The following is a 72,089-nucleotide window of genomic DNA, read 5'->3' on the forward strand; positions in this document are numbered from 1 at the left end:
GGTGTTAGTATAGTGTTTAGTATGGTGTTACTATGGTGTTTAAAAACTAATGACAAGATCAATCACCTGTAAACTGGTAACATTAGCATCAACTAGTTGTTGCACAAACTTCTTGCTGCTAATTTTAAGCAAATTTACAAGTTCTGCTGGAATACCATCCTAAAAACATCAAATGATACACAATAGATTAATTAGTAAATGAACATTCACCTGTGTACACTGCACATCAAATCTAATGAGCAAATATAATGTATAATAGCAATATAAGGTTTCCATTCGAAGTAAATATTAAAAATTATTATTATTAAAAAATATCTCTGATAATAGGGCAGGAAGGCAAGTTGTTAAATTAAACTTGATGCAATTGTAATAATGGAGAGAATGTGTGTTAAATAGGTTGAAACACTCTTGTCGTTTTCCAAATAGAATTGTGAACCAATTCTTATTTTGATATAAAACTAGAAAGATGTAGCCTAAGGCTAGGGCACGTACTCCAGACTGAAAAGTGATTCCAACGGGAGGGGGGAACCAACAAGATGGCGGCCATAAATGTGTTAAAAACATTATTTATTATAAAAAATAATAATCTAACATAATACATTAAGACCACATAACACATATTCTTGTCAAAGCACAGTGAAGATTTATAAAATTAAATATATTGTTAATCGCAATGGAATGAATAATTTCTGGTAATCTAGCAGTTTTTGTATACGAGGATCATATAGAATGCGTTCGCTTTTATACGCTTAACACGTTGCGTTGCGTATCGTTCTCACGCGGATAGGCTCAACACAGGCATATAGCAGTGCGTACTGCGTAGGGCATATCTAATTGGTCGATTGAAATCCGCTATTTTGTTGGTTCCCTCTCCATGGAGAATCACCTTTTGAACTGCGATAACATTGTAGTTTGACATCTAGCCTTTGGCTATATAATATCTTTGTATAAAACAAATATAAACTAATTGACTGCTGACCATTGTTTTTATTAATGACAGGCTAACCTTTAATTTGTTCCTATACACTATGTTGTATTCTAAAGTTCATAGTTAAATTGTCTGGTACTTCCTCCTTGATCTCACAACAAGTTTTGAACAAATGAGCTAAAATAGTTTAGCAAAAGCAAAAGCTTTCCAACTTAAATGGTGTATCCTCTTCTTACATAGGTGATAGAGCATTACCTATAGCCACAAACAGCCAAAAAATATATTTTCCTGTGGTATTTATTTTCAGTTATAAGTAGTGTAGTGGAGCTGTGGCTTGGTGGTTATGATGCTTGGCTACCAATCTAAGGGTCCTGGGTTCAAGCCCTGTCATATGTCAGGGTTTTTTTCTCATGACAAATTACAACTCCACTCCCAAAGACTTAATAATAAGTCTTTGTTTATGTAGAGCATCTTGTGTATATGTTTGTCTTGTGAAATTATTAAATAGTTTATCCATCCTGTAATTGGCGGGTTACTCGCTGTTGGATGAGTATGAAATAAAATAAAATAAAATAAATTATGAGAAATGAGTTTAAACGAAGCAGATGCACTATTCCATAATTGTAATGCTTTGAGAAACTATTTATGACCTTCTAACCCCCTTTTATGTGAATATACTGTAAAACTGGCTTTCAGTTTTAAGTATATTACCTTATTCTTTTCAATTACACTGACATGTGTGAACGAGATAAGTTTGCACTGCTGATGGTGTCATGAAGAAACTCACAAAATAAACTTGGATCTGAATGTCTGTTTAACTTGCATTGCTATAAACAAGATAAACTTGCAATTAGTTCATAGAAAGTAAATGACATAATAACATGATTGTGATCTTAGATGGACAGTCTAAATCACTGGGCATACTATGCCTGTATGGTAAAAACCTCTGTTTCTCAAAATGTCAAATTCAAAATACAAAAGAGTTATTATTTTACAACGTACTGTACTACGATTGAGAAAGGCAAATTCTCAATACATATGATCTTTTTTTACAGCAGTTTATCTTTCAATAAAAAGACAAACTACAGAATACAGGTCTTTTCCAACCATAATTGGCGAAAAACTATGATAAATAATTTTTTGTATTTTGCTGTGGAATAGCAACACTTACTTGATTCATAAGTGCAAATATACTGATTTTGCCTTCAATAACATCAAGACATGTTTTATTGTCAGTAAAGTCTTCAAATTTCCATGGAATTCCTTCAGATTAACAGTCATCCTAAAATAATACAAACATGGCTGTTTAATCAGCAGTATAATTATGTTTATAAAGGTTCATCATTATCACTGTTAGAGAAAAAAAGTGAATGATAATTCTCATAACTTTAATTATTATTGTTATCTTAATTATTTTATATTATATTATAATTATACTAGTATTTTGATATTTTTTTTACAAGATTCGTTTGATATAAACTAAAAGAAGTGCCATATTATTTTTCTTCATTTTTTTTTTAAATAAAAGAACTGTTGTTATTATCACTTTAATAAAACACCGTAGCACCAACTGTATATTAGCATACTCTATATATAGAAAATAAGTTTGTTGGAATACCTGTTCTGCTTTGAGGAAGTTGTGCACAAAATGTTGCTGAAGCTTCTCATTTGCATAATTTATGCATAATTGCTCCAAACTGTTAAATGAAAAACTTTCAAATCCGTAGACATCCAGTAGACCAATGTAAGACTGCCAACTCCTGGCCATGGTACAGCCATTGATGAATCCAACGAGCCAATCAAAAACTCTGAAACGTTAAACCATAATTTAGTCACAGTCTTCAAAGCTAGTTTTTTTTTTTGGTAAAACCAAAGTGGGGTTGAAAACGTTTGCATGTAAACATTTTCTCCTGTTACATACTAACTACATGACAAAGAAAGAAATTAGGCAGAAAGAAGTCGGGCCATGACAGAAAGAGAGATTAGGCAGAAAGAAGTCAGGCCATGACAGAAAGAGAGATTAGGCAAGAAAAAAAATTAAATTAAATTGACTAAGTATTAGAGTTTGCATGTATGTATGTTTATTTAATTTTTGTGAATGTTTAAAGGTGTATGTACAATTTGCTGTGGGCAATCCACCTCAGTGCAGACCAGCATGCATATGGGGAAGCAAATAAAAGTTATTGGATTTGTACAACATCTTCTGTGGGTTTGTTTTGAATGTATAACAGGTCAGTAAAAGGCAAATACTGCACAACAAGAATCATTTTCAAAAGAGTAAGTAGGTTTCTTTCACTACAAACAAATATAGCTTTAATGTTTGTAAAATACCTGGCATAGAGTAACTTTGCAAGACAATCTCTCCTTGTATGACATTCATCTTTTATGCAAGGTTTCATAAAGACACTCTTTCTACGCTTGTGAGATGCAGTGATTTGTCGGAATGCAAGACATCTAGTTAAGGCACCAACATCAAGACCAAGTAACTGTGCAGCAGCATTAACAGAGGTGTCAACTCCTGATGAAGCAACATAAATAGTACAACAATATGATATATTGAATAATTAGTAAATTAGAAAATCTTTCTTTGGCTGAAATATTTTATCAACATTTTTTGAAGATGGAGAAAAATATTAATAAGATTGTTTAAGATTTTAAAATGACATAATTATTAACGATATTTTTTTAGATATTTTGTGACCAACCTACAATAATATTAAGGTATTCCTTATGTCCGTTTTTAGTTATTTCTCATATATTATATTATGGTAGAAATAAAAACAAATTAAAAAATAGTAAAAAGATGTATTAACTGTTGATAGAATATTATGAATCATAAATAAACGCCAATTTCCTTTAGATTAAAAATTCTAATAAAATAAAAAAGAATGAACAAACAGTATTTAAGCTAAACTATAAATACTGTATGCAATCTTAAAGGTCGCAACTACTTTAAGCTAAACTATAAATACTGTATGCAAACTTAAAGGTCGCAACTACTTTAAGCTAAACTATAAATACTGTATGCAATCTTACAGGTTGCAACTACTTTAAGCTAAACTATAAATACTGTATGCAATCTTAAAGGTCACAACTACTTTAAGCTAAACTATAAATACTGTATGCAAACTTAAAGGTCGCAACTACTTTAAGCTAAACTATAAATACTGTATGCAAACTTAAGGTTGCAACTACTTTAAGCTAAACTATAAATACTGTATGCAATCTTAAAGGTCGCAACTACTTTAAGCTAAACTATAAATACTGTATGCAATCTTACAGGTTGCAACTACTTTAAGCTAAACTATAAATACTGTATGCAATCTTAAAGGTTGCAACTACTTTAAGCTAAACTATAAATACTGTATGCAATCTTTTTATTGGTATAATACAGAAAATAATTAAACAGCATAACCTTTTATATCATTTACCTTGTTTTTCAGAATCAATTTCACATGGTCCAGTGACATCATCACTAATAAACTCTACATTTCCAAGATGAAGTATACCACTTAGAATCTACAAATAAACACATTTTCAAATTCAATTCAATAATTCAAAAAATAGAATTATAACATTACTATTAGATTTATGTATAAAAAACATCAAAGTCTATTATCACTTATTTATATACTACCATTGGGTTTTCATTACCATAAATTTGTAAAAGTTGTTTTGAATCAATATACTATCATGATTGTAAAAACTAGGTAAAAGTTCACTGATGTTTACTGTCCACATGTGCTGGATTAGTTTAACCAAGGCATCTAAACACATTGCTTTGGTTCAGTTAGTTCACTGATGTTTACTGTCCAAATGTGCTGGATTAGTTCAACCAAGGCATCTAAACACATTGTTTTGGTTCAGTTACTAATAATATCACCACTAAGTTTAACCATGTTTTACCAGTGAATTCACTCTTCTCTTGTAAAACAATGTTTGTTAAGTAACCAGTTCTAATTAAGTAAAAGTTTCTTACTTTAAATAATTCTTGTTGCTGTGACCTGCTAAGTCCAACATTAGACATTGCTTACTAACTAATTAAGTAAAAGTTTCTTACTTTAAATAATTCTTGTTGCTGTGACCTGCTAAGTCCAACATTACACATTGCTTACTAACTAATTAAGTAAAAGTTTCTTACTTTAAATAATTCTTGTTGCTGTGACTTGCTAAGTCCAACATTACACATTGCTTACTAACTAATTAAGTAAAAGTTTCTTACTTTAAATAATTCTTGTTGCTGTGACTTGCTAAGTCCAACATTACACATTGCTTGCTTTGTAACTATAAAATCTTGTTTGTCCTTTTGATTACATGCATCTTCTGAATGGTTTAGTGACACATACTGTAGTTTAAGTTGTCTGAACTCAATACATTTGGTAGTAACCAGTTCCTCATTTCCCTTTCATTTCCGCCAAACAGCATCTATGATAATTTGAAAGAAGAAATGTTAATGATATTATTAAAAAGACTAATAATGAGAAAAATATAAACTAATAATATATTTCATGCTTTGATAACATTAGTAGAGTGAGTGCTTTCTTGCGCTATATTACAAAATATTATAAAGTGACAATTTTGTTTCAAGATGTTTAATATCAGTACCAGAAAGATCCTTTTCATATCTGCCTACATTGATCTCCAGACTTATTACATGTTTTCATATTTACTCACGAACCTTGTGAAATCACGGGACAAGTATTGTCATTGTATAGTTGATGGTGCTATCATTAAGTTTGTGAGAACAAAAAAGTCACGCTTCGATACTTTCAAACAGGTGTACGGTCAGTTAAATACTAGGACATACCCTTTGGTTGTAATCAGGTTGTTAAAATTCTACTGATATTCACAGGGGCCTGTTTTTTTGTTTGTTCTGCGCTTTGTGTTTGCTATTAGCCTACTCACTTTAGAAACATGGCAACAGAAATAAATTGCAGGGTTTTTTCTAACCTGCAGAAAATATGCAAATGTATCACAGTTTCCAGCAGTTAAGTTAAACAGTTGGTTATCCGGTTTAAGGGTACACAAAAATGAAACATAACTAATACTAACTTGGTAAAAGATGTGAAAATTCCTGGCACCATCACATTGATAAAATAATGTATGAAACTTACCGACTGAATTGTAGCTGAATGTACTTTCCAAAGCGGCTACTATTGTGATTCCTGGTTGTGCTAGCATTGCCTAAGAAAATGAAATAATAGTTGTCTAACAGAGATGGAGTTGTAGGGTACTGGGTGGCAAAAGATTAATATTACTGTATATATATATATACTGGTACAGGCCATCAAATATTGCCATCAATTGCAATTAATTCTACTAGTCTTAATGATACCAAATCTGCCAAAAATTTAATTTGAGCATAAAATCTCACGAAATTCATATTTCGAACATACTGTAAGTTGGCCACTGCTCATCAACAGTTTTAGCCTATATATTATATTAGGAGTTTAAAGGATTTTGGCACCATGACTGAAGGTTAAAGATATGCTAGAATTACAAAATGTAAAATCAGTACACAAACTGCTTTAAATTAGCATTTTAAATTTCATTTTACATAAAGCGTTAATCAATTTTAGGTTAGGTGTAGCTTTATTTATTTATTTATTTTTAAATCAGTATGATACTTATTGACTTTTATATTTCAGTTTTCTCAGGGAAGAGTTAAATTACAATTTAATTTAACTCTTCCCTGGTTTTCTTGTAATTTTAATGGTACACTATCATTATGCTCATTTTTATTTGGTTCTCATCTCTTTATCGACTGTTCTTATTCTATTTTTTCTTTATCTGTTGATGATAATGATGATGAATATAGAAAATTTGATATATTGATATGATTTAAAAATGCTGATTTTGTATATTTAACAAAAATAAACGTCTAACTTCTAGCGATCTTTCTTAAGACCATAACAGTACATAGATGTTTTTACATTTGAGAATGACATGTGTATCTTACTGTACTTTATTAAAGATAAACATAATAATTACCAAATGCTTCAAGAATAGGATTTGAGTCTAATATTCTACGTTCAATGCAATCTGCTGGTGATGGTGTAAAACCACTATGAACAAAAAAGACAACAAGTTATCACAAATAAGTAACAAAACAGAGACAAATCTATAATTATGATGAAATAAAAACTGTAATTTTACATACATGAGAGTGTTTAATGATATTAAATTAAATTTGTTTATTTGTATTATCCAGGGTTACATACTGTCACCATTGTCAGATTTTTTGTAAACATCTTGCATTCCATGTCTGTAATAAAACAATAATAAATAACAGAGAATAACAAACGTTTTTGTATTTTCACAAAAAATATTGACAAACTGCCTTTGTGAAAATGGGTTGCCAACATTCCCTCTTTGCACGTCTGGCAAGCATTTTAGTGACATTCAATAAATGCTGATTTTGTAACAGTGTCCTTTGAAACAGTAAAAACAAATTATAGCACTCTCTATTACTTGTCCATGCTTTTAGCCTCTCTATTTTTATTCAAGTTTGGGCCTCTCCATTATTTCAAAATAAACAAGAAATGGTTTTAAAGGTAAAAAATTGACTCTGATTACATTGGTGAAAACAAACGTAAAACTGAAATTGTTGAATTACCTTTCCAGAACCACTTTCACCGCTGACAATTATTGACTGATTAATCTTGTCTAGTCTTCTAGTAAGATTACACAAAGCTGTTTCTGCAATTCCAAATACATGTGGTGGGTGTGCCTGAAAAAAAAAAAAATAAAGATGTATATTCCCCAAAAAAACATGAAAATGAGGATTAATAAAATCAAGCCATTTTGCTGTTTTAAAAAAGTTATTCATTTTAAAGAAATAAAAAACACAAATATAGTGTTTTAACTTTAAAAAAAGACAAAATTAATGGTTAAACTTAACCAAATGTTAAAAAATTACAGTTTTTCAGGTAAATAATGTTTTTTTTTCCAATTTTTGGTCAAAGTAAATAACTACAGTATTACTATTAATGTGACATAAAATAGCATATTCAGCAAAACAATTATCTTTTCAGAGGAGCTCTGCATATATCTCTAAGTTCTCACTTCTAAGTCAACTGAGGACATATTAATATTTTTGCCCAATATTGAAGATAAAGTGAAGTCAAGATTTTAATAGTGATGTCACCAACATATCAATTTTCCTAAAAATCAATAGTATACTAGCAAATCGTTGTTTACCTTTTGATCACTATGGTAACGATGAATCATATGAACATCAAAATGTCCAGTTGCTTTGAAAGGATTTAAAGTAACGAGTGTGTTGCCAGTCTGAGTGTGGTATCTACCAGCTAAGTACCGCTCACGTAAACAGTTCAGCACTATGAACAGAAAAACTTTAGTTAAGTAACAAGTGTGTTGCCAGTCTGAGTGTGGTATCTACCAGCTAAGTACCGCTCACGTAAACAGTTCAGCACTATGAACAGAAAACATTAGGTTAAGTAACAAGTGTGTTGCCAGTTTGAGTGTGGTATCTACCAGCTAAGTACGCTCACGTAAACAGTTCAGCACTATGAACAGAAAACATTAGGTTAAGTAACAAGTGTGTTGCCAGTCTGAGTGTGGTATCTACCAGCTAAGTACGCTCACGTAGACAGTTCAGCACTATGAACAGAAAACATTAGGTTAAGTACAGTAACAAGTGTGTTGCCAGTTTTAGTGTGGTATCTACCAGCTAAGTACCGCTCATGTAAACAGTTCAGCACTATGAACAGAAAACATTAGGTTAAGTAACACGTGTGTTGCCAGTTTGAGTGTGGTATCTACCAGCTAAGTACCGCTCATGTAAACAGCTCAGCACTATGAACAGAAAACATTAGGTTAAGTAACCAACGTGTGTTGCCAGTATTTTGTCTAATTTTCTTCAAATTGTCCGCTGTTCTACTCTAAAAATGTATTAATACTGTAATTATAAAATTTTATTTTAAAGTGGTCTTTAATTGCAGGGAAATTTGAAGGAAATTATTCAGTTGGATTCATCCAAATTGTGGTCTCTGATCTCTAATTAGAGGGAGGCAGCAGCTAATGGTAAAAGATAGGCGATCATCCGGCTTTAAATTAGATTGAGCTTTTAATTAAAGGGATCTTTAATAGGAGGAAGACCTGTATAGTACTAACAACCATTGAAACATGTGTCTACTATTAATTCACTTACCAGCAGGTTCTGAGAGAGGATTAAGCAAAACAAGATCATCTGTATTGATCCAATCTGTTTGAGTACACAGCACTGGATAGCCAGCATGACCACGTATCACAATCTCCTAGACAATGAAGTTACAAGCAATATTTAAAATACATTATATAGAATACTTAGTAGCAAGGTTGGGTTGTTGACATAGATGGTATGCTTCCCTCCCCTCCTTACCTCACAATTATATTTTGTGTCTATAATCTTGCCATCACTAAAACATGAATTAACACACGCTGGAACCCAAACCTCTTACCTGGCCATTAGATTTAGTCACTATAATCTTGCCATCACTAAAACATGAATTAACACACGCTGGAACCCAAACCTCTTACCTGGCCATTAGATTTAGTCACTATAATCTTGCCATCACTAAAACATGAATTAACACACGCTGGAACCCAAACCTCTTACCTGGCCATTAGATTTAGTCACTATAATCTTGCCATCACTAAAACATGAATTAACACATGCTGGAACCCAAACCTCTTACCTGGCCATTAGATTTAGTCACTATAATCTTGCCATCACTAAAACATGAATTAACACACGCTGGAACCCAAACCTCTTACCTGGCCATTAGATTTAGTGACTATAAACTTGCCATCACTAAAACATGAATTAACACACGCTGGAAGGAACCCAAACCTCTTACCTGGCCATTAGATTTAGTGACTATAAACTTGCCATTACTAAAACATGAATTAACACACGCTGTAACCCAAACCTCTTACCTGGCCATTAGATTTAGTGACTATAAACTTGCCATCACTAAAACATGAATTAACACATGCTAGAACCCAAACTTCTTACCTGGCCATTAGATTTAGTGACTATAATCTTGCCATCACTAAAACATGAATTAACACATGCTGGAACCCAAACCTCTTACCTGGCCATTAGATTTAGTGACTATAAACGTGCCATCACTAAAACATGAATTAACACACGCTGGAACCCAAACCTCTTACCTGGCCAATAGATTTAGTGACTATAATCTTGCCATCACTAAAACATGAACTAACACACGCTGGAACCCAAACCTCTTACCTGGCCATTATATTTAGTGACTATAATCTTGCCATCACTAAAACATGAATTAACACACGCTGGAACTCAAACCTCTTACCTGGCCATTAGATTTAGTGACTATAAACTTGCCATCACTAAAACATGAATTAACACACGCTGGAACCCAAACCTCTTACCTGGCCATTAGATTTAGTGACTATAATCTTGCCATCACTAAAACATGAACTAACACACGCTGGAACCCAAACCTCTTACCTGGCCATTATATTTAGTGACTATAATCTTGCCATCACTAAAACATGAATTAACACACGCTGGAACCCAAACCTCTTTTTCATCATGTATCCACACCATTAACCCCTGAAAGTACAGTAAACAGTTCATTATTCAATTCAATCAACTTTTATTATCCACAATCTGATTCTTTTGGTTGTGGCAGACTCACAAATGTAAACAAACATTTAAAACAAACATTTAAAATACACATGTATACAAATTATTGCTAAAGAGTAATTTTTGTAAAGTCTAACAGCTTTCATAATAAATTATTCATTTGGAGCTTTGAGGACTAAACTATGTATATTGAAAAGAGGATGTGTTTCATTTTGAAGGATCTAATAGTAATTATTCTGTATATAAATCTTTATGTTAAAACCATTAATGAATACGTACATGTGTGACGTTTCAACTTGTTTTTAACAAGTCAGGGAATGACTATTTGTAATTTGTAATTTAGTCTGTGATTTTCCGAAGTTTTTTGCCTTTTTAGGGGGTGCTAATCTACAACTAGCAAAGCTACAGTACTCCTAGCAACTACGAACATCTAGTCAGTTGCTAGATGAAGACTTATTAAAAACAAGTTGAAACGTTGCACATGTACGTATTATTTTTAAACAATCTACTGACTTAAAGAAGGGCTAGACAGATGGAATTAGTAAATTAACCAGCCATGTGTAACCATTTCATTCCATGTTTTAATACCCTATGAATAACTGTGCCAAGTGTCAGAATGTTCACTTCATGTCTACTAAAGTAGGCCTACTACAGTATCATGACAGAGAGAATATCAACAGCATTTTCCTTTACCTTTTTGAAACGACATGCTGGTTTTTTTTTAACTTGTGGTGGAATGCATCTAGGCCTAGATTTAGTAATAATCTGAAAAAAATAGCGAAATGCTAATTTTTTACAAACAAATTGTTATGAACATATAACCACTTGTGACCTAGCCTAGCTAGGAATTTAAATGGTTAGCAGAAAAGTGTAGTTGGTCTGATTTGATTTGAATTGATTAGAAAATCATCATAAAAAATACATACAAAAGAAAGTGATAACATAAATTACTGACATTACAAATAATACAATTATAAAAGATTTTGCAGGATAGCTCAAAAAGCTTAGGCCTAAATAAACATTCATCCCTTATAGTACCAAACAAATATTGACCAGAACCAGCAATCAGCAACGCTCAATACCGAACACCCGATTTTATCGGAACCAAAATAAAACGTTATCGATTTTACCATTATATCAAACATAAAACTACCGCATTGGGCCCTGCGCTAATATGATCGGGCCCACCAAATGAGACGATAGAGACCAAACTGGTTCCTAACACATGAGACGATCGGGCCAACGCATGAGACGATTGGGACCACGTTTTCTGGGCCCAAGACGATCGGGCAGCAAATAAAAACAATTTACTGTGATAACCGGCCTAGACTTAGGTTAGGCCTAATATAGTAATAATACGATTTTGATCCAAGTCGGCCCTAAACCGTCTCGGGCAAAGTCAAGTCGGCCCCAAGTCAAGTCGGCCCGTAGTCAAGTCGGCCCCAAGTCAACTCGGCCTCAAGTCAACTCGGCCAAAAAATAATCGGTCAACTCGGCCCCATTAAAGTATGGAACGCAAAAAGTGCAAATGAAGGGGATTGATAAAATAATATTTCTTCAAAATTTTTTAACTATGAATAATTCTGACTTTTAATGAATATTAATATTTAGACAATAATATATTTAGCAAAAAAAATAGGAATGATTTCACCAACTTTCCTTTATTTACGTTTAATAAAATTTCAAATTGCACAATTGAAAACAATTCGTAGCTGCGCCTCCCTGCGCGTTTGGCAGCTTTTTCGATATCTACAACTGCTATGTGTTTTCGCTGACCGGGGGATTCCCCTTTTTTAAAAACGCAAAACATGGACAAAAACGATGTACGATCATTTTTTCTATGGCCAAATGTGATGAAACGTAGGCCTCCGTCCGTAACACGCGGGTACTTCTATTCATATCGGCAATGAGTTCATTTTTTTATATGATATTATTTAATTATATTATATTTTTTATTTCTTCATTTTTTAGAGTGGATAGGCCTAAGCCTAGTAATAATCATAATAACATTAAGTACTTTTTGCGTTCCATATTTTATTGTGGCCGAGTTGACCGATTAGTTTTTGGCCGAGTTGACGTGAGGCCGAGTTGACTTGGGGCCGACTTGACGTGGGGCCAACTTGACTTTGGCCGAGACGGTTGGGGCCGACTTGACCTGCACCCAATAATACCCTACCCAGGCCTACCTACCTAGCCTAGCTAGGCCTAGAGGCTACTCTAGGGTCAGGCTATAGTAGTATATAGGGCGCTACTGCAGTTTCGCACCACACCGTTATATCTTTGATTTCTCACCAAAACTTTCCTTTTTCAAACTCACAACATAATATTATGCAACATGTTTATACGATTCGACCACTTACGAAGTAATTTTTTTTAAATAACAATACTTTTCAAACATTTTAAACCATACTGAACTCGCTGTCAACACACTGCGAAATGTTCGCCATCTTATTATATTTATCACTTAATTGCCAGAATGTATGCTTCATTTTCCCCAAAAAAAATGTACAAACTATAGAAGGCAGTGTTATAAAATACGATTACACAATATATATAGGCTTATTTAGTTTTGAAAGGCAAGAATGTTTTCAGCTGGCGAAATAGAGGTTAAATTAATATTTCATTTAATATTAGGTCCTAGTATTATTATTCATATTAAAAGGTCCTTATGTACGGACTCATATCGTCGCCGTTTTGATATGTACAGCTGGTTCGTTATAAAAACCACTCTTTGCAGTTTAAAAATAAAAACAGAAAATAAAACATACATTGATTTCTGCTCTGGCAATTTTCTGATTCTAAAATGGCCACAGTTCGATCAAAGTATTCGCGGAAAAAGAGCGGTTTTGAAAGGCATTTTTTATTGTGATAAAGGTAATATAACGGTGGCTAAATCATGGGAACATGTTACAGAATGGCCCAAAACTGTATGATGTGGGTGTGAGAAAAAAAATTAAGCGAGAAGTCGAAGATATAACAGTGTGGTGCGAAACTGCAGTGGCGCCGTATATAGGCCTAGCCTAGCCTAACTGGGGCCTCTATCTAGGCCTAGGCCTAGCTAGATTTATTGCACCTGACCTGCATTATCCTACATAATTGCCTGTACCTAGCCTAGCTAGTAATTGCATTAATTTAGTAACTTACTTTTTTGCCTACTGGAATGTAATTATTGCTTTTTTCCATCAAAATAGTTGTCATTTTGATAGGCGCGCCTCCTCTCACTTCCCCAAAACCAACAGTTCCTTTTTTTTTTTTTTTCAAAAACACCGCCGCGCGCCATTTATAATAAAGTATCTAATAAAAAAATAAAAAAAAACCACTGTGTACCGCCCTCTCTGTTATGACTCGGTGACCTTAAAATAAACAACAGCTATTTAATTACACATGTTTTTTGCTATGATTTTTGCGATCAATCAATCAACAAGATATGTTTGTAGCTGTTACTACACCCATAACATATTTTTACCTAAGTTTAAACTGCATGTGACGTATATAGATGATAAAATATTTGCTGATATTTGGAAACCGGTAAAACCTGTTGCTGCCAAATCTTCTTTGTGCTAGAGGCCTAGCTAGACAGCAGAACCTGGTCTGGTCCTAGTTAAGTAGAACGGATTAGGCCAAGTTGAGCCGCCGACAAGTTGAGCCGCCGCCAGAAAAACGTTATTTTCTATGGAACGCCAAATGCTAACTTTCGCCGGTGCTCTTTCAATTTATGTTAGGGATAACCATGATGGAGAAATAAGTTAGTTATTTCTCCATGGGATAACGATGTACATTCAAACGTTTATATATCATGGTTTTTAGTATATATATTATTAAATATTATAATTAAAGAAATAATTATGAAAATCTGGCTTGTAGATTCCAAAATATAAAACATCACCGAAAGTGATCGTTTTTAGCCAAAAATGACGTAAACATGTTGCCCCTCACTCAGTCGGCAGTTGTATGAACTACCCTAGGCCTAGGCCTACTCCATTTTTCGGTAAAATAATTACCGTATATTTCGGTGTATAAGTCGCACTTTTGACACGCAAATTTGACCTCTAAATTAAGGGTGCGTCTTATACACCGAACATAAATGCCTCACCACACAGATTGTACACGTAGGCCTACATAGGCCTAGGCTATCGTCACCTCGTTTGCTAGGCCTGAGTAGGCTAGGCCTAGCTACAGTAACTAAACTAACGTAACGGCAACCTGCTTCTGCCTAGGCCTAGTTTTCAAGTCAATTTAGCATGATGTTATACTAAATATGATGAAAAGATTTTTTCATTATGGCGCTCCGATAAAATTTCATTTGTAAACGTTTACGTCGTACGATTGGAATAGTATTTATTTATACAGTAGTTATACGCACGATCGCCGTACCCCAAGCGCAAGCCCTTCTTTTGGTGGCACATGGTGTACGGTATTCGACTAGTATATTCTCCAGGTGATTATAGCCGTATCCGGATATTCACCCCCTGGACATTTACCCCCCGGAAAACTACCCCCCGGACAACCACCACCTGGACCACTACCCCCTTAGGACAACTACCCCTTTAGGACAACTACCCCCCGGACAAACACCCCCCGGACAACTACCCCCTTAGGACAACTACCCCCTTAGGACAACTACCCCCCGGACAATTACCCCCTAGGAACAATTACCCCCCGGACAATTACCCCCCGGACAATTACCCCCCGGACAATTACCCCCTCCTCCCCGGGTAATTACCCCGCGGACAACTACCTCTGACACAATACTCCCCGTAGGACAACTACTTCCTGGACAATACTCCGAGGGCAAATAATCTTTTAGGACAACTACCTCCGTAGGACAACTAACCCCTGGACAACATTTCATTTGTTTGTTTTCATTTTACAACCCGGATTATACAATATATTTATATACATGATAAAAAAAAACAATAATAGCTCAGTACCACCAGTAACCCGTATCACTGTAATTCCTTTTTGGTTAATCGTATCAAATTAGAAATTATATTATCATAATCTTATTACCCCGCGGACAACTGCCTCTGACACAATACTCCCCGTAGGACAACTACCTCCTGGACCTGGACAATACTCCGAGGGCAAATAATCTTTTAGGACAACTACCTCCGTAGGACAACTAACCCCTGGACAACTACCACCCAGAAAACTATCCCTTTAGAACAACTACCCCCCGGACGGACAACTAACACCCAGACCATTCAACAACCTGACCTCTGCAACAGCGTATAATAGGAATTAATAACTATATTTTAATTCTTACTTTGACGAATTACTATTCATTATTGTAAACAAAAGTAAAAGATTGAACATAAATATAGCCTGGTATAAACTGAAGATTGTCACATGATCATAGGATAGTCGAACGTATTATATAGTACTCCCTGTATTTACTGTAAAAACTGGGTTCGCTAATAATAATAATAATTTTTGCGTCAGGACAATGCTTCGATAACCACTGGTCTTAAAAGAATTAATTTTTGTCTCAAATTTGTCATTTGTATTTTTGTACACTTGAAGAATAATATCACTTTTGATATTTGACCTCAATGTTCACTCACCGAATAAACGGCGATCTTTAAATAAATTTCCCTCAAATAAACGGTGACCATGTCACTCTCATGACACATCATATGGAATAATCGGCGTCTATTTCCATTAGATTATACCCCCTCCCATTGAATAAACAACTTTCTTCCAATAAATGTCCACCTAAAAACCACCTAAACAATAAACAGCCCAGGCCGTTTTTTTCAATAAATACGGTACTTTAAATCTAGCAAATCTAGGGCCTGGCGTGCTGTTAAACAGAATAATCGGTTAAAAACGGGTGTTTCGAAACTAGAGACCCGAGACCAGAGACCATGAGACCCGAGACCCAATACGAAAAGGGAGACCTAAATATACGAAAAGGGAGACCCACGTACGAAAAGGGAGACCCCACTATACGAAAAGGGAGACCCCACTATACGAAAAGGGAGACCCTAATATACGAAAAGGGAGACCTAAATATACGAAAAGGGAGACCAAATATACGAAAAGGGAGACCCAAATATACGAAATGGGAGACCCAAATATACGAAAAAAGAGACCAGAACGAAAAGGGAGACCCTAATATACGAAAAGGGAGACCCAAATATAGGTCTCCCTTTTCGTATTGGGTCGTGTCAGGTCTCTGGTCTCGGGTCTCTAGTTTCGAAACACCCGTTAAAAACAGATGATTTCATTTTTACAGAAACCGGTCCTATATATTTGTCTACTTTTAGATTGGGGGGATGGGGGGTAGTTGACCGGGGGGTAGTTGACCGGGGGGTAGTTGACCGGGGGGTAGTTGTCCTAAGGGGGTAGTTGTCCTAAGGGGGTAGTTGTCCGGGGGGTAGTTGTCCGGGGGGTTGTTATCCTAAGGGGGTAGTTGTCCTAAGGGGGTAGTTGTCCGGGGGGTAATTGTCCGGGGGGTAGTTGTCCTAAGGGGGTAGTTGTCCGGGTGGTAAACATCCGGGGGGTAACTGTCTAGGGGGTAGGTGTCCTAGAACCGATTATAGCATGGACCTAGCGTACACACTTCTCGGATACATAGATACTAATCGAATACGATTGTCCGTGAAAACGTGCGCCCTCTCGAAAAGATCGAGCGAGGCTAGCCCACACACGTGCGTGTTACACACACGGTCATGCACTCGATGTTGCGGCGAAACTCATGAATAACAAGTTAGAAAGAACTTGTTGAGGCTGGGCGCGGCCGAGCCTCCTAGGTAAGAAAAAACCTAAATAAAGGACGCCGTTGTAGATATAACAAAATATATTATTACAATAATATTGATTACAATTTAAAAAAACATTGTTTTGATGAAATATAAGGTGCGTCTTATACATCGACGATATAAAAAATACCGATATTTTACTCTCAGTTGGGGGTGCGTCTTATACACAGGTGCGACTTATACACCGAAATATACGGTACATAAAATCACGCTTTTTAGTAAAATATTTTGTGTATTAACATTTTAAAATTCAATAAAATATGATATTAAAAGATTAGTAAATAAAAAATAATATTTATTTAACCTCATTCGAAAAGTGTTAATACTCTATTAATTAGTACGTGGTAGGCCTACACGCGAGAAAAATTATGAGTGCACTGAATTTTTTCCTCGAAAGATTAAAAACAATTAAATATTACTACTTTCCTTTGCTGTGTTAATTGTGATAGGCCTATGTAATTATATATTATTTATTTTCATGACACAATAAACCAAGACCATGAACTTATGTACTAGGACACCATCCTAATCACTATGCGAAATGTCGTAAAAGACGCATGCACTGGGCGTTTCATAGAAATCACCGGCGGCTCAACTTGTCGGCGGCCCAACCGGTCATATCCCAGTAGAACTAGTAGGCCTAGGCCTGTCTAAACTAACCCTACCCTAGACCTAGGCCTTTATTTTGGAAATTAGATTTTTTCCGCTGTAGTCATTCTGAAAACTTTACATATATGAATTTATGATATAGGCCTTAGTCTAGGGTATGCAGTATTTTTATAATTTACATGCACAGGTCAAAATTAACAAATTATGCATTATGATGGTACAGTACGGTAGTACTGTAGTTTCCATAATAGCCTGGGTGCAGAACAATTATTATACACATTTGCGGGAAAAAAGTATAGGAAAATTTTTTTTTTGTTTTTCTAATAGAGTATACCATATAGAATGTCAGAAAAAAAATCCCCATTCCAGGGTCTTGGGGAAAATTTTTTATGGCACTTTTAAATTTTGGCCTATATAACACACACAAATTCCTATTAACATACACAAATACCTATATATAGGGGATAGGGAAAATCAATTAACAGTTTTTGTTACTTGCAGTTGTGTTTTAATGATTAAAATTAGTAGAGGCTTACTTTAATAACTACTTCTCATAGTAGTTGATGAATCAAGTCGATACGATGACATCATCATGCCAGAATCCAATATGGCGTCCGATTTGGCGGGAAAAACAGGGTATTGCTAAACCCCCGCAAACCCCTGGAAACCTCCAAAAAAACATAGAAAACCCCACCGAACCGACATAAAAGTGATTGAATCATGGAGTGTACACCACACTGGGTATGTCCATGTAAAAAAAAATTAAAATTTCTACTGTTAACTACTTATTTTTGGGATAAAACGTCATTTTTTGGTTAAAAATTAGCAATCATTTTTTACCAGAAAATGATGTTTTACCCCAAAAATAAGTAGTTAACAGTAGAAATTTTATTTTTTTAAAACATGGATATACCCAGTGGGTCGTACAATACATGATTCAATCACTTTTATTATGTTGGTTCGGTGGGGTTTGCTATGTTTTTTTGGAGGTTTGCAGGGTTTAGCAATCATTTTTGACCAAAAAATGATGTTTTGCCCCAAAAATAAGTAGTTAACAGTAGAAATTTAATTTTTTTTTTTTCATGGATATACCCAGTGGGTCGTACACTACATGATTCAATCACTTTTATGTTGGTTCGGTGGGGGTTTGCTATGTTATTTTGGAGGTTTCCAGGGGTTTGCGGGGGTTCAGCAATACCCTGTTTTTTCCGCCAAATTGGACGCCATATTGGATTCTGGCATGATGATGTCATTGTTATGGACTCGATTTATCAACTACTATGAGAAGTAGTTATTAAAGTAAGCCTCAGCTAATTTTAATAATCGTAACACAACTCCAAGTTAAAAAAAACGTGAATTGGTTTTCCCTATCCCCTATATATAGGTATTTGTGTGTGTTAATAGGCATTTGTGTGTGTTATATAGGCCAAAATTTAAAAGTGCCGTAAAAAATTTTCCCCAAGACCCTGGGATGGGGATTTTTTTTCTGACATTCTATATGGTATACTCTATCAGAAAAAAAAGAAAAAAATTTTCCTATACTTTTTTCCCGCAAAATTTGTACTGCACCCAGGCTATAAGTGCTCCGTTTAAGCACTGAGTGAGTACATAATTATATGGTATGTAATTTAAATGTGAATGGGAAATAGAGAGAAACAAGCTTCAAATTGGAGCTACTGTATAGTACATATAATATTAATAATAAAATGTGAATTGTTTGTGTATTATTTTGTAGATTATTAAAAACAAAGGGTGTGACAATGAAGAAGGATTCACAGACGTTCTGAGAGTCGTAAGTAATTGATGTTTTAATTTATGTAATTATGTTAAGTTATCTGGCTGATAATGGTACAAGTAGCAAAATACAGTTCATATGTGTGTTGTAGCAGAATACGGTACCTGTGTATCAGAATACGGTACATGTGTAGCAGAATACGGTACCTGTGTATCAGAATACGGTACATGTGTAGCAGGATACGGTACCTGTCTAGCAGACAATTTTCCTTTTTTGTCAATAAACTCTTCTAGGAATAAAACAAAATTTGGCTCATGCAGACAATTTTCCTCATAGTGGGACATTCAAATGCAAAACTATATTTTCTTTATTTTATTTCATACCATTAAACACAATGTTATCTCACTAACAATTCATTTCAGGTTAAAACAGAAGTAGAACGTAGAAAATCACTTGGCCGAGATTATTTAAAGAGAAAAGAGACAATTTTAAAATATTACACACCACTCAATCAAGAGATATACAAACTACAGGTATGGAATTAAGTAGTTAAAAAAATGAAATAAATATTTTACCTGTTAACTACACCTTGCTGATGGAATACAACTATGAATGCATGTCTGATTTTGTAAAGACCAACTATTACAACAAATGTTTAGCTTGACTACTACAACTGACAAGGACAACTTCCCCTTTAGTTATATGTTTAGTTAAATATCTTGACTAAAAATATTTGAAATAGTTGGAAAGTTTTACTTCTTTATGGTATTATATTTTCTCGTTGAGATTGTTATAGATTTCATTTCTGAGCCTAAAATTTCTGAAGTTGGTTGAACATAGCAAGCAGAAAAATGCATCAATGCAAAGTTTGATAAAACTCATGAGTACTGAAAAAGGTTTGTTGATAGTTGACCTATTGTAATCAAATTCTATAAAAAATTAGTAAAGGAGTCTAACTTAAATAACTGTACATTGTGAAGCTCATTCTGCCATGGAACAGTAATCGAAAAAGATAAAAATCAAAGCTATACACTAGTAAGAGCAAGCTTTCCTATATGATTAAAACTATTTGACGAAAAGGCATATTTCAAACACATTAAAGGAAAAGTTAAGCACACAAAAAATGGCAAAATTACATGTTTTTGCATTGTTATTTTGTGAACAATGGATGTTCTATAACTCAAAATGGCATTCAAAAACTTGCATATTTACTGTAATTACGTTTTATGTTTCACATTTAACTGTTTTTTTTTTATGTAGGAGAGCGTATTTACTCTTTTCCAATATTTACTGAAGAGTTTTGTAATTCATTTAAAGAAGAAATAGAACATTTTGAAAACACAGATTTACCAAAAGGAAGACCAAATACAATGAACAATTATGGTGTAAGTGTGGCTACCGTAAATGCCCTGCTTTGCATAAACTAATCAAAAACCCCACCTCAAATATTAACTCCCCTACCCCATTAACATCATTTGGTATAAATGCCCCTCATAAACATTAGTAGGGTAGGAAGGAGGGGTTACCGTGCACCCCCATGATGTATTTTTTTAATGTACATTTTTGTAATCCTGAATATATATAATTAACATTTTTTGATGTTCCCAAGACGAAATATTGTCCCATGGGGTCTTTTGGGGGCCATTTTGGTGGCCATCTTGGATTTATCAAAATCATAAATATAGACGGTACTTGACAAAGACTGATCATAGAGGTCTGATTTTGGTCTTAAATTGTTCAGAATATGCACATTTCTATGTACTATAATGAAAAGTTTTCGTTCAAAATGGCCATAAATGCCACTTTTGACCTTTGACCTTGTTTTTACATAAGGGTCATATCTTGGTAACCCCTGGTCATAAAGATTTTATTTTTATCTTAAATTGTTCAGAATATCCATATTTATATTAGCTTTAATGAAACATATTTTTGAAATTTGACAGGAAATATCATTTTTTACCTTTGACATTATTGCATAACGATTTTCTCAATAATTAATAATAATAATAATAATTTTTGTATTTTGTGACAATTGTAACAAAAGGTGTGTACACACTATAACAAAAGGTATGTACACACTATAACAAAAGGTGTGTACACACTATAACAAAAGGTGTGTTCACACTATAACAAAAGGTGTGTACACACTATAACAAAAGGTGTGTACACACTATAACAAAAGGTGTGTACACACTATAACAAAAGGTGTGTACACACTATAACAAAAGGTGTGTACACACTATAACAAAAGGTGTGTACACACTATAACAAAAGGTGTGTACACACTATAACAAAGGTGTGTACACACTATAACAAAAGGTGTGTACACACTATGACAAAAGGTGTGTACACACTATAACAAAAGGTGTGTACACACTATAACAAAATGGCATGTTTTTTTGTTTAGTAATGTATGAAATATTTATTTTAGATGCCCCACGGTACAGAGGGTTACTTGTAAATTTAAAAATTGGTGAACATATGAAAAATTGACATAATTCGTTTTTGCTTTAGCCTACATTCTAGGCTCCCCGACGAGGGGGTTAGATTGTAGTAATTTAAAGCAAAAAAATAGTAAAATTGGCTGCTAGTCAGTGGGTTTTTGCTTGAATGTAACCATTTATTTTGTCATTTTATAAGTGACCAATTTATTTATTTTTTCATTTTTTTTTTTCATCTTTCATGTTTTTTTGTGGGACAATACATCTTTAATGAAATTGTTGTTAATATAAAAGTTGCTTTCAAAAGACATCAGACCTCCCAACTCTCTCCCTAAAATACAATTTATTTTGGATTAACCAACAAAATATCCAAAGTTGTTAAAAACAAGGCCAACAGCCATTAAGTCGCGTGTTACAATGCATAGTGATACCGGACCGACAGACAAACAGACCGACAGACAGACAGACGGACCGACCGACATAGTGAACTATACTGACCGAAATTACTGAACATGTTTAAAAATGTTGAAATGTTTAAAAACATTTATATTTTTTTAATTTACACGTGCGTAGCCTGTCACTTTTGACGTGCTCGTATAACGTAATTTCGAGTTGAAAAGTAAGTCAAGAAAACAGAAATCGGGCAAAAAGAGTGCGCAATAACATTTAACGCGCAGTGCGCGCGCAAAAATCTGCGCACTCATGGCAATTTTGTAAACGCTTAAAATTGCCTGAAACGTACTCTTATTTTATCGAAAATAAATTGTGAAAATTTTAGGCGCGCGTACGCATGCGTTACATGCGCTACGCACGTAATTGTATTGCCATATGATGATTTATGCCCTGAAATTTATGAGTACCAAATTTTATTTAATTGTGATTCATGGTTGTTAAGATATGATTACAAACGTGATTTCGTTAAATCGTGCGTAGACCGCGTAATTTTTTATTGCGCACCGTGAAATCATAACCACATCGATTCCTGGCCATAAGGAATATTCTGTGAAAAATTGATTTAGCTAGATTAAACTGATATCAAGATAAGGTCATAAAGCGATAAAACGCATAGTGATACCGGACCGACAGACAGACCGACCGACCGACATAGTGAACTATAGAGTCGCTTCCACGCGACTAAAAATGTTACTACTCTAGAAATAAACTGAACGTAAGATATTCATGGATTGTTTAATAAGTGAAGTAATAAGTTTGCCATGTTTACTATTATAAATAATAAGTGTTCTTGGATTGGATGTATTTTTTTTGTAAGTAAATATTATAGCACCCCTCTATAGTGTGGACATGCTTTTATAAAATCTTCCAATATTTCTAAGTTGGGAAGTCCAAAACTTCCGTATAATGGTTATCTTCTAAATTATATTAATAATTAGAGCATAGCATTTCATATTTGTATAGAAGCCTTTACCAGTGACATTGCTTTAAATCTTAATTACTTTACAGATTCACATTTTTATTTCTTGCCAGGAAAAGTCACGCCCAAGTAAGAGAGACAGAAAGTACAAAGGAATAACATTTCCTGGTATAAATTGGGGGAAAAAAAATTTTCGTCAAAAGGTAAGTTTTTCTCTAATCAGTTTATTGAGTTTGGTGATTTACAAATTGATTTAGAAATAAATATTCATGTACATTTTGATAAACTAAATGTATGTTTTTTAGTTCAAAACTACCACAAACAGCAAAACCACCACAAATAGTGGTAAGTTCATTTTATTTTTCTAACAGCTATACAATGTCAAGTTAACTCAGTTCATCTAATAGATAAATTATGATTTTCTTATACTTTATTTTGTATTTAATCAAATTTTAGAGGTGAATACTGAAACACCTGCAAAAGCTAAAGATGTGAGTACTACAATATAGCATTTGTTGACTGTTCTATTTAAATCTACTCTACCTCCTCAAAAAGAATAATCCATCTTTCTTTCAACTCACAAATTCATTACTTGTATACTGTTTAAAATGAGGAATTAAATCTATTATACTTTTAACATTATAGCCCTGGCGAAAGAACAGTGTTTAACTTTTCCTTATTCTATTAAGATCCAGCCAATGATAACCATTGACAGTAATTTGCCTTCGAATTTATATACTTACTTTTAACATGGTATATAACATTACACTGATATGAATGGTTCAGAAAGTAAAACATTTACCTCTATGTTATTTATATAATATTTGTTATTTTTATTTCTTGTGCATCAGGTTAGCAAGAAATCAACTGCAGAAGGTAAGTGTGTAATTAACTTAAATTCTTAATACGTTAATTGTGCAAGTATAAAATAATGGAACATGCTGAGTGAATAATAATAGAATTAGTGAATGATAAAAATGATGATTCACAAATAATAATAATAAAGTTGATAAAATTAACAGTGAAAGTGTTTACTACAATGAATCAAGATAGCCTTTCTACCCAAAGAAGAGCCATTTAATAACTTTTTACATCTTTTCTTGTTATTTTAGGTTTAATTAGTTTTATCTTTTAAACATTTTAATTGTAGAAAAAGTGATTTACTGAAATATTGTTGCTACAGTATATAAGTGCATTATAAATTTATTTTTTATCTTATATAAATATCATGTGTAATATTTTACTGAAATGAGAAAGAGGTAGATCACTATTATTCAAATTGTCATTTAAGTGCAATAATGTTAAAAACAAAAACCAAAAATTAGGGTGAGACCACGAAACACAACCAAAAAAATGAACGTAAAGATATAATGATAAAGATAATGACAACAGAAAATTACCACAGAGAAGATGTCATTGATAATAGTAAGATTTAGACAAATTATAATAGTTGTAGAGATGATAATGATGATATATTCAATGTCTATTATCTTTTTACATATATTTAGTCTATTTGATTTGTAAACAATATTTTTTACACATTTTTCCCGTTGATTAATAAAGGAACTGAAGATGCATCATTGAATGTTCAACAATCGTTGGATAAATATATTATTCAGGAAATTTTTTCAAAACAAGAAGTAAAACAGTCTCCTTTGGAAACTTTTAACATTTGGGATCACGGGGGACAGTTAATCTATCAAGGAATACATCAGGTAAGTTTTGGACATTTTGTATGTTTGTATGGTCTATTGTTTGTGTATTAACAGTTTTAATGCCTAATTATGGCAGTATCTTATCTGTATCACATGGATAGGATTCTGCTGTGTGTAGATAGGTGGGAACATGCCCACTGTAAAGATTGTTGTTTAGGCCTTCCACCTATCTTAATGTTAACAGATTACCCAACAAACCTCTGTGTATCTCTTCACACACCCAATCTATAAGTTTTGCAAGCTATCCATAGACTTCTCTCACTACATGTGAAGTGAATTTGAAGAGCTTTTTCTCTATTTAGAACTCTTAACTATTTATAAAGTTTACTTTTCTTTATTCTAATATATTTGTATTCTATTCACATTATTTCTATATTGCTGTTTTAAGAGATAAGTATTTCTTTGATGATATGCGCTCTATATGTTCTGGATATATTTATTGATTTTAGAAAACACTGCATTCTATTACATCAGTAGGCTTTACTATCCTTGTCAAATAGTTTATAAATAATTGTTTTTATTTTGTATGCAGATCTTTGTGACATCAGAGGCAGTTTATGTTGCTGTCTTTGATTTGAGTAAAGACCTCGATGATCCTGCATTAGTAATAGATCCCAATGGGGTAAGTATTTCAGGGGTATTAGATTAGATTAGATGTTGTTGACAATCTCATTCATTGGTTAAAAGTAAAATGCTTTCATTGCATTGCAATGTAGCTGTGTCAAAGAATGTCATACTTAGTTTTATATATATATATTATAGACTAGTGCTGTTCCACCGTACCACGCCAAGAATGTTAAAGAGTCGCTATCCAATCAAGTTTGAACAATACCATGAAAGCCCCAGTGGTCTAATGGTTAAAGCAGAAGGTTCCGGGTTCGAGTCTCGGTTGGGAAGATTTTTTCTCATTCTCGCAGATTTCCTCATCTTATCATTTCAAATTAATTAATTCAATTTCAGTATATCACCGGGTGGTTTAGAATTTATTCTGTGCCTGTAATGTTTATATGTATATATGTATATAATAACATAAAGTTGAAATTATACGATTTTTATTTGGTACTAAAATAATATACAATTTCTTATAGATTTTTATTATTTGAAATTAAATTATTTTTTACAGCAAGAACGTGAACATCATTGGACAAATCGTCAGTTTTTACTGTCTTCGATCCTGTCAGTTTATTCCCATAGTCGTATATTGGGAGAGAATAATGAGAAGGAAGTAAATTTACCTGCTATCCTTGTTGTTGGCACACACAAGGCAAGTCTGGGAGATACAGAAGAAGAACAAAATAAAGAGGTTAGTAATAATCTAGAATAGGTTTGTGTTTACAGTTAATACAAAGCTTAAAATATTTGTCTTGGGCACATGTACCACAGTGGGTATAGTACATTGAAACTGTAGGACTAATAATCAATCAATTTACACAGCTTTAAATCCACCAAATGTAATTTAGCTTTTTGTGCAAATTAAGTTGACATGACATAAAACAAGTGATTGTCAAATTTGAAATATATAAAGAATATACTTGATCAAAATAAAACATAGAAGAGGACATTTGGACTTTATTAATATTACTACATGTTAGCATTTTAAGGTTTTAAAATAAACTTTTGGAAAGAAAAATTAACAATTCTTTTTGTATGTTTAAATACGGTGCTGTTTTTATTGTCTTTTGTTTGTATATTATGTAGTAGTGTTTAATTTTTTTAAATCCAGGCAGAGGTGGTTTTACAGAAAGTTAAAGATTCCCTGAAAGGAAAACCATATGAAAAACATGTACTTGGATACTATGCTGTTGAAAACAGTAGAGAGACTACAGACAAGAGCTTTAGTGATCTGAAAGAAGTAATTCAAGATCTTATGAACCATTTAAAACGGTCTATTCCATTAAAGTGGATGCGTTTTAGATGTGAAATGTATAATCTGAGGAAGGACAAATTGATATGTTCTGCAGAAGAGGTATTTTATTATAATTTTTTTTTTTAGGGAAAGCAAAACTTGTTCAATAATAAATATTGTGAAGGCCAATCACCTTTCTTTAACAACACATTCAAGACTGTCTGCTCTTGAAAACAAATCACCAGATTCAATTCTATTATACTTGTACTTGGTGATGTTTAAATTTCACCTTAACTATCCGGGCTATGTTCAATACATTAATAAACCAACTAACTCCCGTACCACTTTAGGTGCCTCGAATCATAACACAATATGTATGTTGCCAAAATACAGGCAATACTTTAATAATAAATTAAATACCGCTCCTGAACAAGAGATGCAATCAACACATTACGCGGCTGTTTTTAATGTACTGACTGGTCAGTGTTCTATGACAACACTGACATAAATGCTAGTGTGACTGTCATCAATGAATACATCAAGCAATGCATCAGCAACATGATCCCAATTAAACATAAGAAGTCATACTTACACTATTGCTAACAATATTTTAATGCCTTAGCGTAAAACAGCGTGCCTTTACTAACAACGTCTACAGTCTCGTGAAACAAAAAGAAATTAGAAATTCAAAAACTGTGATAGCCAAGCAGCATGTAAAGCAATGCAAACCATAACTGGTTTTAACTGTAAACAAAAAAAAGGATATAAATGGTAATACAAACTAAACTTGTAAATGACCTCAATGAATTCTATTGTAAATTTGACAAATATGACTTTAGTGATTGTATTAATGCAAAAGTTAAGTTACTAGAAAACAAAGTTAAACTATTAGATCATGAATCTTACATGTTGCATGTTGATGAACACTTAGTTAAGCAGGTTTTAGGTGTTAAATCTAAATAAAATCTATGGGCCCTGATGGTATTAGTAATAAAGTCCTGAATTGCTGTAGCCACCAATTGTCGGCAGTTTTTACTAAACTATATCAATGCACTATAGACTCTGGATTGATCCAAAATATTTGGAAAAATTCTCTAATTTCTTCTTTGCCAAAAGCTAAAAATAAACCTCCTACTTACCTCAATGATTACCGTCCCATCGCGTTAACATCAAATCCCATGAAATGTCTAGAACGAATCATACTAAGAGCACTGGGAAAGTCAAAAGATGTTACCGCAAATAATATTAATCAGTTTGCATATAAACCAAACATAGGTGTAGATGATGCTGTGATCCTATACAATACACCTAGACAAACCAAGATCCTATATCAGGTTGACCTTTATTGACTTTTCCAGTGCCTTTAACCATACTTTAACTGTATTCAACACCACCTACTCATTGATAACATGTATAAATTAAATGTCAATAATAACATTTTGCTTTGTCTTAAGTTACTTCAGAGAGAGACCACATTATGTTAAAATTAGTGATACACAATCTGAATTACGCAAAGTTAGCATGGGCGCACCACAAGGCTCAGGCCTTCTTTTATGCTTATTCAAACCGGACGTAGACTTAGAGTACCGCTTAGAATACGAACCTCAAAATACCGATTATCATTCGTCCCACAATGCATTTTTGAGTATAATGACACAAGATAATAATTATAATCAATCTTACACAGAATTTATAACATTTAATTTTTTAACACGAATGTGTTTACTGAGTATTTTTTTTTACTTTTTAAAGTTATTCTAAATGTTTTATGCTGTTTTTTGCCTTGAGGAAGACAAATTTCAAATTATATATTTTTTGACAATAAAGTTATCTTGGATCTTGAATATGCATTGGCTTATAACTTTTAATTCAGGTTTAGATTTATTATTCATTCATTCAATTCATGTAAGACTTTCCTTGCTCAAACATAAATTAAAAGTAAATATAAATATAACAGAAATAAACAATATACTTATTCAAAGAGTTTTAAACTATATTCATTTCAACTGGCATATATGCATGAATAGAGTAAGAGATGAATAGCATTCAATAACAATTGTATTCATTTCAAAATTGACACTTGTCTGACAAACTTAGTATGCAGAGGGTGAACATGTTTAAAACATAATTGATTTTGATACACTGTCAATAGAAATCAGTTATTCGGAAATGCTTTTAGAAATTTACTTCTCACTTCAAGTATGGCATGCACAATAGAATATTCGCAACATTTCCTAATACAAAATTCGAGCCAGATGCGGCTTGTGGTATGTATTGTATTTTGACGTTGAGTGTGGAGAAAGTTATTTTGAAGAAACACATACCAATTGTGTGGGGTACAACACTTTTATATTTATTTAAATTTTTTTTTAATGCATTTTTTGTTGATTTTAGGTTAAAGAAATGGCCAGACAAAACGGAATTGGTGATGAAAGCCAACAGTTAATTATGCTTAACTTTCTGTACGACCTTGGTGACATCATCTACTTGCCTGATAATGAATTATTACGGAATCAAGTGGTGTTGGACCCAATGAGTCTTGTTCAGTTTGTTACAGCATTTGTGACAGTGGTTACGCCTGATGAGTTTAAAGTAAGTGGGCTTATATAATGAACATAAATGCTCATTCATTTTCTTTATAAATAAACAGAAAAAAAAATTATAAATTGTATTTTATTGGTTAATTTAGTTATACTTGGATCCACAATTCCCATGTTGATTTGTGTACAAATAATAATCTGTAAATCGTCTTTCTCTAATGTTTAAATATGATGTGGCTGTGTTCAATATCTTTCACACAGAGCAATCTCTCCCAGAAATAAATTGTTCAGCTCTACTTGAAAGAGCTTTTACTGTGAATTTCCTTGCCATCTCTAATTATGTCACTACTCATGTTAGAAAAGGGCTTTAGTTATTACAAATTTAAATATTAGCTGGAACTAGAGATTGCTTGGTGTTTTACTATAAAATCTGACATTTTATTCATTGTATTAATTCACTACTGTTCACAGGAGCATTGGTGTAGCTATCAATCACTGCAAATTGTATAGGAGTTATTTAAAAGACCAACATGTCTTCATCATAGGTCTACTCTTTTACTTTAAACATTTCATTTTATAATTTGATGTGTTATTTTAGAAACCTCGGTACCTTGAAGCTTTTAGAAACCTTAACAAAGGCATACTGGATGAGATGTTGTTAAAGAAATTGTGGAAGAAGCATGATATTGATGATGAGAAATTCCAATTCCTTGTAGACCTGATGATTCGATTTGGTTTCATTTGTGAGAGAAAAGCCTCCACCAGTCAAGCCAGCATGGAAAGTACATCTATAGTAGGTTTTTTTCTTAACCTTTTAACACTTTATACATTCCATTGCCAATTTGGTTTTGTGACACCTTTAAGTTGGATAAGATTCTTTTTTACTGAAAGGGAACTTCGTATTGACCTTGTTTTTTGTACGAAATTAAAGCTAAGTAATAATAATACCGAATAGATTGCAAACATGTTTACACTGGTTGATATAAAGTTTGCGGTACACCACATATATAAAGTTCTGAAAAGAACTGTTGAGTTTCTCGACGTTTCGATCAATATACTTTGATCGTCCACAAGAGTTTATATTTGGTGTACTGCAATCTTTATATCAACATATTGATTTCAGCATGAAAACCTTCACACAATATGTCATCCGTTACATTACTATTACAATTTTAATAGATCCATTAAAAGCCAAACTAGGAAGTCCTTTGTTGTAATTAGCATTCATTATGTATAATTCAAATGTTCGACGATAACTCTATACTGTATTTGGTTTTCCGCACTTGGTTGTTATTGTGCAAACTACATCAACTGGAGCGGTTGTGTTTCACTCGACCTCTCTAGGCATGAAATCTCTCTGCACAATCTAGAGTATATAGTCCGGGAATTTTGAACGAGTCCAGCCGACACAGTATAGGCACAAGGGCACTCCTTGGGTCTAGTACAAGCGTTTTTCAACGTAGCAATTTTAAAGCAACTTAACAAGTATTTTTATATCATGTTGTTTGTATAGCTGTCTGTATATTGATGATATTTTATATTTATGCTATTTCAAGCTGAAATTTTGTATGGATTGTAACCGTATCGTGTTTCTATATGAGCCGTTTTGCTTGATTATGTACCAACAGAGCTTGGATACTATTTTTATACAATCATTGGATTGATTTTTCGTTTTCGACTTGGATGTTCTGATTAAACATTTTACGGTATTGACTCAAGGTCACTTTGTTCTGTAAAATGGAAATGGCTTTCATTGGATTTGTTATGTACCCTTTACATAAAGGGTAGATATGTATTCATATACAAATTTTGTCTATCTGATGTGATGGCATCATCATATGGCCAGTTGAATTAAAAAAAGTTGGATTTTCATCTGTTTCGTAAATGCTTGTTGCGTTGAAAAGAAAGCGCATCTTACTTTTACGTGTCCAAAATTCTTCAAATTTGTATTAATGTAATTTTTTAGATAATTATCTTCTAAAATAGTTATCTTTATATGTCAATTTGATGACGTCATCGTGTTAAAAATTGAATTAAAAGATGGGTACACTGTAATATGCTGTATGATACAAAATAGGTACAATTCAGCACTGTAAACATATTTAATTCATGTTATAGGATGGCATAATAATTGTCAATGCTCATATATTTTAACGTATGTGCATGTTGCATTTTCGCGGATAACCCAATCTTGTCACTTTGACGAGTTCAAATCTAGTTTTTGTTTTGAATTTTAACATTGGCCTATTAACCGTATTTTATCATTGACCTATAGCATTTGTGCAATTTGATATAATATTTTTCTTGTATTGTTTTCTTAATTATTCCAAGCAAAATGAATTTCCGTTTTAAGTGGACCAATAAAATGTCTTGAATATGAATCTTTACACTGAATAATTTTTTAAAAAGTTTTATTTGATTAGAATTAGGAGAGATCTTCACACATTCTAACACATTTAAACATTCTTATTGCAGGAACGATCCTTTTTTGTGCCTCTGCGACTTGCTTTTGAGACGTCACCATCCAGTGAAGTGAAATCTGTGCATGATGGGCACTATTCTATCAGTATATATTACGACCTTTGTGGACATCTGCCTGACATACTGTTTCCATATTTAGTGATTGATTTCATTAAAAAATATCAGAAGGAGACAGGAGATGACCCCAAACTATCAAATGACTATGCAGAGCTCTACGTCGACCAATATCATAATGTTATCTTGTCTCTTGTCAAATTGGTAACAAAGCAAGATGACCACAAGTTCTTGTTAAAGGTAACTTACAATGTCTAAATGACTTCAGTATTTTTTTTCTGTTCCATTGAAATATGTGATAATATAGTTATTTTATGCAAATAATAAAATGCAGTTAAATGTTTCTATTATGCAATTGGTTAAAGCATATACATCAATTTTAGAATAAACACCACACTAATTCGCAACATAACCTATTATATTTGCATAGATAAAATGTTTAGGCCAAAACTTTCAATGTAACCTTCAAATGTTTATCTTCAGGCTACAATTAAAGTTAGAAAGGCTCTTGGCGAAACAATTACTACCACAGAATGTGAACCTTCTCCTTCAACATGTAAACAGGTATGTTATGACTTTTTTCTTTCTTTTTTAATACTAAATACGATAAATTAATTTTAACAGGTTATTTCCACAATTAGTCACATGATTGGTTCTAGCATAATAGCATAATAATTGCTACACTTGCTATAACAGGAAATAGGCAACAAAGAATGTACCTTTAAAATCTTGCTGAGTTTAAACTTTACGACTGACCTAACCAGCTGAAGCCCCATTCAGCGAATTGTAACGTATGGCCTCTCCACATTCCCGGATATGGCACTCTCATAAATATTTTTTGGGAGTGTGTAATGTTAAATTAACTGAAATGAGAATATTTTAGGAATAATGGACATGTTATGGCCTAAATCGTACTCATTAAAAATATTCCAGCTTGTCGGCATAAAATTGATATTTTTTATAAACCTGCTCCCACCTCAGTGGCACCATGGTTAGGGCTGAGGTGTGTGAATTTTTTAGGAATCTGGAAATCTAAATATCTTGAAATGGTAATCTCACAGAACGTGTTTGGGGAGTGTACAACATTTTTTGTTAACCTACATCTCTCCACCTCAGCCCCAATCAAGATTACATTTTCAAATTTGACCCATGGAAAAATTTAAGGCAAGGGGGACTTCAATTCCTCCAACTCTAAATGCCCTCTGTATTTTCAAATTTTAATCTTGATTATTATTTGTTTGTGCATTATCCCTTTTTAAAAATAAATGTTAAAATGATGAATAAGCTAGATAATGAAAAAAAAGATTAGTTGAAGATGTTTTGTATTTTTACAGGTTGTATCAACTATTGAGATGTCTTTTAAACATTCTAAAGATGGTGGTAGAAGGGGCATTAAATTCCATCGATGCATTCCCTGTGATTGTAGTAAGACATCTGAGAAGAAACATATGCAAATTCTTGGAGATTTCCAGGATGAGATGTTGCCATGTCATGGAAGTAACATGAATGTTAAACGATACAAGCAGCTATTTGGAAGTAAGTTAAGCCAAGATTGTATTATAGATTTTGTTATTCACCAATTACCATAAGGAAAATATTTTTATATTTATAACCTGAGTGTATCTTTGCCATTTCATTATTGTAAAACATGTTGTTCAGTATTTAGTACTATAACAAACCTGAGTATATCCTTACTATCTGACCACTAATTTTACCGACTTTCTGAGCATTTTACTTAGTCCTAAACGCTTGAAATTTGTTACATACTGTTAAGAATATTTGTATAAATCTTATAAAATTAAGACCAGAAGTGCCATTTCAGACCTTTAAATTGACGCTACACATTTCTTTAAATGACTGTATTAACATTGGTTCCAAAATCGTAGCTTTATAGTCTTCACTTTTGTGTAAGTAACTTGTTCACAATAAAAATATTTCTATATGTACTGTATAACTAGGATGGCCCAGTGTATCTATAAATATGACAATCTTTTTAGTGATGCCTGCTCAAAATGTATTGAAATGTAGTGAAATTCTTGATTATAACTAATATAAATATTTCTTCTGCATAGATACAGGAACATCAAATGTAGATAGACCAACTGCCGCAGCTCTGGTTACAAGCAAATTGTCAGGTTAGTTGATTGGTAACATTATATAGGATTAACAGAGTACAGTGTTAACAGCTACAGTAATGTAGGAAATACCAGCATTTGCAGAAATGCTATAAACTAATGTAGAAAATATAAATACTGTATACCAGTTTATAAATGTAAATAAATGTCTTAAAACTAAATAGACCATTTTGCAATTTTAATAAAGTTATTCACTTCTGTGAAATTCCATTTTTTCAGGTAAATAATTTTTTTTTCAATCCAGTTTTTGTCCAAAAGTGAATAACTATTACGTGACATTAAAATGGTATATTCAACAAAAAATGTGAAAACAATTTTTTTTTAGGGGGACAATATATCTTTAACATAACATACATATTGAAAAAGAAAATTAAAATTTATAAATGACAATAAAATATAAAAATATGAAAACATATGAAGGGGCAGTACTGTAAGCGAATAGCTTTAAACGCACAGCCCATGTAATAGTAAAAACAATATTACTGATTCTCATTCTCAATCAATATATGAACGATAAAAAGTTATGAAAAAGAAGTAATAATTATCGCAATCAGCATACAAAACCTGATGCAAAAAAAAAACTTAGTGTATTTAAGATTGATGGTTGATAACTAAAACAATGAAACACATTATAGATGATAAAAGAGTTAATTATTCTCGCAGCTTAGAGTAGTAAATGGTGGTACATCCGTAATTAAATATTATTATTTGAATTAATGATTATACAGTACAAACAAATGTTTCCTTAGAGTAGTAGCCGCTGAATTACAATGCGTATAACTTTGATGCGCAAAACAAATCAGACTAAAAATTCAACATTTTTATCAATACTGTGTTCATGTACTGTACATGTAATAAGGATTATGGAAGAATTATATATTACTCCATGTAGATTAACACTTGTTTAACTGTAGGACTTTCATTTCAAAAGCTTACTTGGATTGGATAGACAAAAATTGAAAACTAACATAGGGACAAAATTATAAGGCGGGTAACATTTTATATCAATTACGTAATATACTGATCAATAAACTGGAAATCATCAGACTTTTAAAAATTAAATCAACTACAGGTGGTCCAACATTGACAATCCCGAATACGATGATACAATGGGACTTTTAGGTATAGTCTCCAGTTTGTAAACTGATGTAAGCACTACAAAATTAAAATTAAAACAATGTTTCATTAATATTTAGTTACATCCGCCAAAAAGGTATATGTAGTCGATTGCGTGCGTGTGTCTTTTTGTTTGTTAGCAGGATTACTCAAAAAGTTATTGCAAGATCTTTACCAACATGAAAATACACATAGATATGTGGTCAAGAACCACTCCATTAAATTTTGGAGCCAAAGGGAATATATAATTAGTTATCCGCACTTGGCGGATAACCCCTTGTTATTGTCAGGATCTTTTTTTTTTTTTTTTTGGTTATCCGCACTTGGCGGATAACCCCTTGTTATTGTCGGGATCTTTTTTTTCTCTTTTTTCTTCTATTTTCTTCTTTCTTTCCACGATTTTTGTTCGCAGCGTATCTCTAATTCTGGCAAACATATGATTGTATAACTTTGTCAAAAGATAGCTGTAGATGTGCAAGAAACTTTTTTTTTCGAATTTCGTGTCGCGCAGCGTAAGTTACGCGCGATTTTATGAATTTCAATGATTGACCATAGATTAAAAACCAAAAGTCATTTTGTATTGAAACTTGGTGAAAATTTAAGTCATATCAAGCGCAAACTTTCTATGGATTAAAAATGGCATGTTCTACAGAAAGTTACGCGCGCACGCGCGTTTGAAATTTCAAAATACGAAAAATCAACTTCTAATCAATTTTCTACGCGTTTCATGTCATTTTGAGCATTTCAAAAATTCCCAGGCGTGCGCACGTAGCGCAAAAACATCTTTTTTTGTTTGTTTTTTGTTTTTCCAGCCTTTTCTAGTAAATTTACCAACTTTCAAACAATTTGGACTAAAAATCACGTCATACGAGCACGTAGAATTGAAAAATTTGCGCGTGTTTTTGATGAAAAAGTTCAAAAATTCGTGAAAATTATGCCTTTCTTTAAAATGTCATAGATTCTAAACTCCGTGGTGAAAATTTTTAAAATTTCAGATTCTGGAAGTAGATGAGTGGTAGATATCAAATCATGCAACGATATGGCTAACCGGACATTGTGACGTCATCGTATGGCCACTCGAATATAAAATATAGGATTTTTGTCACTTTCGCATAGCTCATCAAATTTAATAGAGCGCATCTCCACTTATCCGTATTCCATTTCCCCCCATTTTGTTATATTGTCTAGGCCAATCAATTATCTTTCGCATAATCTACCATTTTTTTAATTGTGATGACGTCGTCATGTCCAAAAGCGTCAATAACTTGGGTCCCTTATTTTCACCTATTCTGCACTGTATGTAGTACGTATACAGAATACAGTGTATAACGTATATACTTTGACGTGACGCAAAATTAAGAGCGCACTAACATTTTTTCAATGGCATAATCGTTTTTCTGCGCGCAATATTCTAACGTATGACGTGCACGTGGCGTTTGCGCTGCGGATAACCTAACTCGTCCGTAGTGACGAGTTCAAATCTAGTTTTCTTTTATCTTATTCTTCTTTCTTTCCCGGAATTTTGTTCGCAGCGTATCTCTAATTCTGGTCAACATAAGATTGCATAACTTTGTCATAAGATAGCTGTAGATGTGCAAGAAACTTTTTTTTTCGAATTTCGTGTCGCGCAGCGTAAGTTACGCGCGATTTTATGAATTTCAATGATTGACCATAGATTAAAAACCAAAAGTCATTTTGTATTGAAACTTGGTGAAAATTTAAGTCATATCAAGCGCAAACTTTCTATGGATTTTTATTTTTTGTAGTATTTTAAATCGACTTTTTAGGATTTTATATGTATTTTTTGTATGGCTTTTTTTATCGTATTTTATATTTTATGTACTGTATCCATTTTATATTTGTATGTACTGTACTTTTGAAAAGGCCAACAGAGTTTCCCCATGGGGATAATAAAGTTTTAATTGAATTGAATTGAATTGAATTGAAGATGGACCTGTAGCTATAGATGTGCAAGAAACTTCGTTATATGACGTTAGAGTCGCGCAGCGTAAGTTACGCGCGATTTTATGAATTGCAATGATTGGTCATAGATTATAAAACCAAAAGTCATTTTGGTGAAAATTTAAGTCATATCAAGGGCAAACTTTCTATGGATCTAAAATGGCATGTTTCAAAAGAAATTACGAGCGCACGCGCATTTAAAATTTTAAAATGCGCAAAATTAATTTCTAATTAACTTTCTTCACTGATCATGACATTTTGAGCATGTCAAAAATTCCCACGCGCGCGAACAATTTAACGCGTAAGGTGCACACGGAGCATGAAAATCATGTGTTTTTCTCTTGAATTATGATTTTACAGTCTTTCTTAGTCATTTTAAAAAAGATTGACATCATTTCAAATTAAAATGACGTCATACGAACACGTTGATTTAGACCATTTGCGCGCGTTTTAGTTGAAAAAAAATAATGCCAATTTTGAATCTATTATAGCTCTTCAGGATCAAAAGTGACCCCCAATTTTTTTTACTTATTATGTAAGAAGATAAATTGTAGATATAAATTCATGCAGAATTATTACCTCTCGGATGTTATGACGTCATCGTATGGCCACACGAATGTTAAATATAGGATTTTTGTCTCTTTCGTTATTGCTCATCACATTCAACAGAGCGCATCTCGCTTATACGTATTCCATTTCTATCAATTATCTTTCGCATGAGTTAAAAATATTTTAATTTTTATGACATCATCTTGTCTAAAAATGTAAATGACGTGGGTCACTTATTTTCATCTTTACAGTAAATTTCAATCTGTTATAGCTCGTCAGAATAAAAAATGGTAATCATGATTAAAACGTTTTCTGGAATATTGGAAAATTTAGAAATAGAGTTATAAAGCCTATAAATGGAAGTGAATTGAAGCAATCCACGACCATGTGACTTTTCTTTTACTTGAAAATTGTGCCTGACCTATCAACGGTTTCAGCTTTTATAATCTTGAATGACGCCCTCTTGAAATTCCACATTTGATAGCCTTTTGATCCGGAGGTAATTTTTTTATAATTTAATAAGTCATAATTCAGTAAACATTAGGTTTACGAAATGGGCCGAACATCACACGGTGGCGTGCATAGCCTATACACTTTTATGTTTGCCATTTATATATATATAGATGTTGTTTTTATATGAGAACAATTTGAGCCAGAGTACAATGTGTGAACCCAGGGCCAGAGAATGAAATGGAAAAGAATAAGGGCCAGTATTTTTTAAGATAAAAAGCTAATAATTAATATTTGAGGTTTCTCACTAATTAACAGTGATTTCCTCCAAATTATTTACATGTTGCAGTTTATAGATGTATTGTCCCTTTGTCAAATTCCAAAAAAATAAAAATAAAAAGATTTTGAAAAAAAGTGGGTCATTTTGAAGTATCATAATAGTTATTAACTTTCACCAAAAATTTGTTGAAAAAAAAATCATTTAACTGAAATACAGACGTTTTTTGGTTCAAAAAATAACTTTGACTTCCAGTAAAAGTTTTCGATCAAAACATATCTTATAATGCAATGCGCTTATTTGGCTACTCTGTATGCATAACCATAAAACTTCCTCGCGATCTGTGTGAAATCACCTTCTCAATCCTAATTAGCATCATGAATAATGTATACTCATGGTTTAAAATCTTTGTTTACTTTTGCTCACGACTATTTTCCAGACGAAATGTAATCAAATTAATTTAGCTGATAATTACATAAAATTGTTGTTTTTGGCTCGAATTTTCGACTTAAAGTGAATAACTTTAATATTACTTTGATATGGCCAATAAAAATTTAGTATATTTTGATTTTAATTTTTTTGTGTTTCAAGGGACAATACATCTTTAAAGTAATAACATTACACTGTCCATCAATTTATTATTAACCACTATGATCTTTTATAAAGAATAACTATTCATTTGAAGTTAATTAGATTTTTACAAATTGTTGCATGATGTAGGTGAATTAATTGTCCATCACAAATATACCTTCAGTGTATCATTTTGTCATGTCTTTGTATTTTGGGTATGAATTCTCTATAAAATCGCATTTCAGTAATTTTAATTTTGTTGCTCAGTCAGAGTGTAGTCAGATAGTATACAAAAATGAGTTGAAAGATTAATTTATTCATTCAAGTTCACCTTTTGGTTGTTTTATTATCTATATTAATTGCTGTACTAGCTTTATTTTAATCATTTTTCAGTCATCCTGTTGTTTGGTAGTATAAAAGAATGTTCAAAATGTTGCTGCTGAACTTATTTCCAATCTGTTACATCAGCCTTCTTTTATTGTGCGTTTTAAGTCCATGAAAAAAGATTTAGTAACATAAATTTAAACTTTTGTTTTTATTTTAGGTGAAATATCTGAAGATAACTATCGGGAACTGCTTAGCAAAGTGTCATCGTGGTTCAAAGAATCAGAAAAAGTCAACCTATTGAAAGTTATACTTTGCAAGTGTGAACATATTTCTGTTGTAGAAATAGAAAGAAGGAATGATCCATTTGAGCTGTTTAAGTTACTTGAAGGTCCTGGAATCATTAGCCAATCAAATATCGATGTTCTCATTGAAATCATTGCAATAGGAAGGATGGAGGGTGTGTACGAAAGCATCAAGCAGTTGATACCAACCTTTGCTGGATTTGAGAAATTAATCATCTCTGAACGCTGGAATGATGTACGAAAGGTCATCAGATTTGGTCTTAATATAAGTAACGCAGATAAAGTAAAAATTGGACAGTTGCGTGGCCTGAAGGTTAAGGAATCGGATGATGTTTGGATTTTAATATTTAAGTTAGTAATGAAAGATACTTTCACTAAAAAGAGCACAGAATTCGTTCGACTACTTAAGGACAATGACATGGATATCCTTGCTACATTATTGGAATAGATAGAATACAAGATAACAATACATAACATGTGACAACATAACACTGAATTAACATTCTACTACTTAAGGACAATGACATGGATATCCTTGCTACATTATTGGAATAGATAAAATACAAGATAACAATACATAACATGTGACAACATAACACTGAATTAACATTCTACTACTTAAAGACAATGACATGGATAGCCTTGCTACATTATTGGAATAGATAATACAAGATAACAATACATAACATGTGACAACATAACACTGAATTAACATTCTACTACATAAAGACAATGACATGGATAGCCTTTCTACATTATTGGAATAGATAAAATACAAGATAGCAATACATAACATGTGACAACATAACACTGAATTAACATTCTACTACTTAAAGACAATGACATGGATAGCCTTTCTATGTTTTGAAATAGATACAATTTAAATGTGACAACATAACTATTAGAATCGGAATTAGCACTCTATATCATAGTAATTTAAAGAGAAACCTGATTTAAAAGGTGACTAAAATTGAATAACAGTTCAGTTGGATTTTTTTTTAATATACTAATTACAACCAATCAAAATCTGAATTTGATTGTAAAGAACCTGTAAAGTTTTATTAAATACAGTCAACTCATCCAAAACCATACCTTTAATGTCCCATTTTTTACCATTATTCAGAAAACCAGACATATTAGCTCAGCCCAAGGCTGTCCTGTTTTGGAGAGTTGACTGTATTATTAAATTATTTATCGGTTATTGTAATAATTTTTCAAACACAAGACAAATATTTAATCTTGGAAAAATTCATACAGTAGATTCAGATTTAAAATTTCTTGATGGCCGATACAACTTCTCTGTCCTTAAGGAGTATACAGACAGCTGAAGTTTAAAGATGAAATGTAGCTTACTGTCACAAGTCTAACCTTTTTTTGCAAACCATATCTCTCTGTATTTGTAGCCTCTTTATCTACCCACTTGACTAGACTCATTAATGTACAATATATAGCATGTGATGGATCATGTAGATATGGAAGGCAACAAACAACTGACATATACCATTTTAAATGTCTATGTTTTTGTAGCCTCTTTATCTACCCACTAGACTAGACTCATTAATGTACAATTGATAGCATGTGATGGATCATGTAGATATGGAAGGCAACAAACAACTGACATACACCATTTTAAATCTCTATGTTTTTGTAGCCTCTTTATCTACCCACTAGACTAGACTCATTAATGTACAATATATAGCATCTGATGCATCATGTAGATATGGAAGGCAACAAACAACTGACATACACCATTTTAAATGTCTATGTTTTTGTAGCCTCTTTATCTATCCACTAGACTAGACTCATTAATGTACAATAGATGGCATCTGATGCATCATGTAGATATGGAAGGCAACAAACAACTGACATAGACCATTTTAAATGTCTATGTATTTGTAGCCTCTTTATCTATCCACTAGACTAGACTCATTAATATACAATAGATAGCATCTGATGCATCATGTAGATATGAAAGACAACAAACAACTGACATACACCATTTTAAATCTCTATGTTTTTGTAGCCTCTTTATCTATCCACTAGACTAGACTCATTAATGTACAATATATAGCATCTGATGCATCATGTAGATATGGAAGACAACAAACAACTGACATACACCATTTTAAATCTCTATGTTTTTGTAACCTCTATGTTTTTGTAACCTCTTTATCTACCCACTAGACTAGACTCATTAATGTACAATAGATAGCATGTGATGCATCATGTAGATATGGAAGACAACAAACAACTGACATACACCATTTTAAATGTCTATGTTTTTGTAACCTCTTTATCTACCCACTAGACTAGACTCATTAATGTACAATAGATAGCATGTGATAGGAATAATTATTTCAATGTAGTTTTTTTCAGGTACTTTATAGTTGTTGCTTTGTCTTTTTTCCAATTTATATTTGTGTATGTTTTTTTTACAATCAATCGTTGTGAGTTTATTTTAAATACTTACATATTATTGTAACTGTTAAAGCTTTGTACATTATATTATATACGTTATGAAATAAAATGTGAATAAGATGATTTATTGTTAAAGATTTGTACATTATATTATATACATTATGAAATAAAATGTGAATAAGATGATTTATTTTTGTATATAGACAATTGTAAAAATGAACACATTTAATATTGTGTGTTTATATGATGTGGGATTTTTAGGTGGAAGTGTGTTAACAGATAACAATAGTGATAGTGACAATAATAATGCACAGTTACAATACTGATAACAATGTAGTCACTCATATAAACAAATAAAATATATAAATATTATTATATAATTTACTTACATAATGAGGACATGTTCACCTAAAGAGGGTGAGTGCTGGCTGTGTACAGGCTGATAGTCATTAAATTGTTTACACAACTTTTACCTGCTGCCACAATATTAGGTTAATTACATTTGGTATTTTAAGATGGAAATTATCTGCAATTTTGAGGCAATTTTTATGAAGTTTAAAAATCCAATAAATTGAAAGAAGAATACCAATGTAATATAATAGTTTTTGTATGTTTTTTTTTTCTGTAGGTAGGTTATGCAAACATTATGAATTATTCATCATGTGTAGTGCATCAGCTATGTTTGTTATAATGAATTGCTGTGTTTCAAAAAAATCATCAGAAAATCACTATATTAATTTATTTTGTGCATTATGAGAAATGCAGTTTATGGCTCAGCAAATGATACAAACTAGGGGATTTAATGTATTACCAGTCTGTGGTACAAGGGTTGTTGTTATTGTAATTATTAGGCCCATTATTGACAGTCCATTGGGGGAAACAACAAAAGCTGAGCCGAAAATGGTTCTTACCAAAGAATATATGTCACAAGAATGAGTAATCCGCGATTTTCCCTGTAACAGTAATATTGTCCATGTGGTAGGGCGCCGCCATAAGTAAGGATGGATACAACTTTTTGTGACGGTTACACTAATCTAAGCCTGCACCACCGGTAGTATTTTCATGATAAAAAATGTTATAAACTACATGCCAACATCATGTTAAATGCTGTTTGGATATTTAATTGTTCGTTTCATGCAATTTATGTAGTAAAAACTGCCGAATAAACATTTCGCTTCATCAACCGGGCGTGAATTGGTGTTTACGCGTTTTCACGAAGGATAGTTTAATAATATTTCTATATTTAACTTGTTTCTGGTAAAACAAATAAATGTTAATGAAATTTAACATTGTATCCTATTAATAATATGTATTTTTTACTAATTTATATCTTAAAAACAATACTTAATTTACCGGGCGTAGATTAATACGCGGCAATGGTAAAGAATAGGCCGTGCTGAGTAACGCTTCGTTGATTTTTGGTGTTGCTGTTAGGCTTTTTTGTGAACTAATTTAGTATGGTAGTAAATAATTTTCTGTAGAAGGGTGTACACTAGTTTGGTATTATATATGCATTATAAAATGTTTTACAATTGCAAAATATATTATCATAATTCTATTTAATCATAATGTGACATGTATAATATCTATTAAATCAAGTCTTATTTAGTCTGTATACATCCGCATCCCATCTGAGGGTGGGCATCACTCTCTGTTACAAATTTATCATGCAAAAATCGCGGAATACTCATTCTTGTGATATATATTCTTTGTTCTTACTAAAATCTCAATAATCTCAAATCAACTGATGGTCGGCGACGTTGACATTCCGAACAGAATACCTCCGACTCGTTTCGTTGATATTGTTGTATTATGGTATAGCGCCCTCTAGAATGATGAGCATTCTTGAATATTATTGTACAGCTGCAGTGTAGCATAAAGGGAACAGCACGGGAGTGTTGTGGGGGTTACAATAGTTAGATACAATAGTGATATACAATAGTGAGTGAGTGAATAAAGACGGTTACACACCAAGCTGGTTTAAGTGTTCTTTTATTACTGTGTACTTTGTAATGACTGGATACTACATGGTGGCAGCGAGTGTTTTATGTACCCAGCCATTGTGAATTGTGTTGTGAACTGGTCAAGTTTGTGATTGTTTTTTACGGTGTGTCGTGTGCATACGTCGTACTAACTGAGCAAGATGGCGGAGCCAGAGGTAAATATGGCTGTTCGTGGTGATTCGTTTCTCGTGGGACAAATTGGTCCGTTTGACAGTGAAGCGGAGGAAATAGCGGACTACCTTGAACGCTTTGAATTATATTTTCTTGCTAATGATGTGTCGGATGTGAAAAAAACGCCGGTATTACTTAGTGTCATAGGACCAAAGATCTACAAGATTGTTAAAAGCTTGTGTGAGCCGGATTGTGTAAAGACAAAGTCGTATTCTGATATTTGTCAGTTGTTACTTCAACATTTTCGTTCAAAACGTTTGGTGATTGCAGAACGTTACCGATTTTATAAACGTAGTCAACGGACGGAGGAAAGTGTTGCCCAATATGCAGTTGAACTGAAACATTTAGCTAGTACATGTGAATTTGGTCCATTTTTGGATGATGCATTACGAGATCGGCTAGTTTGTGGTTTGTTACGGGATAGTATACAAAGGAAATTACTTACTATGGAAAAGGGTAAATTTCAGCAAATTGTTGATCAAGCTAAAATGATGGAGACCACTATGAAGGATTTACTTGTTATTAAAGGGGAGACACAACCAGATGGTCAAAGTGCCAGTGTACAAGGTATTAATCGTCGTCCTCCTCGTGGTAAATACATGAAATCTCAAAATCATGGAACGCCGGTAACTTGTGGTAATTGCCGTAATTGTGGACACTCTAAAGAGAATCATTTTAAATGCCCAGCGAAGGGTAAGAAATGTCATAACTGTTCGAAGATGGGTCATTTTGGACGTATGTGTCGAGCTAAACTGCAACAGAGGAAACTAAAAGCTGTTCAAACTGTGGGTGAGGATGGTGGATCTAGCGATGATGATTGCGAGTTATTTCTTGGAACAGTGCATCAAACTTGTGGTGAACGCAATTTGTGGAGAGCAGATGTTTTAGTGGAAAACATTGAGGTGAATTTCCTGTTAGACACTGGTTCTGAAGTAAATATTTTGCCTAAACATTTATTTGAGAGCTTGAATTCAAATAAATCATTACAGCCAAACAAAACTAAATTGGTTGGTTTTTTTGGTGGTCAAGCCATACCCTTAGGGCAAACTATGTTAACATGTTATGTTAAAGGTTGCAGGTCCTCGGTGGATTTTCTTGTGCTTGAAAATGGAGAACCCGTACTGAGTAAAGATGTTTGTGAATCGCTTGGATTGATTAAGCGGGTTAATATGTTATCAGAAGTGTTTAATGGACTGGGATGTTTGAAAGGATCGCCAGCTAAAATTAAACTTGTCAATAACTCTACTCCATATTGTGTACATACCCCTCGTCGAATACCTATACCTTTATTGCCAAAGGTGGAACAGGAATTAATTCGTATGGAAAAACAAGGAGTTATTAAACGTATCATGGAACCAACAGAATGGTGTGCGCCTATTGTTATTGCTCCGAAAAAAAATGGTTCTATTCGCTTATGTGTAGACTTGCGCAATCTGAATAAATGTGTGCTACGTGAACGTTTTGCAATTCCGACTATTGAGGATGTGGTTGGTAAAATTTCTGGGGCTAAGGTGTTTTCGACATTGGATGCAAAACAAGGGTTTTGGCAGATTCCGCTTGAAGAAGACAGTCAACGCCTTACAACTTTTATTACTCCATTTGGAAGATACTGTTTTACACGTTTACCATTTGGTATAACGTCGGCACCAGAAATATATCAACGAGTCATGAGTGATATGTTAGCCCAAATGCCGGGTGTAGTTGTTTATATAGATGACGTTCTTGTTACAGGTAGAACTCAACAGGAACATGATGATCGTTTGGAGAAAGTCTTGGACACTGTGTATAATATGGGTCTTCGCTTAAACAAAGAAAAGTCTTGTGTATCAAAATCTGAAGTTCAATTTCTTGGTTATACACTTGATAAAGATGGTTTGCATGCTAATTCGACTAAAGTTGCTGCTATTATTAATATGCCCATTCCAACTTCGAAAGGTGATGTGAAACGTTTTATGGGAATGATTAATTGGTTTTCTCGATTCATTCCGCATGCTTCTAGTGTGGCTGTGCCACTAAATGATTTGTTGAAAGATACGGTGGACTGGTTTTGGGATCATACTCAACAGGTCGCATTTTATCGTCTTAAGGAACTATTAATTACTACACCAACTTTAGCATTTTATGATCCTAAAAAACTAACTATGGTTAGTGCTGATGCTAGTTCATATGGTATTGGTGGGTGTATACTTCAACGTCAACATGATGACATGTGGCAACCTGTTGCATACTGTTCTCGTACTTTGACGTCTGCAGAAAAGAAATATGCGCAAATTGAGAAGGAACTTTTGGCTGCTGTATGGTCATGTGATCGCTTCTATACTTACCTTAGAGGACTTAAAGTGTTAATACAAACTGATCATAAACCATTAGTACCTTTAATTAACTCTAAAGATTTGTGCGATGCTCCATTGCGATGTCAAAGATTGTTGATGCGTCTTATGAAGTATAATTGTTGTGCAGAGTACACGCCTGGAAAATATCTTGTAATTGCTGATACGTTGTCGCGTGCTCCACAACTTGATTATGTTGCTCAACCACAGGATATAGAACTTGAACAAGAATTATTGGTCCATGTTAGCATGGTTGCTAAACATTGGCCTGCATCGGATGCGAGACTTCATGAAATTGTTCATGAAACTATTAAGGACAAAACATTAAATTTAATTTTGTCATATGTTGTTAATGGATGGCCGAAATGCGCAAAAGATGTAACGTCTGATGTTAAACCATACTGGGATGCTCGTGATCACATTAGTGTGATTGATGGTATTTTGACTTATGGTGAGCGTATAATTATTCCAACAGTTCTACGAGCTGAAATGCTTTTGAGAATTCACTCTGGACACTTTGGAATTACTAAATGTCGACTTCGAGCTAAGGAAGCCGTTTGGTGGCCGTCTATTGGGGCACAAATTGCTGAATACGTGAGTAGATGCGAACATTGTACAACTAAAAAACCTGCACAGAAAGCAGAGCCATTAATGCAATTTCCACTTCCAGATCGTCCATGGCAACGCATTGCATGTGATTTAGCGGAGGTGGCGGGTAAACAGTATCTGATTGTTGTGGATTGTTACTCCAAGTGGATCGAGATACATCTTTTGCATAAATTGACGTCTGTTGCTGTGATTAATTTTTTGAAGGATATCTTTGCTAGGTTTGGGATACCAGAAACTGTTGTTACGGATAATGGTCCACAGTTTTTGGGTGAATTTCGCCAGTTTGCACAAAGCTATAATTTTCAGCATGTTACTACTAGTCCATACCATTCTCAAGCGAATGGACAAGCAGAGAAGGCTGTGCATATAGCTAAAAACATTATTAATCAATCTGATTACCTTTCAGCTTTAATGGTTTATCGATCTACAGCAATACCTAGCCTTGGATTGAGCCCAGCGGTGTTGCTAATGGGAAGAGAGATTCGTACATCTCTACCTCAATTGCCTGTAAAACTTAAGCCACATACACCAAATTGGAATGATATTCATGCTGCGGATAAAGTGCATAAGCAGAAAGCAAAAGTGTACTACAACTCCAGACATGGTGTGGGAACATTGAAAGAACTTAAGCCAGGGGATAAAGTTAAAATCAGAGCAAAGCATGGATGGGGTTCGACTGGACGAATTATTTCCAAGAAAGCACCTCGTTCTTATATTGTGGAGGTAAATGGAAGGACTTATGTTCGTAATCGTCGTCATATATTGTATGCCTCACATTCCATATTGAACTCAGAAGATGATTTTGCTGACTTTGATATTACGATGTCTGATACTAATACAGTACAATCAAATGAACAGAATGTATTGCCTATTGTAACTTCACAAGAAGTACCTCAGCCTGTACGACGGTCTTCTAGACAAAAGACTGTACCGGTCTGGCATTCAGATTATGATATGAACTTTTAGAAGTTTTTTAAAATTTGATATGTACTGGCTTTTGTATGAATATATAATGTTTATTATGATAATTATTTTATGCCATGATGTTAATGTTGGTATTCATTTTTCCTGAAAGGGGGGATGTTGTATTATGGTATAGCGCCCTCTAGAATGATGAGCATTCTTGAATATTATTGTACAGCTGCAGTGTAGCATAAAGGGAACAGCACGGGAGTGTTGTGGGGGTTACAATAGTTAGATACAATAGTGATAAACAATAGTGAGTGAATAAAGACGGTTACACACCAAGCTGGTTTAAGTGTTCTTTTATTACTGTGTACTTTGTAATGACTGGATACTACAGATATGTTGAAGGAACAGACAATAAACTATTGGACAAAGCTACCTCGATTGCACAAAACAGTCAACTGGTCAACAGTCAGTATTTTTACAAATTTAAAAAACAAAGCTTGTGCGTGGATAAAGCAAAAGAACGATTCACGTGACGAGTAAAGGATCCTTTTCTTTACGACGTACTAGACGGAGTAGCACGACGCATCATTGGCGGTTACAGCCATGCAACCAGTGCTTGGCAATCTATTGCTCCAACCAAATTGAACAGGTTCGTACAATTTGAAAACGCAGATCTCGTCCTTCGCCATATATCATAGAAGCGTCTATACAAAGTGGATTTTCAAAAACATTTTCATCACGTCTGCATGTCTCGTGTAGTTTATGATGCGACAAGATAATAATTGGTTTTCTTGGTTATTAGAACCGATTGTGACGCATGGAAACAACAAAACTGTTGAAACAACTCTTTCACTACTGTACCTTTGCGAAATGTGAATCGGAATTGGATCCGTGTACGTTGACGGTGTATGGCCGTTTTCTATCATATCACGACGCATGCATCAGAGAAAAAATAGACGTGCATTAATCATTGAAGACGGTACTCAAAATGTGACGTGTTGTGATGAATGCGATCGATGGGGGGATGGTATGATTTATTTTTGCAAAGGTTAGATCAACGTGTTGGTATAATGTGGTTCGGTTAAATCGTGGTACAGTACATGCTTTACAGATCGTAGTACCAAAGTACTTAACACTTGTTGGACCGTTGGGTTTTATCTTATCCTATCTGTGATATCATTCGTAATCATAACGTCCTTATTCATGAATATATGCCGATGATATACAGATCCAAATGTTAATGATGATCAAAATGCACTTAAACATTTGACTTCCTGTATATCCAAAATTAATGAATGGATGATTAGTAGGCTAATATATGTTACAGTTAAATCAGGAGAAAACTGAGTTCTTTTGTTTTGCAAGTAATCGTGTCGCGCTACCAGATCTTGAATTAAAATTAGATAACAATATTATTATTCGTCCTTCAAAATGTATTAAAAATTATAGGTGTGATGTTTGATAGCTCTTTGAATATGTCCTCTCAAGTAAATGCTTTATGCAAGTCATTGAATTACCAACTCCGTAATTTGTCGTAAATATATTACTAAAGCTTGGTTTTCACTAGCGACGCAATCTACGCAACGTAAGAAAATGCCCTTCCAATCACTGTGTTTGCCCCCGCCTGCGTGAAATCAAACATACGATGTTTGCAGCACTATTGCGTCGTCGGTTCCCACTTATGATTACGCAATACAGCACATTGCGTCGATACGTCTATGCGTTGCGTTCTAGTGGGAACCACGCTTAAGGATGCATGCCAAAATCCTGTCCCGCCTTGACTAAATAAATCTCAAGACTATTTGGTTACCAATACATTTATTGAGCAATATTATTGTAGCCAATGAACAAAAGGTATAACCATCACCTGAAGCTATGTAACCTTGTGGTGCGACGCAGTAGCGATACCTTCCCCATGGAGTGATGAAAGTTGTAAAGTGTTGATCTTCCTGCAGTATGGGAATGCTGTGGTAACCATTCCATGCGTCAAATACAGTTTTCTTTTTATTTGCAGGCACTAAGCGTGCTTGTTGAAACGGTGACTGTGTATGGTGGGTCTCTCGTGTAGCATGTGCATTCAATGACTGTAAATCAACTGTGCGTCTTGGCTTACCATTCTTCTTAGCGCATATGACCATACGATGACACCAAGTGACTGGTTCACCAACTGGAACAGGTTCAATAACCCCAAGTCGGACGTCTTGATCTATGCCAGCCTTAAACGCTTCTCGCCAGTGGAGAGGAACTGGGACTGGAGTGTGATGTGCCACAGGTTTGGCCTCGGGATCAATCATCAACTTCATAGGCTTAACCTTCATAAGAGGCAGTGGTTGGTGTTCGCAGACATTGAAGGTGCTTGATGCATAATACTCTAACAGAAAGTTTTCAAGCCTTTTTTTATTCCCGTTTGTAGCCTCACAGGGCAGTTTGTTTGGCATAAGTGGTGGTGCTTTTCTGAGTGGACACTTGCACGTGATAGTCTCAAGTTTCTGGGCGGAGAGGGTTGTCGTCATCGGCACCGACCTAGGTGTTTCACCTATCATTGGGAAGGACTTGGAGACTATACCGAGTGCTATACATGCCTCACGACTAAGGAATATTTTTTCTGAGCTTTCGGTGATATACGTAACTTGTCTAGTTGTGACAGTCTTACCAAGTTCGTCCACACCACTATATCGAAGGATGGCGGCACCAAGTATCGTGATTCCACCATTATTTGTAGCTTTCATTTTCATCGAGACTGGTAGGAGCTGAGTTACTTTCATCTGCAGTAGACGTAAAATATCAGTACCAGCTAAGCAACTTTGACAAAGGTGAAAGGTTATACCCCAGTGCTTGATAGTCCTCTGGTAAGGCTTGTACCATAAGTTTGGTGAATGGATGCGGTCCTGCTTTCTTTCGAATCCAAGTGTCATTCAAGTCATCAAATATGTGATGGTCAAGAGCAAGAGGCCGAGCAACGACCATATCTGCATGAAATGTTGTACACAACGCTGTGGTACTGTTAGCATCACCTTTCCTTGACGAAGATCGACAAACTGATTCAATATGATGTTTAATGCCACATTTGGAGCAGGTTTTACCATAGGCAGGGCATACCTGCTTCCAATGTCATATCTTGGTTGCGCTCCCCAAGTAGGTCAAGCTGAATCTCCTGACCTCCCAGGCCACGTATCAAAACATCTTTCACCATCTCATCCGAATAATAGATATCGGTCTGGCAGTTCGTACACTTTACTGTGAATTTGCAAACAGACGACTGTCCACGAACAGCCAACTTTCTCATTCCAGCGAGGATGTCAGCTTCAGGCTTTGTAGTTAATACACCTGTGGTTGATCGCATCAGGTCCCTTCTTAGCTGACCATCGCAGCATTCCAGCAGCTGAACGTTTCTTTCCTTTCCAGTGATTTTGGTAGCTTCAGCGTACTCATTCCACCTTGACAGGAAGTAGTCCCACTCCTCGCTGGTGTCTGCTGATGATATCGATGGCCGTTTAACCCGTTCAACCTTAGTCTGGTTCGAAGCAGAGTGTGAGCTGGCATGTGCAGTGAGCAGTGCAGCAACTATGGCATCTCCCAGGTTATCCGGTGTGGTGTATAGAAATCCATCTATCGGGCAGGTCACGGCTGGCATCGTTGTTACTTCGTTTTGTTCATAAATAAATCTCAAGACTATTTGGTTACCAATACATTTATTGAGCAATACTATTGTAGCCAATGAACAAAAGGTGAAGAGACTTTAAATTCAAAAGATATGCCTATATCAATATACACTACATACGCTAGTACATAGGTGTCATAATGGCAATTAATTAATATGCATAGGTTATTCTCTATTGACTATGCTAACTCGCTCTTGCTTGGTACTCACGCCCGTGCCCGCGAAGTTGATCTTAAACGATTACAGCGATTGCAGAAACAAGGCTGTGTTTGCGTGTGGACAGTATCAGCCTTCGGATGGTTTATATTGAAATATCTCGATTGGCTTCGTATAAAAAATAGAATTGTGTACAAAATTATTGTTTTTGTTCATAAATGTATTTACTCTGTTTCCTTTATACCTTTTTTTATTTAACCGTGATCCGCTCTCATTTAATTTCGACTTCTCTCCTCTAATTGATCCCACCCGACTTTTCGTTGCACGATCTAATCGGAAAGCTGGGGACAATACTTTTTCTGTCACCTCTCCGCGGATCTGGAACGTAACGCGCTTCCTGTCGATTTAAAAGGAGCGAATTCGGCAACTCTATTTAAACATCAAAAACTTTTCTTTAATTAATAATAGGCGTACTAGTGTTGTTAGGCGCTCTGTTCATTGTAGAGGGCGCCTATACGAACTTATAGAATAGAATATAAATAAATATTCTTTAGAAACGTGTAGCTTAAACAGATCTGATATCAATGATCAGTGGCCTCTTGTACCTGACAATGATGGATGCAGCCTGTTTGGTTCTCATTGCTTTTTCTCAGTGGGTGAAAACGTATAGGAAGGTGCGTTCCCACTCTGTTTGGTTATCCAGAAACAATTCCCGTATCGGATGAGTGCTTTCAACGATGTAATGTAGACGCGGCAGTATGTGAGCCTATGTCGGTAGAAATCTTGTCGTTTTCGACATGATTTGATTATCGTATACAGATGTGTGCCTGTTATCGTATGTTTGTGATACATCGTATTCTTATTTTGTTTTCTAAATAAAATTTTCTAGCCAAAAAAGAAAAAAAAATTGTCGTATGCAGATGTGTGTCTCTTATCGTATATTTACAATGTTTTAATATTTCTGTAATAACAAACTAAAAATCGTATTTTAATTTTTTAAATTATTTGTTATCTTTTTTTGATTTCTTACAAAGATAGGGATGATGTTAACTTGAAATTCATGAAAGCGCCTTGATTGATGCAAGCATGTATGGAACGCCTCCTCTGCCTTCAGTTCACATTTATCATGCAGTACACACCAATCGTCATGCAGTACACACCAATGGTCATGCAGTACACACCAATCGTCATGCAGTACACACCAATCGTCATGCAGTACACACCAAACATCATGCAGTACACACCAATCGTCATGCAGTACACACCAATGGTCATGCAGTACACACCAATCGTCATGCAGTACACACCAATGGTCATGCAGTACACACCAATTGTCATGCAGTACACACCAATCGTCGTTCACATTTATCATGCAGTACACACCAATCGTCATGCAGTACACACCAATCGTCATGCAGTACACACCAAACATCATGCAGTACACACCAATTGTCATGCAGTACACACCAATCGTCATGCAGTACACACCAATCGTCATGCAGTCAAATATTGCGTAATTTATACCGCCACCTATCGACAAAATCGAATATCACGTGAGGTTTATTAGACGGCTGTAAAACTAAGACTATTTAAACTTCTTTTATGGAATTCAATAATTGCAATGGCCTCCTAGCCGCGCCCGTGTCTCGCATAATAAATTATTGTATATATAAAAAACAGAGCATTCACAGAGATGTGTAGCGGTTAAAATAAGTACAGTATGTCAAACATAAAAGAAATCTTAGAGTCGATGGCCTAGTTTTACAGCCGTCTAATAAACGTCACGTGATATTCGATTTTGTCGATAGGTGGCGGTATAAATTACGCAATATTTCACTGCATGACGATTGGTGTGTACTGCATGACGATTGGTGTGTACTGCATGACAATTGGTGTGTACTGCATGACCATTGGTGTGTACTGCATGATGTTTGGTGTGTACTGCATGACGATTGGTGTGTACTGCATGATGTTTGGTGTGTACTGCATGACGATTGGTGTGTACTGCATGACCATTGGTGTGTACTGCATGACGATTGGTGTGTACTGCATGACCATTGGTGTGTACTGCATGATAAATGTGAACGACGATTGGTGTGTACTGCATGACCATTGGTGTGTACTGCATGACCATTGGTGTGTACTGCATGACCATTGGTGTGTACTGCATGACCATTGGTGTGTACTGCATGACGATTGGTGTGTACTGCATGACCATTGTGAACTGAAGGCAGAGGAGGCGTTCCATAAGCATGCAAATGTATTAGACATCGGTCATAATAATATTATTGACAATGGTGCATGCAATACTGTTCTTGATAATGAAACAAACATTAAATTAACATAGCTAAACTATTAACACATCTATGGTCTTTCTCGTTATGCCTGGGGAAGCGATATGGAAACGGTAGTAAAACAGTGTTAGAACATTGCTCCCAAACAGGAATAATGTTGCTAAGATACGAAAAGGAAAAGCAGAAAACTCAAAGCAAAGAATACTTTGAAGAGATTTGAAAAAGAGTTGTGTTGACCAGAGGCTATGAATTGCATAGAGCCAGGCACTCATCGTTTTACAAATATTTATCGTATACATCTGTATACGATAATCAAATCAATGGCACGTTGTTCCCAGAGCAGATTTACGGATTTCGAAAAGTATTGAGTTTCATGCATCAAATTATAGCACAGCCAGAAGATTAGTTGAGAAAACCGATATTGAAACTGAAAAGGACCACTTGGCAGTGCATCAAGAGCGTAGACTTTAAGGTTGATTTTGGCGAATTTATAGAAAACGCAAACATCGACGTCTTAACCATGTATCATAACGTACTGGGTGGTATTAAACGTGAAATGAATAGAAAAGACAGTTTCCTACCAAACACTCTGTTCGATGTCATAGAGAACATTAATGTGCCACAGGGACTCTTGTGTCTTCCAAGGTCTTTTATAGCAGCCACACAGATGGCTATGCAAAAGGAATATAAATCTACCATGAAGAAATTACATCCCCACGTGACACCGGAGCTCATACAAGAATAGGCCTATGCTACATTCACTCCATCGGACATTCTGAACGACATACGCATTTCTGAAAGGTTCTGTCTAAAGACAGCCATTCTTTTCTTGTTATTCGGCCGACTTTGACATTCGATAGAACGTGAAAATCCCTTTATATGCTGGGATGAGGAACATAACCGACTTGAGGAGGAGCCAGCGTTTTCCGGGTTTTTTTAAAATTTGTACTTCAGCATTGTTGAAACATAGCTTGCGTGCTTTCTCACATATATAAGAAACATATACCTAATAATAGTTTTTTATAATTTTTGTTTCATTAATGGCTTTCAAAATCATCATAATGACAGAAGATGAATGTCGATAGTATTCGACAGAACAGAGTCTTTTTCAATGTACTAAGCAATGTGGGATGGTAAAGAGTTGGAACAGATTTCAAGAGTTTCGTCCCGACGATTAAGATCGTGTAATGAGAGTATCCAAGTACCAGTTTCGATTCATGAAGCCTAACGGATTTTCATGTTTGCCAAGAGTGATGGTAGACTGGTATTTGCCTTCAAGGACGTCACCATGTACGTTGTAACTTTACAGACGACTTTGAAGAGCACTTTACAAACAGGTGAAATGATGGATACACCAAGACAATTGAAGTTAAGTCAACGCTTTTGCTAAACACCTTTTATCGTGCCAGGGAGTGATTTACGGCAGCGAAATCTGTCAGCCGATGTTGTTTAGACAGTATGTAGCCGAACGTTCATCTATAAAATTGACCATGAAACGGCAAAAGATGATCGCTCACGTAAACTGCATGCAAATATTTGCTTGGAGAATGCTACCAAACCGAGTCGTTGAAGGCTGTCAGGATGCATGTGTTCTCTTGGTAAAACGCAATCTGCAAAATGTATCATGATGCTTCATAAAGAAGATAGCGTTATTCCATCCATAATATGTACACGTTACCTACATCTTTAATAAGTCGTTTGTTATACGCAGTTCATTGTTGCTATTATTATTATTCATAGAGAGCACTCCCGGATGCGATCGCCTCCCGGATCACTTCATTATTTACACAGTTCATTGTTGCTATATTATTATTCATAGAGAAATTATGTCTGTAGTTGAATTTAAACAGAATGCATGTGTTCTCTTGGTAAAACGCAATCTGCAAAATGTATCATTATGCTTCACAAAGAAGATAGCGTTATTCCATCCATAATCCGTACACGTTACCTACATCTTTAATAAGTCGTTTGTTATACACAGTTCATTGTTGCTATATTATTATTCATAGAGAGCACTCCCGGATCACGTCATTATTTCTTAGAGTATATTTTGAAACAATTTTAAATAATACAATGTTTAACCAGGTTTTATATTTTTTCTATATATTTGGTAATAATGAAAATAATGTATTTGTTATGTATATTGGAAAAAATATATAAAAAGAAATATGATTTACAATATTATTTAAATTATTTGTACTGTATATAATTTGACACACGCACATACAAAGACGCAGACAACTGATGTGTAAACTTTTACTTTGATTAGAAGAATTAAATATTGGATTTGATATAATTTAATAATTCTAATTTTTGTTAATTATAATCACAGACAAAATGAGATTTTAGGCTATAGTAATCATTCATAATACCATAAGCATTAATCTACAAGCACATTTGTCATAAATGTAGGCCATACAACATTGGAATGTCGGTCCTTGACTCGCTACGGATTACCGTAGGTTAGAGCCTGTTTATACGTATGGGCGTAAGCCATGATGTGGTACGCATTGCGTAGCCTACGCCTTGCGTGTGAAGGCACTTACTACGCCACGTTCGTGGCGTTAGATAACGAGCCTAACGCTGTGTCGTTTGTTCCACAGTCCATTGTTTCTTGATAATTTATTTATTCAGAGCACACCGGAACACATTTTTTAAATAATATATTTCTAAACATTTTAATATAATAAAATTTTTAATAACCATATATATTTTTTATATTTTGTAATGACCAATTGATGATTATTTAATTTGTAGGCCTATATTGGACAAAATAAAAAAAATATATATTTGACATATTATTATTTGATATAATTTAACGTACGCACATAAAGAGACGCAGACAACTAAACTTTACTTTGATTAGAAGTAATAATTGTTTATTTGATTTGATATAATAATTCTAATATTTGCTACGTCTACTCTAAGACCCGTAAGGTCCGTATTAATGACTGGACTATCTCTGGATTTAGTCTGGACAATCTTTATTCCTGGACTAAACCAGTATTAAAATCGGCAAAAGATAGTCATGAATACGGGCCAATGTGATTGTGGCCTACACTATGCTGTCATTCACAGTACGCATTAACCTCAACAACAGTCACTGATCGTTTTATATTTTAGTACATATATAGATATAGATATCACATACCAGTTCATAAATCACATTTAGTCCAAAAATATCATAACCAGCAACTACAATTGAAAAACATTTATGTCAACAAGAAAAGCAACTTACAAATATATTAATAAACAACTTCACTTAACAGGTCTGCCTCATTATTTAAGCCCTTGTCATGGCACACAACAAAGCGGCAAGTACGCCACCAATATTTTGGAACGTAAGTGATAACAGTTATCAGACATTCAAACACTTTCCGTTTATTTAAGTGTTGATATACTATTTGTTAGCAAAGTGTATTTAGAAGTGATAGTGAGTTTACAGTAGGCCTGTAAAGATGGCCTATGATTGTGTAAATGCTATTTTAGGAAACTAATGCAAACTTTATGTCTGTTCTGTTATACTACTAGTAGGCCTACTTTAACTAAAATCATTGGTAATGTTTGTCTTGCTAAAAGATGTTGCTAGTAGTTGTACTCAAAGATGTATTGTCCCACAAAAACATGAAAAATGAAGATTAATTAAATCAGACTTTGAATAGGTTATTTTGTAGTTTTAATAAAGTTAATCACTTCCGTAGAAAAAAAAATGTTTTCACTTATAAAATAACATAATAAATGGTTAAATTCAACCAAAAATCCATTGGCTGGCAGCCAATTTGACCATTTTTGCTTAAATACATTTTTTTAGATCCAATTTATCCAAAAGTGGATAACTATCATGTGACATTAAATGGCATATTGAAAAAGTTAAAGTTAAAAATTATTTTTCAGGGGGGACAATACATCTTTAAACGAAATTTCCTAGGTTTAATCAATTTAGTAGGCCTAGTAACCATATGGTCGCAATAAAGTGTATTTTGATTGTATGAGCATTAAGCGATTGATTATTCAAACTTTCGCTTGTCATTTAATTTAATTTAATTGTCATTTAATATTTAATTTTAATTGGTTAAAACAACGAAATGAATGTGCTCACCCCCACAACTAACGTATGCACTATTTTCTATAAATCGATAACAGGCCTATCAGAAGTAAAATAGGCATACAACTTATTTTTCTAAGCATGCAATTTGGGTAAAAATACACACAATTTTTCAATAAAAATAGGTAGTCTGTGTAAAAAATAATATAAAAATATATTAGTTGTTAAGGTTTTTTTTAAAATTGTTGTAATATTGTTTATGGGGCCCTCAAACGACAACAAAACATAATAATGGCATAAAAATGGCAAGAGGCATTAATAAAAAGATTAAAATGTAGGGCTACAATAAAACAATGTTAAAAATTGGATTAATTAATATAAGTCATTGCAGTTATTTCCCAGGTACGTACTTCTCAAGATCCAGGTCATAGAATGTAGAGTCGCCCACCCTTCTTCAGCAGCAGCACACGTGTGTGATGGCATGATGGCTCATCAAAAAAAGTTGTCAAAATGAAACATGTATTTATATGGCCCGTGAACATGTTGTTACGTTTGTTACCGGTAATATTTTATGGTAATTAATAATTTATAGAACAGTGAATGTTAGGAAAAAATGGCGAAATAAATGTAAGGGTACACTCAGCTACTAAACTATAATTAGGCCTAGGCCCAGGACTAGGCCTATTAGGCCTAGCATAGGCCTATTAGGCCTAGCCTAGGCCTAGGCTAAATACTACGTACTAGCTAGGCCTAGCCTAGGCCTAGCTAGGCCTAAGTGTCTGTAGGCCTACTTATGTAGGGTGATGTAGGCCTAAGGCTATACTAATAACTGCTTTCTCTAGGCCTAGGCCTAAATACTAAATACTACTAACTAGGCCTAGGCCTAGTGTCTGTCTATAGGCCTAGGCCTACTTACTTATATGTAAGTTGATGTAGGCCTAAGGCTATACTAGACAAAAAGCGTGCTAGAGTAATAGATAGGAGGAGGAACAGGTAAGGCTGGACCAGGCCTAGTACAAGTTATAGGCTTGTAGCTAGCTAGATACTGTTTAGGCATAGCCTAACTAGGATCATCATAATAGCAGTTTTCATATGGAATTACGGAAAAAGGTTAAAGGTTTCAAGATGGTTTTAGGCCTGGGGTTAAACCATATAATATTTATATTATAAATAAAGGAAGTAAATTCATTGGTTAGTGTTCATTAAATATCTTTGTATCAAAATTGATTAAATTCACAGCGTTAATGAATGGTGGCACAGAATAGTTAGCTCTTGTTAAGAAAGCTAAATGTAATACTTTACTCTCTGTCCAAATTAGCTATTAAATCAAATCAACATCACAGGCAGAATGGCAAAGCATACCAGGTACACACACACTCACATTCCTATTTTTCTAAGGACACAATTACAACTCCTCCACTCCCAAAGACTTGTAATAAGACTTTGTTTATGTAGAGCATCTTGTATATTTGTTTGTCTTGTGAACCTAGCTCTGAGGGTCCCTAATGATCAGCAATTGCTGGATGGATCACCCTCATTAAATATGGTTTTAAAAAAATATTAAAAACTGTAAATCAAGAAAAACAACATAAAAAAGTAAGTCACAATGTGTACATCATCATCATTTGTCAGCTTATTGATCATGTCATCTGATTAAAATTTACTATTAAAATTGTTGTTTGATTGTTGAAGTATTTGGCCCTTTAGTATTCTGGGTATGTTGAGGGTTTAAAATAAGATTTTAATGCAACGTAAAAACAATGTAATTGCAGTATACCATCAAATTATTTTCTGTTTTATTATTAATGCAAACATTCTTTTATAATTATATAATGTCATTTTGTCAGGTTTAATCCATTGCATATAATAACAGATGCAATGGTTAAAACAACGGTGTGTACACCAGATGCCAGTAACAAAGAAATGTTGAAAGAAACAACGCAGGATATTTGTAAGTATTCACTTTATTCAGATACATGCTACAACCAAAATAGATGAATTATTTATATTTTTTAATTTATTTTTATAATTATTTAGGCAAATTGCCAAGGATAACCATAAGCGAATTAATTCACTATCCTTCTTAAAGGTAGCAATCCTGTTCACAAGATAAACATACACAATATTATGCTCTACATAACAATAAACAAAGTCTTATTACAATTCTTTGGGAGTGGAGTTGTAATTTGTCATTAGAAAAAATCCTGACATGGACATGGACACAGGACCCTTGAATTGGTAGCCAAGCATCATAACTACCAAGCCACAACTTCACTCCAAATTTAAAATTCACCACTGACTGACTGTCACAACTTGTTTTTTTTTTTTTTTTACCAAATAATTGTTGTTCTTATATCATGTCATTGTAAATCAATTTAAAAGACACTCTAGGTTTAATATTTGGGTGACAATTTGCGACTAGTTCTTGCACACACTTTGATATTTCATAAATGCATGGAGAAAACAACTACCATATAAACATACAAGGTGTTTAAATTCAATTTGAGGATAAATTAGTTTTTTAATTATTGCAACAACATCATACAAATGGTTTCAAAGTTTCTATGCTTTTAAAAAACCAATGTAACTGTGTAAGAAATAAAATAATATATACATGATTTTATTAAGATTTTTTAATTTAAAAGCTTTAGACATGTATCAGGATGCTGTCACTGATGTCACAGTTAAACAAATGTTGAAAAGTCCACGTCATACAGAAGGATACACACCAAGAGCAGGAGCATCAAAGCAGGAAACAAACTCTGGTAAATAATTTTAATGAAAGTTAATTCAAATTTACTTAAAATTTCTTTATTGTTATTGTAATCTGCTGTAAAATAAATTAAAAAGTATAAACATAAAAAGCACAAAATACCAATCAATATAAAATTGGTACAAAAAGAGATTCTTTTAAATAAATTTCATATAAAAGTTTTGATAAAAGACTTTATACAGCATTTTGCTGTGATTACTGCTGTGACATTTGAATTCAAATAGAGAATACAAAAGGTACACATATTATAATGATGATGGCAAATTGGATCAGGTTGGAATCGACAAAAAATGATTCATTACACTAACCTTTGTTCTTGCCAAGTTAATTTGATTATAAAGCATAATGATGAATGCTAATACATTATGCTATTTATAACAAGATAGTATCATCTTTAATTATATCATCACATTTTTCAGATAGTAGACCTGAGAAAGAGAAAAACCCCACAGGAAGCCAAATTTGCTGAAACATCAACAAGTTCAAATCCAATGCCAAGTCCACAAAAAGAGGGTAAATATTTATTTTGAAATGTGTTTGATTGTGCTGTTCATACATTTTAATGATATCAGAAATAAAGACTAAAGTGCTAAATATTGAAATGATTAAAGGAGCTGAAATTTAATCATAATCATCAGTGTCTGCTAATGAACATATATTATCTTGCAAGTTACTTTGACAGTTAATACTAATATTTGTATATTTGTATTTGTATTGTATTGTATTTGTATTGTATTGCATTGGAAATACTTTTTCTTTAAATAAAAAAGTTATAGTTGGTAATCACAATTGAGACCTAATGCAAGTTGTTGTATGTGTTATATATTTTATCACAACAGAACCAGTGTATGAAGAAAAACCAGAAATTCCTAAAGGGTTCAGGAACAAATTTGTAAGCAAACTTCGCTCTGCAAGAGAAGGTGGTGACTCTAAAGTAGATAGCAACAAGTTTGTTATGCATATCTGGGACTTTGGTGGTCAACCAATTTACCATGTGATACAACGGGTAAATTTTATTGGTGTATTTAATTTTTATTAATAGAGATTAGTTTTGCCGTCAATATTCAATATACATGCCTTCTTCTGAGCTTCTGTTAGTTTCAGTGTATACTTTGTCTTTTGGCCTTGTTACAATATGAGCACTGAAATCAAAAAGCTTGCTCACTTGATTTGAAGTTAAGAACCTATAATCTTGCTCCAATGTATTACAAAAATGTGGATCTAATATAGTACAATATGTCAGTATCAGATATAAAATACAATTATTATTATTATTACAATATTATACATTATTTTATTCTTCATTTAATTTAATAAAGTCAACTCGGTCTCTAGTGCCTAATTACCAGAAACCAAACCCAGAATTGAGGTCAAAAGTTCCAAATTCTTTTTTACCTTTAAAAATACATTTGGAATATCAGAATTTCTGTAAACCAAGACATATTATGCCAGCCGAATGGTGTCCAGTTTTGGGAGACTTTAAGTAAAATAGTATTAATTGATGTAATATAATGTATTATTAGCAGAGAGGGATAGCAAAGAAAGAATGTAATATTAAACATTCATTATTTATTAAACCAATGATTAAGATTGTAAATGTTTCCAAGGTTAACATGCAGTTTGTGAGGAAAACAAAAGTATCAAATAATCAGTTGTGCCAGTATACTGACACATGTGTATAAACAGTTTGTAATATTGACTATTATGATTATGTTTACTAGATATTCATGGTATCTTATGCTGTTGTATGTGTGGTATTTAACCTGAATGAAGGTCTTAATGCCCCAGCTAAAGTTCGTGATCCAACAACTGTAAGTAGATTTTACAAATTTCAAATGTTTATGTAATTGTACATAAATAAAATGTTTCCTTCATGTTATTCTTTACCTTAACACAAACTGTGCAAATAGCAGATGCCTGATATATGATTGTTGTTATTTCCACTTCCATGATAGTGTTATTAATAGCAGATGCCTGATATATGATTGTTGTTTTTTCCACTTCCATGATAGTGTTGTTAATAGCAGATGCCTGATATATGATTGTTGTTATTTCCACTTCTATGATAGTGTTGTTAATAGCAGATGCCTGATATATGATTGTTGTTATTTCCACTTCCATGATAGTGTTGTTAATAGCAGATGCCTGATATATGATTGTTGTTATTTCCACTTCCATGATAGTGTTGTTAATAGCAGATGCCTGATATATGATTGTTGTTAATTCCACTTCTATGATAGTGTTGTTAATAGCAGATGCCTGATATATGATTGTTGTTATTTCCACTTCCATGATAGTGTTGTTAATAGCAGATGCCTGATATATGATTGTTGTTAATTCCACTTCCATGATAGTGTTGTTAATAGCAGATGCCTGATACTGTATATGATTGTTGTTATTTCCACTTCCATGATAGTGTTGTTAATAGCAGATGCCTGATACTGTATATGATTGTTGTTATTTCCACTTCTATGATAGTGTTGTTAATAGCAGATGCCTGACATATGATTGTTGTTAATTCCACTTCCATGATAGTGTTGTTAATAGCAGATGCCTGATATATGATTGTTGTTAATTCCACTTCCATGATAGTGTTGTTAATAGCAGATGCCTGATATATGATTGTTGTTATTTCCACTTCTATGATAGTGTTGTTAATAGCAGATGCCTGATATATGATTGTTGTTAATTCCACTTCCATGATAGTGTTGTTAATAGCAGATGCCTGATATATGATTGTTGTTATTTTCACTTCCATGATAGTGTTGTTAATAGCAGATGCCTGATAATGATATATGATTGTTGTTATTTTCACTTCCATGATAGTGTTGTTAATAGCAGATGCCTGATATATGATTGTTGTTAATTCCACTTCCATGATAGTGTTGTTAATAGCAGATGCCTGATATATGATTGTTGTTATTTCCACTTCCATGATAGTGTTGTTAATAGCAGATGCCTGATATATGATTGTTGTTATTTCCACTTCTATGATAGTGTTGTTAATAGCAGATGCCTGACATATGATTGTTGTTAATTCCACTTCCATGATAGTGTTGTTAATAGCAGATGCCTGATATATGATTGTTGTTAATTCCACTTCCATGATAGTGTTGTTAATAGCAGATGCCTGATATATGATTGTTGTTATTTCCACTTCAATGATAGTGTTGTTAATAGCAGATGTCTGATATATGATTGTTGTTAATTCCACTTCCATGATAGTGTTGTTAATAGCAGATGCCTGATATATGATTGTTGTTATTTCCACTTCCATGATAGTGTTGTTAATAGCAGATGCCTGATAATGATATATGATTGTTGTTATTTTCACTTCCATGATAGTGTTGTTAATAGCAGATGCCTGATATATGATTGTTGTTAATTCCACTTCCATGATAGTGTTGTTAATAGCAGATGCCTGATATATGATTGTTGTTAATTCCACTTCCATGATAGTGTTGTTAATAGCAGATGCCTGATATATGATTGTTGTTAATTCCACTTCCATGATAGTGTTGTTAATAGCAGATGCCTGATATATGATTGTTGTTAATTCTACTTCCATGATAGTGTTGTTAATAGCAGATGCCTGATATATGATTGTTGTTATTTCCACTTCCATGATAGTGTTGTTTTTCTATTCATTTGTGCTGCTAATAATAATAGATAATTTGTCAAACTAGAACTTTAAAAATTTTAAATGTAAATTTTGTTCATTTTTTTTTATTTAGGGAAAAGTTTATGAACATCGAATGACAAATCTTGACTTCATTCTGTTTTGGATTCGTTCTGTTTTTGTAAACGTAAGAAAAGGACAAAATAACAAGATAATGCTGATTGGTACACATTATGAGAGCCTTGGTAAAACTGAACAAGAAAGACAACAAAGGGTACATATGTCATCACATTTCCTTTTAAACAGTACAAAATTGTATATTGTCATTAATTCATTGGAAACAATATGTAGTTTCATCTCTAACATTGGCAATCATGTATGATTGTTTTATACGTCATGTCATGAGCATACTACTGTACTGTGCTGGCTTATTATTAACTAATTAACTTAACTTAATTTTATCTTTCATTTGGATATAATAAAACAAATAAAAGGGTATACAAATATCTATGATTTAGCACACATTTTGATTTTTGTTTTCTTATATTGGTATAATTATACAATGTACACTGGGTACGTAAATGCGTAACATAACTTAAACGAAACACTTTTTGCACTTTACAAAAGGGGTTGGGGTTGGCTAGGCACACTCTAAATCTTCCCTTGACATAAGTATAATTCAAATATGATGTTATTTATTTTAGGTAAAGGAAATAGAGAATATACTTTGGAAAGCCCTGGAAAGAAAACCATTTGAGGACATGGTGTATCAAGGAGAGCTCTTTACCATTGAAAACAGTGTCTCATTTGAAAAGAGCGGTGCTTCTAAAATCATCCTCAAAATACAAAAATTAGTCCAGATGATGATTCTTACTTTTCCAATTAAATGGCTGCAAGTACTGCTGGAAATACAACAGTTACGAAAAGCCAAACTATATCTACCAACATCTGAGGTTAGAATAAAATATCTTTAACAGATTGATTGATGAATGTGTCTTTTAATGTTTAACATCCATTACATTTAAAGCAATAAACCCTGTTTTTCTGAGTGTTGCATTGAATGGTGTTAATTATAGTGAAAAAAAGCATTTGAAATTGTGTGGGATACAAGTTGGTTATTGATAGTAATATAACAGTAATCCCTGCTTTTCTGTCTGTGTTAATTGACTGTTTATGGTGAATCTTCAACAAATGAGTGTTTGAAGTGAATCTTCAAACAGGAACGGTGCAATTTTAGTAGAGTACCAAGTACCAAAACAAAAGGAACATTTTTTGTCCTCTAATAATTATTGAAGTAAGTGGTGAACCTTGAGTTTACTGTTGGTTGGGAATTCAGAATTCAAATCTACCCTTGCATGATAAAGTATTATGTCCTATATAAACAACCTTTCAACAACGAAATGAATGACAACATCAACAGAAAACCAGTTTGTAATTAATCAGCATTTGTTTTTTCATTACATTTTTCATTATGATATTTATTTAACTTTTAGATTAATGATTTACTTGCTCGTTGTAAGATAACTGACAGAAAACTGTTTCTTGAGTACTTGCATGACATCGGCGAAATTCTGTTCTACCCAGATGACAAGATCCTCAAAGAAAAAATTGTTATAGATTTGATGGGAGTAGTTGACAAGTTTAAAACAATCATCACAGTTATAGATCCCAGCATTCAGGTTAGCAAACTTCACTTCTTTGAGTGGTGTCAATCATTGGTGAATATCAGACGTAAACATTGTGGTAATTTTTTTTTAGTGTGATGCATTTACCTGCAAAAATGTAATATCTGCCACACAGAGAACGAAATTATACCTTATTATTTCTATTATATTCTAATAAACATATTACTGTAGCACTCCCATTAAGGGAAGACCCAACAAAGTGTCCCCTTAATAGAGGTTAGCCATGGTCTTAATCTGTCTCTCTTTTATTTCACAAGTAAGTTTTAATAAGGTTTAAGGGAAGGCCCAACAAAGTGTCCCCTTAATAGAGGTTAGCCATGGTCTTAATCTGTCTCTCTTTTATTTCACAAGTAAGTTTTAATAAGGTTTAAGGGAATGCCCAACAAAGTGTCCCCTTAATAGAGGTTAGCTATGGTGTTAATCTGCCTCTCATTCATTTCACCAGTAAGTTTTAATAAGGTTTAAGGGAAGACCCAACAAAGTGTCCCCTTAATAGAGCTAAGCTTCAATAAGGTTTTCTCAAAGGAGAGGTTCTACTGAAGAGAAGAATAACAATTACTTTGTTGCATTAACAAATTACACTTTTGTGCTTTTATGTTTTTTAGCCATCTCTGAAACAGCTTTGGAGAAATTTAAATGGGGGAAAACTGGATGAAAGACTGTTGCAGCATATTTGGAAGGATGATTCAGATGAGATGATTATCTTCTTTGTGTCTCTCATGCAAACCTTTGGGTTAATGTGTGAAAAAAGGAGTAAAGAGGTATTTACATTTTATTTAACATTTTAGTTTAATTATTTGTTCATATATTCTATCTAGGACTCATGTTCCATTTTTGTTTCTTTAGAAAGTTGGACGAATGTTCTATGTTCTTTCACGCCTAAAGCCCCAACGTGATGATACAAAGGCTGCTGAATATGAAGAGAAGCATGCTATTTCTCTCTTTCATGACTTTGATGGCTACCTTCCAGATGATCTCTTCCAACGTGTTGCAACTAAATTTATTGAGGAATTTCAAATGGAAGATGTTGAGCCTACATTATCTTATGAGCATGTAGAACTGAATGTTGATGGCCATCATCTTGTGCTTCTAAATGTTGCTACTATTAACAACCGTCGTTTGTTCCAGGTAAAATAATAATAAATAGTTTTATTCAATTCTACTCAAAAGTCTATTATTTCGACCAAAAAACAATGAGGTAAAAAAACAATAATGACAAATAATGGATGACGGCAGAATCCAATGAAGATGAAAATGTTTAAAGAATTGATTTGTTTTTTATATTGAAGACAACAATTGTCAGAACGACAATCATGAACACAGAATCAGGAAGCAGCTCTCCTGAAGATGATGATCCACATCCTAGCATCTGTAAGAAGGTAAGCCAGTATCAAACATTCTACACTTTATTTAGAATTACCTCCAACTTGTTGCTTTTACATCTTTCACAAGCACAATTCTATTTACACAATTAGCCATTAGAAATACTGATATATGCCTCTTAATTTGTTCCTTTTTAATTGTTATTGCATTACTGTTACAACTTTATTTATTTTTCAGGTGCTTAGTTTCCTTCAAAAAGAATTACACTTTTTGAGTGAGAAGAATGCACATGGTGTTAAAGTAAAGATGTACATCCCTTGTGTGTGTGCTTCAAAAGGTGAACCTACTCATATGCATGTTGTACGCAAATTTGACAAAGATGTGTTGCCATGTGGAAGCAGAGGAATGGAAGTGAAACGTTACCGTAATCTGTTTGGAGACAATGTCCTATCAAAGGGTAAATTATTATTTGTGTTTTTATTGTTTAAGATCGCATGAAGCCTAGGTAGGATGTTGACGAAAAATGAATAATATATACAATCTTGCAATAATGCATTGTTATTTTTCTCTAGGCTAAAACTACAAAATCACTTTAACGGATTTGTAGAAATTTAACACAAAAAATTAACATATACTTACCAATATTTGTTCCTTTCCAAAATGTCAGATATACGTGTATATATCAAATAACTTATAGTATTATGCCCTAAATAATAGTTTCAAAAATGCTGGTTTCAACTGATAGATGTATTTTTGGGCAAAGTTCATTTCTCTATTTGTTACTATGCCTTGAGACCCTTGTTGTAAATGTATGTATCATTTGTGTCTGTACACATTAGAAGCTAGATAAAATTACAAGATTTACAGTACGCATTTTGTATGATTTTCAATTCATAGTGAAAGCCTAAATATCTGTTATTATTTAACCTTTTTTTTCCAGAGGAGTCCATTGAAGACAAGTATGTGAATAACATTGGTAAATATGACTTTCACAGATTCAGACGTATTTCGTATCATAATATATTAAATACACTTCTACTAGTAAGCAACTACTACATAGGCATTGGATGCAATATCAAATATCTATTTGCAAATCTCATAGGATTTTTATATTTTTACATCTGTTATTGAAATAGAATTAATATCACTTTCATAGCATACAGTGTTAGTACCTATAATCACTTTCATAGCATACAGTGTTAGTACCTATAGTCACTTTTATAGCATACAGTGTTAGTACCTATAGTCACTTTTATAGCATACAGTGTTAGTACCTATAATCACTTTCATAGCATACAGTGTTAGTACCTATAATCACTTTCATAGCATACAGTGTTAGTACCTATAATCACTTTCATAGCATACAGTGTTAGTACCTATAATCACTTTCATAGCATACAGTGTTAGTACCTATAATCACTTTCATAGCATACAGTGTTAGTACCTATAATCACTTTCATAGCATACAGTGTTAGTACCTATAATCACTTTCATAGCATACAGTGTTAGTACCTATAATCACTTTCATAGCATACAGTGTTAGTACCTATAATCACTTTCATAGCATACAGTGTTAGTACCTATAATCACTTTCATAGCATACAGTGTTAGTACCTATAATCACTTTCATAGCATACAGTGTATTTCAGAAATACATTGACGATGAAATACCCAAGGTTATCAAACCTTCAGGTATATAGCATTATATTGTGATTCCTGCCATTAAATAGTATAAAAATAATGAATGTTTATAAGTACAATGGCACAAAAAATTTATGAGGTGAAAATATATAAATATTTTCATCTTTCACCTAAGAAAATATTTTTACTATTTTTACCTTTACTTTTAATGAAAGGAAAGGCCTAAATCATTCAAATGGTTGATCCAACGTGGTCATTCAACTACAACCTAGCCTCTTGTAACTTGTGGTTGCTCACTCACCGTGTAACAAAAACAAACATGCAAAACTAAATTGCAGTACTCTTGTGCACATATATCAACATTGCACTCTCAATGACGTCTTTAAAAGAGCAATAGCACATTTTAATAAAATATAACTCACAATTCTCCAAATGGATTAAGAATCTTCTTAGGTGTGTTATAAAGGTTGTGTTGGTTTATTTAATTTATTCCGATATTGTTTGTATTAATATTTTTATTTGAATTTGTTAATTGACACAAAATTATGTTTATTTTCTATGGACAAATGATTCCGAAATAAAAGATTGAATGGAATTGTCTTGTTATATCGTCTTAAATTTGATGTTTCGGTGATATTTTTGTATCCAGTTGCCTTATTTTTACTTTCATTATGTATCTAAGTATAGTTATATCGTGTTTCGAGCTCTGGTTTCTGTTGGTTTTCGATGGAATTGGTAGTTGTTTGTCGACGGTACCACCTAGGCCGAGTTACCCACCCCGCTACATCACGTATAGCCGCGAGGAGCTCATTCAACTCCGACCTGCGTTACCCGGCGTGCAACGTAGATCTAGGCCTAGTGCCACTGACACTGACACGTTAGGAGCGCAGATCAAAAATAGGAAACGAGGGAGAAGAGGTGGTCTTAAAGCTAGACTTAAACGCCGTAAGTTTTCTGCTCCGCTACCCTCTATACTAACAGGGAATGCTCAGTCACTCCGCAATAAACTGGATGAGTTGAAAGCATGCACCCTGGACACAGAATCCCCTGATGCTGTTAAGTTAGTCACTGGTGACTTTAACTCGTGCGACCTCAAGAAGGTTTCGAATTACTATCAGTACGTAGACTTTCCCACACGCGGTGACAAAATACTTGATTGTTGTTACGGCAACATAAAGAACGCGTACAAGTCGTCGCCTAAGGCAGGTCTTGGTAAATCAGATCACAAGATGATTCATTTAATACCAGCTTATTAAAACAAAAGTTAAAACAAAGTAAACCAATGGTCAAGGAAATCAAAGTGTGGACAAATGATAGTATGGAGGAATTTAAAGGATGTCTTGAAGCTACGAATTGGGATGTGTTTATGAATACAGATTCTATTGACGCCACTATGGAAACAATTGTTGAATATATTAATTTTTGTGAGTCTAGCATCATTAAAAAGAAGGAAATAAAAATGTATCCAAATAGTAAACCATGGGTCACTAAGGATATCCGAGAACTTTTACAGCAAAAACAACAAGCTGTCCGCAATAATGATGTTATGGAAAAGAAGCGTATTCAGAAGTTAATGAAAAAGCGAATTAATGATGCCAAACGCAAATTTGGAGAGAAAATAAAGAATGATTTTGATAGCGGTAACCCCAAGCAAACATGGAATGGATTAAAGAAAGTTATTGGAAACGCGAAAAGGCAGAACACAACAATAGTTCCATCCGGATCCCGCCCATTGGACTTTGCAAATAAACTGAATATATTTTTTAACAGATTTGATAATGATGACCAAATTAATAATACTAATGATAATGATGTTAAACTGAACCTAGAGTTAAATACAACCAAATCTGATGTACCTGAATTTGATCTGCTTTCAGTTGAGAAAGTATTTAAGGGTGTTAAGCCAAACAAAGCAGCTGGGTCAGATAAACTAACTGGCAATATTTTAAAGTCATGCTATAAACAACTTGCGCCTATCTTTTGTAGATTATTTAACTGGTCGTTAAGCTCTTCTTGTGTCCCATGCATGTGGAAGTATTCAATAATAGCCCCAATAAATAAAGTACCTAAGCCGAAAATATTAAATGATTATCGTCCTGTTGCTCTAACCCAAATTATTACAAAGTGCTTTGAGAGGCTATTTAAAGATGTATTGATTAAAGAAACGTTGCCTTTTGTTGATAATAATCAGTTTGCATACTGTAGTAATAGAGGTGTCGACGATGCAATAACTACCCTCTTGCATCCAATCTATGAAACTTTGGATAAACCTAGGCAATAATGTAAGGACGTTATTTTTAGATTTTTCTTCGGCTTTCAATTCAATGAAACCAAACATACTTCTTGATAAATTAGTTAGTATGAATGTTAATCCTTTTGTTTGTCTATGGATCAGAGATTTCTTGAAAAACAGAACCCAGCGTGTTAGAATTGATAATGTTTTGTCTGATATCATTGTTTCAAACACCGGTGCCCCACAGGGATGCGTGTTATCTCCATTGTTGTTCACATTATATACAAGCGACCTTAGAAGTGAATCATGTCAAATAGTTAAATTTGCTGATGACACCTGTATCACAGGCTTAATTGTAAACAATGATGAGAGCACGTATAGAACTGAAGTTAATAATATAATTAACTGGTGT

General features: G+C 33.6%; 5 protein-coding genes across 5 annotated transcripts; 3 read left to right on the forward strand and 2 right to left on the reverse strand.

Annotated features, from left to right (window-relative positions):
• Positions 1 to 1,653: 1,653 nt before the first annotated feature.
• LOC140044174 (unconventional myosin-XIX-like) lies at positions 1,654 to 4,955 on the reverse strand. Its single transcript, XM_072088651.1, has 5 exons — positions 4,908 to 4,955; positions 4,360 to 4,447; positions 3,260 to 3,446; positions 2,547 to 2,736; positions 1,654 to 1,755 (listed from the first exon to the last, which is right to left on the reverse strand). Exons 1-5 carry the CDS (start codon positions 4,953 to 4,955, stop codon positions 1,654 to 1,656), a joined length of 615 nt encoding a protein of 204 aa, XP_071944752.1.
• Positions 4,956 to 6,038: 1,083 nt separating this feature from the next.
• On the reverse strand, positions 6,039 to 13,757 carry LOC140044175 (unconventional myosin-XIX-like). The gene is made up of 6 exons (XM_072088652.1): positions 13,704 to 13,757; positions 9,102 to 9,207; positions 8,129 to 8,268; positions 7,545 to 7,658; positions 6,920 to 7,016; positions 6,039 to 6,112 (listed from the first exon to the last, which is right to left on the reverse strand). The coding sequence occupies exons 1-6, from the start codon at positions 13,755 to 13,757 to the stop codon at positions 6,039 to 6,041; spliced, it is 585 nt and encodes a 194-aa protein (XP_071944753.1).
• Positions 13,758 to 13,847: 90 nt separating this feature from the next.
• Positions 13,848 to 40,252, forward strand: LOC140044176 (uncharacterized). Its single transcript, XM_072088653.1, has 20 exons — positions 13,848 to 14,087; positions 19,668 to 19,724; positions 20,090 to 20,200; positions 20,464 to 20,563; positions 20,928 to 21,052; positions 23,594 to 23,683; positions 23,786 to 23,825; positions 23,937 to 23,971; positions 24,332 to 24,356; positions 25,044 to 25,195; positions 25,728 to 25,817; positions 26,319 to 26,498; positions 26,919 to 27,161; positions 29,436 to 29,633; positions 30,180 to 30,491; positions 32,057 to 32,356; positions 32,600 to 32,680; positions 33,451 to 33,652; positions 34,189 to 34,251; positions 39,720 to 40,252. The coding sequence occupies exons 1-20, from the start codon at positions 13,944 to 13,946 to the stop codon at positions 40,250 to 40,252; spliced, it is 3,081 nt and encodes a 1,026-aa protein (XP_071944754.1). The 5' UTR covers positions 13,848 to 13,943.
• Positions 40,253 to 61,426: 21,174 nt separating this feature from the next.
• Positions 61,427 to 63,038, forward strand: LOC140044177 (uncharacterized). The gene is made up of 4 exons (XM_072088655.1): positions 61,427 to 61,435; positions 61,596 to 61,689; positions 62,016 to 62,182; positions 62,898 to 63,038. Exons 1-4 carry the CDS (start codon positions 61,427 to 61,429, stop codon positions 63,021 to 63,023), a joined length of 396 nt encoding a protein of 131 aa, XP_071944756.1. The 3' UTR covers positions 63,024 to 63,038.
• A 1,878-nt stretch (positions 63,039 to 64,916) lies between these two features.
• Positions 64,917 to 70,700, forward strand: LOC140044178 (uncharacterized). Its single transcript, XM_072088656.1, has 8 exons — positions 64,917 to 65,748; positions 66,289 to 66,474; positions 67,086 to 67,241; positions 67,327 to 67,608; positions 67,770 to 67,859; positions 68,041 to 68,260; positions 68,744 to 68,806; positions 70,132 to 70,700. The coding sequence occupies exons 1-8, from the start codon at positions 65,557 to 65,559 to the stop codon at positions 70,698 to 70,700; spliced, it is 1,758 nt and encodes a 585-aa protein (XP_071944757.1). The 5' UTR covers positions 64,917 to 65,556.
• Positions 70,701 to 72,089: the final 1,389 nt, after the last annotated feature.

This window comes from Antedon mediterranea, chromosome 3, assembly GCF_964355755.1.
Source record: "Antedon mediterranea chromosome 3, ecAntMedi1.1, whole genome shotgun sequence".
Taxonomy (NCBI): domain Eukaryota; kingdom Metazoa; phylum Echinodermata; class Crinoidea; order Comatulida; family Antedonidae; genus Antedon; species Antedon mediterranea.

Coding starts and splice junctions, on each gene's coding strand:
- LOC140044174 (XM_072088651.1), bottom strand. CDS start 4,955: ATGTCTAATGTTGGACTTAGCAGGTCACAGCAACAAGAATTATTTAAA. Junction 4,448..4,907: donor AGCAACAAGAATTATTTAAA/GTAAGAAACTTT, acceptor GTTTATTTGTAG/ATTCTAAGTGGTATACTTCA. Junction 1,756..2,546: donor ACTTCCTCAAAGCAGAACAG/GTATTCCAACAA, acceptor TCTTGTTTATAG/CAATGCAAGTTAAACAGACA.
- LOC140044175 (XM_072088652.1), bottom strand. CDS start 13,757: ATGACAACTATTTTGATGGAAAAAAGCAATAATTACATTCCAGTAGGC. Junction 7,017..7,544: donor GTGAAAGTGGTTCTGGAAAG/GTAATTCAACAA, acceptor TATTTGTGATAA/CTTGTTGTCTTTTTTGTTCA. Junction 6,113..6,919: donor TCCTATTCTTGAAGCATTTG/GTAATTATTATG, acceptor TCATTTTCTTAG/GCAATGCTAGCACAACCAGG.
- LOC140044176 (XM_072088653.1), top strand. CDS start 13,944: ATGTTTTTTGCTATGATTTTTGCGATCAATCAATCAACAAGATATGTT. Junction 14,088..19,667: donor TTGCTGATATTTGGAAACCG/GTAAAACCTGTT, acceptor ATTATTTTGTAG/ATTATTAAAAACAAAGGGTG. Junction 21,053..23,593: donor ATACAATGAACAATTATGGT/GTAAGTGTGGCT, acceptor ATTTCTTGCCAG/GAAAAGTCACGCCCAAGTAA.
- LOC140044177 (XM_072088655.1), top strand. Junction 61,690..62,015: donor GCCAAGTCCACAAAAAGAGG/GTAAATATTTAT, acceptor TTATCACAACAG/AACCAGTGTATGAAGAAAAA. Junction 62,183..62,897: donor TTTACCATGTGATACAACGG/GTAAATTTTATT, acceptor TATGTTTACTAG/ATATTCATGGTATCTTATGC.
- LOC140044178 (XM_072088656.1), top strand. CDS start 65,557: ATGGTGTATCAAGGAGAGCTCTTTACCATTGAAAACAGTGTCTCATTT. Junction 68,261..68,743: donor AGACAATGTCCTATCAAAGG/GTAAATTATTAT, acceptor TTTTTTTTCCAG/AGGAGTCCATTGAAGACAAG. Junction 68,807..70,131: donor TGACTTTCACAGATTCAGAC/GTATTTCGTATC, acceptor ATCTAAGTATAG/TTATATCGTGTTTCGAGCTC.